The sequence below is a fragment of the Saccostrea echinata genome, unplaced genomic scaffold, assembly GCF_033153115.1.
Source record: "Saccostrea echinata isolate AGI-Se365-2 ecotype Australia unplaced genomic scaffold, CSIRO_AGI_Sech_v1 ptg000012l, whole genome shotgun sequence".
Taxonomy (NCBI): domain Eukaryota; kingdom Metazoa; phylum Mollusca; class Bivalvia; order Ostreida; family Ostreidae; genus Saccostrea; species Saccostrea echinata.
Window position 1 is genome coordinate 20,885,154 of NW_026889761.1, and position 72,089 is coordinate 20,957,242.

The following is a 72,089-nucleotide window of genomic DNA, read 5'->3' on the forward strand; positions in this document are numbered from 1 at the left end:
TGCTATGAGATCTTGAAATAAGTATTTTACAATTTTCAAAATCGCGATAATAACTTTTATCCAAGAGTTACAAGTCAAATAAAACGATAATGCAAAATATGTACATTTACTTCGTTTTCCCATAATAAGAAATAATAAGCAATTTCAAATGATATCTATACATAACACATAGGACTGTCGGGCTTAAGAATATAAAAACACTACTTAATATTTACAAACAAAATTTCTGCTTACGTGTCATCAATATGTATAATAATGAAAGTTTATTCGATAAAATTTTCAAAAGAAATACATTTCAGAATTGTGCACTTTCTTCTTTTACGGTAGAAGCTGTTCCGTTAGCTCTTCCGTTTATTGAACAAACACAAGGGGTAAAGAAGAAATATTTAAAATTGCGTATAATACAGGGGGTTCTATATCTATATATATTATGCTTTCATGTAAATTAGTTGAATCTGATTCGTCGAGAAACATTTGTTAGAAAACACGATTACCCGCTGAATAATGAAACCACGCTCTCCAGCGTAGCAACAGTTAACACTGCTTGACGACGGGTTATATTCCAGAAAATATTGACTGCGCAGAATTTATGCGCGCAAGGTTCACTGTAATATGTATTTGTATGAAACATTCAGTATAATATAATAAATATTGCATGTAGTTGAGTGTAACATTGAAAATTTTCACCCCAAGAAAACCATTGTCAACCTCAGCTGCGCCTCGTTTGACAATGGATTTCTTGGGGTGAAAATTTTCAATATTAAACTCAACTACATGCAATATTTATATAATATATAATGTTGTTATCGGTAAATGTCTATAATTTTCCCTCCAATGGTCTAATATCGAACAAGGAACACACGTTTAGGATTTTTTTTTTGGTTTTAGTTATTTTGAGCATGATATTTATAGCTACATTTTGCTAAATTTGTCTTTGTAAAACGCAAAAAGCAATGGAAATTTTTATCTTATAATTTGTTTCTTAAAAGGAAATAACCCAAATTATAAATTAGATGACACTTCGGATTTTCATTTACAATCCTAAATTTTTGCTGTGCTGTATCTGTGCATACTCAGAACATTTAAAGGTATGTAGAATTTTCATATTTGAGTCTAGATTTTTTTGTTCTTATATTAATTTAGTATTTATCGCGTACTGAAATAATCAAGTTTATCAGAAGTATAAGTACACAAACACACACGAATTCATAGGCGCAACATTTACTTAATTAACTAATTAAATTAATTTAATTAATTAATGATTGTGCACATTAATGATACCGATATTTTACTAAAACAAGTTTTATTTACAGTTGAAGCTTGGTATCAGATATGCAAAGTGTACACTTGTTGTTTGTATACTTTTAATTTTTGTGGTCCTATCATAGCAAAGGGGACCAACGTCATCGGGTTCAAAGGTGTGTGAAAGTCAGTCAACATATCGGGTCTCAGTGGGTCAGTGGATGGAGCGTTGACACAGTAAACAAGAGACCCTGGGTTCGAATCCCGGTTGAGACTCAATTTTTCACCACATGTGACACAAAATCTAGATCAGAAGAAACTTAAATCTAAGTGATGCTTTCATTAACCATATTAATTTAAGTATGACCCTGTATTCATGACAAAATTGTCATGACTTTTTTCCTCTAAAACCGACCCTTTCTGCAATCAAGAAGTCATAATTGTGAAGAAAAAAATTAGTTTTATAATAGATTTGATTATTGCAATTTGACTAATTCTTGTCCTTTTGATCTTGAAGATCTTGAAATGTAAGCAAAATGTACTTATATCCTGAGATTTTGTTAAATTTTAGAATGGCAGTTTGGGTTACAACCACCGGATCAAACATACCAGAGGGGGCAATAAGGGGTGGATATGAAGCAGATGGGAGACCACTTTTTATTGCCCGGGCACAAATTGAAGGCATCATGACGCCCGGAAAATGTGGATTTCATCTTTCTGGCGCCCATATTCCATTTGGCATGAAAGAACAAATCATAACTCAGTACGAGGTGTTAGTTCATCCTTCGAGAAATCCTGGCTTGTTTGATTGGCAGAGGGCTTCTAACGGCAGCGTGCCATCAAATGCTTACAGGACAGACAACGAAACCTATGTTGGGAGAGCATTCTACCAAGAGAGTTTAGTGCCAGGAAAAATTGCTTCTTCTGAGCCTCACAAGTGTGCATACATAGGATATGGAGGGACCGAAATCAGTATTAAGGAATACGAGGTCCTGTGTCAGATAAAATAAATCCTGAAGAGAATTTGGAAAGTTATTTCTTAAATGGGACAAAATGAATATCAAAGTCTTTTGAAGTGAAAATATAAAAACAAAATGATGCACGATATAGAAAGGATCAAGTATTCATTAAATGTGTGTTTTGTACTTAAAATAATTCTAACACAAATATACTAGTAGCTCTGTAAACATTATTCAACTTTTTTTCAATTTTTATTCTAGCAAAGTAAAAATAAGGAAAAAATATATACATCTTGTTTTTGTCATATAACCTTTATTTTCTTAAAACACATTTGGTGTCTATCAAAATTCTCTACTTCGATGAGACTAGACAATAATTTTAGTATACGTAAAATGTAAATGATATATGGTACCAATTTTGATGCACCAGATGCGCATTTCGACAAATTATGTCTCTTCAGTGATGAAATCCAAAATACGAGGGGTGATCAAAAAATTCGCGAACTAATTGAATTACTTCCTTAAAAGAAATAAAAGGAGGTTTCAGTGTTCATTATTTTTTAAAGCAGTCCTCTCCGATTTTAATGCACATCTCCCATTGTTCTGCCCATGCGCAAATCACGTGATCCAGGCGGTCATGTGACATGCTCCGTAGCGTTCTGTTCACAGAAGCTAAGAGATTTTTCCAGTCTTATATTTCTTACCATGCAAGTTATTTTTATAACAAGAACAGACCATCTGTCAGAAGCGGCCAAATTTCGGCAATAGGATGGGTGGATAAGGATATCCCTTCCCAGAATTAGCATGGTGACCATCACAACCCGAGTCCTATGTCTCGGGAGCGTCGTTTATCCAATGTCGAAAAAGTATGGGCGCCTTCTTTTTTTCATATCTCATAAGTTTAAAGTCTAAAGTAAACGATATCTTAGGGATTTAATAATTATATTATTGTTCAGATATTCAACTATTTTTCTAACTGTAAATTGGCCATCTTTCAAAACAAATTGCTCAACTAAGGACACATCTTTTCACCGGCTTGCTTTCGCCGGGCAACAGAACAAACATCATTTTTAATCATTTCCCTGCCTTCACTAAAACAATCAATCCATTTAATTATTGAACCTCTGGGAAGTGTTTTGTCTTCATTAACCTTGTACAAATTATCATATTTTAGTGCAAAGGAATATCCGAGATATACACTTCCGAGATGTACGTTAAACTTTATAGCCGTTCGTTGCTCGAGTGCGACTGAGTCAACCATTTTTTGTTACAAATCACCTACACATTGAGGTCATTTTCACACTGTGACGTCACAAACACGGAGCAAAACATTATATAACATCTGCTATTTATAGAACATGTGTATGACTATATGTGGGCCAAATTTCATTCTGATGTGAATTGTGGTTTTGTAAATATAGAGATAGTTCTCGAACTTTTTGATCACCCCTCGTATTTAAATAAAAAAGACTGAGGATCTGAAAAAAAGACTGGAGCAAAATACGCCGAAGGATCAGAGTTATGCGTGAGGGAGATAATCCTTAATTTTGAAATAAATTTCTAGATTTTACCACAGCAAGTAAATAATATATATCCGAATTTTTAAACTAGTACCGAAGCTACTGGGCTGTAGAGACCCTCTGGGACTTACAGTCCATCAGCAGAGGTCTCGATCCAGGGGTCATAAATGTAAATCATATACGGTACCAATTTTGATGCACCAGATGCGCATTTCGACAAATTATTTTTCTTCATAAAAGTCTTATGATGAGTATTATACTTATTTGATATCAAAGTCCGGCCAGTATAAGTACAAAGAATATATGATATTTTGCACTTATTTCAATAGATCATAGTTCAGAAAGTCAGTAAATCTGATGATCTAATCACATGTTTAATGATATATTCAAAATCATTCATGTTCAAGTGTCAAGAACAAAATACAATGGTATATTCTATTTAAGTAGATTTCAGTGTGAGTTAAAGCTCAAGTTCAAGGTCAGAGGGTAGGCATACCCATTAAATTTTAAGTTCTTTTATAAGCAATACAATAGCTAAAAATCAAATCCATTCCATTTACACTTTGATATCATGTGATAGAAGGACGAAGGACGTAGGAAAAGGCAGACTGATATATATATATATATATATATATATATATATATATATATATATATATATATATATATATATATATATATATATATATATATATATATATATATATATATATATATGCACGTGTATATATATAGGAAGCACCACTAACACTGTATATCCTACTTAAGTGTCGGATCTATTAAATAGATACAAGGTCAAGGATGGAAATTTATATAAAGCACTAAATATTGACACGAACAATAAAAATTGTCAAATTTTCGGGACGTCCTGTTAATTCCTCAGGACAAAAAAAAAAAGTTAAGGGGTTCTTGAACATAAAAACAAAGGAAATAGAAAAACAAAAACGGCTAGCACTACTACTAAACTACCAAACACTATAACACTATTTATTTACAATGTTACATGTTTAATTTGAAGTTTATAATCAGTTGTAAAGAAAGAAATCCGGACCGCTATGAAATACTTCCGGTCTCTCGGGTGTACTGGTGAAGTTTTTTGAGATCAAGTCTTCCAACAATCTGTCAGAATTCCCGTGGGTCATAATTGCGCCACGTTATTAGCGGGCTTATTTTTGTATTAATATGAAACAGAATTTATATTTAAAACTTCTACGTGTAAAGAAGATGTCTCTTGCTGTTGCCTTCAATTTAACATTTAGATATATCGACGACATTTTATCAAATAACAATGTTCATTTTCATTCCTATGTTGATTCGTTATATCCATTTGAACTCAAAATAAAAGATTCCACAGAGTCTGACACATCTGTTTCATATTTGGATATTTTACTAGAGAAAGACTTCAATGGTAACCTAACTACAAAACTTTATGATAAACCTGATAAGACGTCAATGGTAACCTAACAAAAAAACCTTGATGACTTCAACCTTTCTACTGTCAACTTTCCTTATTAATGTAGCAATATACCGTTATCACTTGCAGATGGAGGTAATGTCTCTCAGTTTATTCGATAGAAAGAGCATGTTCTACGTTCGAACAATTTCTTAAACGAGGCAAACTATTGACGAATAAGTTGGTGAAACAAGAATAATATTAACAGTTTCGTTTAAAGTCAACATTTGCAAATTCTGTGGTCTATACAAAGACCCCATCAGCAAATACAATCTATCATTACGTCGAATGTTGACTGACGTTTTCCATCCAAAATGTTTGGCCACTATTTTACACTAAATTGTCTATGGAGTTTGCCCGATCACGACAAGGAGCATATGGCGGGTCTGACCGATCGACAGGGGATGTATACTCCTCCATGGCACCTGATACCACCTCTGATGATTTAGGGGTCTGTGTTTGCTCTTCTCCAAATTTATATTGTTTTAATGGACTTTTGAGCTTGATTTATTTTCGTTATCTTCATATTTCATATATGAATGAATAACTACATTTACAAGCTTTAGAAAACCAAACCAACAACACTGTATATCATTTCAATTATATATAAATCGCACTTCACCAGAGTACTACACCCGTCAGACGGACGTATTTCATAGCGCTCCGGATTTCTTTCGTTACAATTGGTTATAAACTTTCAAATTAAACAGGCGTCATTGTAAATATAAATATAAATTTATAAATATAAAAATATGTAATTTTTAATTGTAAGTATCATTGGTCATTTTGGTCATTTTTAGTGCTTTATATATATATATATATATATATATATATATATATATATATATATATATATATATATATATATATATATATATATATATATATATATATATATATATATATATATATATATATATATAAAGCACATTTTTTTTTATTATTCTGACTGATTCCTTGAAACATGTCTTAGAGAATACATATTGAATCTATGTTATATTTAGATTTAGATATTGCGTATTTTCTCTTTATGTTAGGAAAACAGTATTTCATCTTTCTTTGCCATATTAATTGATTTAAATAATACTCAAAGAGTATTCCATTTCTAACAAAAAGTAAAAGCAAACTTTGATCAAAAAGAAATTGTAGAAAGTGAACTTTGAATGCAGATCTTTTTGCCTTTCATGATTCTACTCTGAAAACTTTTCCTGGAAATGCAAAATGAATTATCCCTCTTTGTCCAGCGGAAGTCCAGCGGAAATATGTAAAATTTGTTTGATCCTTCAAAATAAGCAGAGAGGTAGAGATTCACAATAAATTTGTCAATAGTACACCTTCAAAAGTTTAAAAGTGAATATGAAGTACAAATTTTAATAGAATTTATGCTCTTCATTCCTTTTCTGTTTTCACTAGAAAATGATTTTCATGGGAAATTTAATGAAAAATATACAGCCGTTCTCTACTTCTTGAGTACAATATTAAAAGAAATTTTAAAAATATATATATCTGCAGGACCGTCACCTGGTTTTAGAAAAGGGTCTGGGAGGGGTTATCCCTTCCCTAAGTTAGAAAGATTTTTATAAATAAGTACCATTTTCGCTGGTTTTGAAGCTTTCTGGAATTTATTAATCTTTAAACAAATGAACACTGAGTTTCATTTCTTCTAAAAATAACATTTTCGAGGAGAGGGGGGTTGCGATCGCACCCAACACATGCATTCTTCTGACGCCCTTGGTTTGTAGAGTGAAACCCTTTGAATTCATTATTTCAGATAATTACTTAGCAAACAGTTATGTTCAGGCTAATATCTGTTAAGTTATCTCTGTTTTAAAGTTTTTGTTATATTTTTTATTAGAGGAATATAATTTGATTCCGATTTGCATGGATATAATTTAACGTAATATGGTTCGTTATTTTAGACATTTTGACCACGTGATGTATTAGATATACATGTACATGTATATGGATGGTCTCTTCAAATACGTATCTTCATTTTTCTCTATGAAACTCGTCAAGTTTGACACGTATGACTGTTGTATCATACGTTATAATTGTACATTAGTGAGCACAGGTTTTATGAATATTTACCAGAGACCTCATGACTACTCATGCCTATTTCTTACAACTCTCTTACTTTGAATGGATGTTAAATAATATAAATTATGTAAGTTAATGTAGTCCAGATATTAACGTCTACTATATCAATCCACTATACATTGAGTTGGATGTCGGTACAAATACAAATTCCCATCTCCCTATAGTCAATGCTGTATATTTCTTCTTTTTTAATTTTCCAAATTTTATTTCCTTGTCACTAAAAATGACCGGGGAATACATTTCGGATTAGATTTTTCAGGCAAGATATTTTTAAGTACATTTTGCTAATTTTGTCCCTAGTTCCATGTAAACCTCAGTTTATTACTTCCTTCATATATCAATATTGTGTATAAAAATTCAACAATATTTCAGTTAAGAAGGAAATAGCATAAAAATTCAGTGGAAGTTGACACTCAAAACTTGTGACTTTTAATTAACACTCCTACAGTTTTTTGTGCTGTTATTGTACAAACCCTTATCAGTTATTAGGTATGTAGTATTTTTATATTAATTAACACTAATTTATGCGAAAGGCAATGTTTTAACCAGTGCCATGTAATACTAGTAATTGACAGATAAAATTATTATTGTTAGTAGTAGTAGTAGTAGTAGTATTTTTAATCTCAGATATGCCATAAAATAAGAAAAATGAGGGCGTATAACGCGAACATCTTAAAGTTGATAAATACAAAACCAAATTGGGTTTAGGTAGATGTACATATTCATGATTCCCATACTTCTTGAAAGAAGAAACTGAAAATTTATTGCACTTTATTGGTAAATCTATCCAAATAAAAATATCTTATAAATTTGAAAGTATGGTCCTTGGATTTTGATTTTATTTAAAGTTCTTTTATCAAGTTCCGTTTTTTAATACAAATAAATATCATTTATTTAAGGAGGAAATTCTTCAAAACCATAAGTCAGTTTAAAATAATTTTAATATTCCCAACAATCAAAATGAATTTGAATTACCACATCTATATTGGATTCCAAAACTCCATAAAAATCCTGACAAACAAAGATACATAGCGGGTTCCAGTAAATGTTCTACCAAGCCTCTTTCTTTACTCCTCACTAAAATATTTACAGCAGTGAAGAAGAAACTTCAGAGTACTGTTTAACAGTATATTTGAGAAGTGGTGTAAATTACATGTGGATACTTAAAAACTCCAAGGAACTTTTAGAAAATTTGAAAGCACAAAATTTTAACAAAATCAATAACAACAAATGTACAACTTTTCAACATTTTATACAACCATTCCCCACGGTAAATTAAAGTCCGGTCTTTTTGACATCACAGACAGCTTCTTTTTCAATAAACATGGAAATCGTAAATAAACTTACCTTGTCATTGGTCATTTGCAATATTATTTTGTTAAGAACATTCTGATTGTACACACAAGTTCTCTGAAGTTGATATTAAACAGATGATTGAGTTTCTGATTGACAAATCTATGTAGTTTTGGGAGGTCAGGTCTTCCAACAATCTGTTGGAATTCCCATGGGTACGAATTGCGTCCCCTTATTAGTAGACCTGTTTTTTATTTATATGAAGCATAAACTTCTAACGAGAAGAAGAAAACACTTGCTGTGGCCTCAACTCGACATTAAGATATACATGTATCGACGACGTATTATCAATTAACAAAATTTACTTCCATTCATATGTCGACTCGCTATATCCCAGGGAGCTTGAAATAGAAGACACATCTGTGTCATATTTGGATATTTCCTAGAAAAAGACTTTAATGGTAACCTAACAACAAAACTTTTTAATAAATGTGATGACTTCAATTTCAATCGTCAGCTTCCCTTACTTATAAAGCAATATACCCTTATCATCTGCATATGGGGTTTTTGTTTTTCTGTTGATTCGATACGCAAGAGCATGCTCTACGTATGAACAATTTCTAAGAAGAGGCAAGCTATTGACAAACAAGTTGATGAAACAAGGTTATCAACAGTTTCGTGTGAAGTAATCATTTCGCAAGTTTTATGGTCGATACAATGACCTTGTCAGCAAATACAACCTATCATTAAGTCAAATGCTGACTGACGTTTTTCATACTAATTGTTAGGCCATTATTTACGCACTGAATTGTCTACGGACTTTTCCGTTTTTCTCGATCATGACAAGGAGCACAGGGCAGGTGTGACCGGTCGGCAGGGGATGCTCACTCCTCCATGGCCCCTGATCCCCGCTCTGATGTTTATTGAGCTCCATGTTTGCTCTGCTCCTGATTTGTATTGTTTTAATTGACTTTGAGCTTGATTTTTGTTCGTTATCTTTATATAACATTTACGAAAAATTAATGCTTTTGGAAAGGCGATTCAAACTATTCAAGAAAGACATGAAAAGGTATTTGGATAAAAATGAATATCAGAGTACATATATACATTATTGTTCTCTGTCCTCTTCTTCCTCGGTTACGATCTTTAAACATATTATATAGAAAAATACCACAAACAAATTTTCTTATCTCCAACACAAAAGAGTTACATTGCTATTTTTCGGTATTTCTTTCAACGGAAATCTAACTAGGAAATTTTTATAGTGTAAAATGTAAAAATAGACTCTTGAAAATTTTCCTTAGAAACTTTCAGTTACAAACTTTAAAATATTTCCAAAAATTTTTGAAGAAATATATATATTGAACTATATAGTTGTATTTTCCCATGTACTTTTCACCAAATTTTGTGGTTTGGAGAAGCATGAAGTTGTTCAACTAAATAGATATTACTTCTTTAGTGAGAGAGGTATCTATTAAAGATAGTTGAATTTTGGAAGAAAAATTTGTTTATGTTATTTTATCCTTTTGAAAAAGACCACTGCCAGCGATTAGTTGAATGTACTTGTATGAAAATAATTCGTTCCTCTATCAGAATTGAAAATACCCTTAAGTAGCACCTGTTAACAATATTATGCAGAAGCAGTCTTCAGACTCGGTTTTCCTTATCAGTTTATCATAGGTTTACAAACGTAAACTATCTTCCAGAAATTTTAGTGCAAAAATGGAAAGTCTAATTCAATCATAATTGTTTCGGGAGATACATAAACAAATCTTGTCTATAAATTCTTCGGTTCTCTACGTTTTCATTTTTTCATAATTGCTCAATGAATAAATGCAGTATATATTAAAATAAATATTAAGTAAAATTATATACACACTCTAACGGTTAAGATTTTTATAAATATACTACTGTGCTTGAACAGAATGGCCGTCTGGGTAACCACAACCGGATGTCACATTCCAGACGGAGCGATAAGAGCAGGGTACGAAGCAGACGGCCGTCCACTTTTTACTGCTCGGGCGCAAATTGAAGGCATCACAACACCTGGAAAATGTGGATATCATCTACCAGGAGCCCATATTCCGTATGGCTGTAAAGAAAGGGTTATCGGCCAGTACGAAGTTCTGGTCCACCCGACAAACGCCCCCGGGTTTTTTGAGTGGCAACGTGCTTCCGGCGGAATTGTCCCCGACACTGCATTCAAGACTGATAAAGAGACTTATGTGGGTCGGGCTTACTTCTCGGGGAGCCTTATTCCATGTAAGATTGCTACAGGATACCAACACAAATGTGCTTACATGGGTTATGGCGGGAAGGAACATAACACAAAGGACTATGAGGTGCTCTGCAAAATCAAATAATTGTAATTTAAAAGATTTAACGTACTGTGAAATTCCAGAAAATAAAATGTATGTCTGTTCCTTCATTACCATAGGATTTCCCGATATAAAATTTTGAAATAATAAGAGTTTTGTGATCCACGGCAAAACCTCTATCATATTAATGTAAACCTAAAAAGAATACAGTGTACTACAGATCTTGGGTTTCCAACGATATAAACAATATTGTAGGAAGATAGAAAGACTGAAATACTTTAACTAAATAGTATGGAAATACTTTAAATAGTATGGATAAACGAATCTCCAGGATTCGTGACTGCGGGTAAAAATGTCGACCTATCCAGTTGGAGAAAAATATAAAATTCTTAATGTGGGGAACTGCCCTATATACTTGGAAGTGTATATTTTCAAACAAAACTCAAACCATTTAACAATAGGTTATGATATTGATAACACCAAGTGCAACCTTAAGATCCCCTAATACAAAATACATTTCCAAGTATTTTTGTGTTTTGTTGTTTTAATAATTTATTGTTGTTTATCAAATTTATGTACATAGTGGCGAGTGCTTTTATTTTCCTTATTCGTTATTTATAAAGAGAAAATGGCGTCTTAATGGTATTTGCATTCTATGTACAAAAGGAAATGTAAATTGGATCATTTTAATTTATTTCAGTTGTGTGAACAAGTCGTCTACTTATTTAAAGAAATGGAAAAACATGTATAAGAGTGTTTTCTTGAAAACTATAGAATAATGAGGAAGTTTTCCCTGTTTCCTTTTTCTTCTTTCCAGTGATGGTATACAGTTTGCGTGGCTATGTGCGAATATTTAACACTTGCTGTACAATTTGCTCAACTGTATCTTATACCTAAACTTATCAAATGCAGAATAAAATTTTCAAATGTTACGTTTAGTTTGAGTGTGTTATTTACTGTATTTTTGCATAAATAAATATTTTTATTTTAATTGTAAACATTGGGAAAGAAATAAACAGAGACATTCAGATACTTTTTAAGGGAAAAAACGAAAATTATGTAAAGAGATATTGAGGAGCGGCTCAGCATGACCTGGACTATTATATAACCAAACTTTGCCAAATTTAAACTGAAAATATGCCGATTTATAAGAAGCTGCCCAATTTGAGTTGCTTGAACTGTTTGTAGAAATACTGCATACCGTAACAGAGCACTGATGACGAATATGGAAGGGAATTACCGCCAAATGTCTATTACGAAGTCTAAACAATTCTATATATATTCATGATATTTATCCAATATGCTTATTTTAAAGGTGCAATCTCCCACATTGGCCTTTCACAATACATTACTAGTATTTACTTTCCTACCGACACTTATATTCAAAAGTAAATTTGGGCTGCTTAAATGTCTTCCTTGAATCTCAGACCTCCACTTTCGACCCAATAACTAAAAAAACATGTAGAACAAGACTTAAAAGGAAAATTGTCCAAACTCTAAAATCCAATTATGTTGTGGGAGGGGGGGGGAGGTAGGTCCCAACTTCTTCAATACCAAATTATATTCATACACTACTACATTACCATTATTTGACCATACTGCAACAAAAAGTGGGGGACCGGCCTTTCAATGAACGTTTTCAATAGTAAAAAGTTATGTTTGGAAAAAAGTGGGGGCACCCCCCCCCCATCCCCGATGCTACGTGCCTGGTTTTTCAGAAGAAAAAAATACTACAAAAATGACCAAATGTAATTTCAAAAGATTATGTTACGTTATTATATAAATTACAAATAAAGTAAAATTAATGCAAGATAAAGGAAGTAAAAACTAAACATAAACAGCTTATCTGAGATCTGTAAGATTTATATTGATAATTAATGTCAATAGAGAAGGAATATCAGAATTACCTCATTCTTCGGTTCCTGAAAGTATCCTCTTTTCTTTGACCCTATACAGACTGCTTGATTATTAGTTGATTACTTCCGACTAGTTTTGGTTATATCCCCTTTTTTAAGTCGTGCAATCAAATTCCATTTAAAAGATATTAAGTGGTTAACTATAGCTTTAATTACGTAAAATTCCTATAAAGCGGATTTGATTATTTTACACTTCATATCACAATATGCAAAGTTTTAAACATACAGGATATTGATTAATTGATAAACAAGCCGGTTTAAAAATGTCTTGAATTTTATGCCTTTCACGATCTCTGTATTTTATCAACTCCTAGTGTGTGAATTATACATGTGCATTCTATCACTGCAGATAAAACTATTTTGCAAATTCAATCAATTTAAAAGAACTTGTTCATAGATTGTTTAAAATTTTGACAATACCTTTTATATCTGATGTGTAAGGCGTGAATAAACATGGTATTGTCTCGACAAAACTTTAACTATTGTCTAGAAATATTAACAAAAAAATCAAGCTATTCCTATTTTTGTACTGTAAAATGCCTCGTCACACTCACTTAATTTTAATTCAATCTCTGACTGTACCTCGGATAAATAAACACTCCTTATCCCACTGTTATACACAAGATTATTTTCCTACCGGCGCTATTCATATGGGGTATACCTCAACTGTGATATTTTTCTTACCATAAAATTTAGTGTGTATTTACATTGGAGAAGGCAATGGAACTTGCGGGGACTAAACCTGAGAAATGTTGTATAAATACAACATACCTTTTTTATTGACATAATTTGTTTAAAGATAGGCGAAAGAGATTATTGATTGTGCAACGGGGTTTGAATGCCTAAATAAAATCGGATGCCATTACTGATAATTTAAAATTTCCTATCGAATTAACATCCAATGGTCGTTGAAAGGTAAGTAAGCGTTCCTCTCTCTCTCTCTCTCTCTCTCTCTCTCTCTCTCTCTCTCATATATGAAATGCTAATCCAGACTGTTTGAATTCAGGGAGGATGTCGAAGTCGATTTTAAATGAAGACTGTCAGCGCTTCTTCAGGGTGGGAATCCTGATTCTCAAACATGGAACAGCACTGCTGCAGGTGCTTCTTGATCTGCAGCTTCATCAGCTGCATGTCTCTCTCAGGGAGCTTCTAACTCAATATCACCACAAACTCTTTCATTCATGGCAGAAAAGTGCTTGCTGTGCTTGCCCTACCCAAAAGGCTTCTTACTTTTCTGGCTGTTTACTAAAAGAACAATACGAAGATCTTTTTGTATTTGTTTCCAAACACGGTCGCGACTGTAGAAATATTAAATCCTCTGTACATGGATTATGCAGCTGTCGATACGAAGCCATAAATGACGTAACCAGCAGAAGTCTGGATATCATCATTACGTCTATGCTTCTGCTTAATTTGGAAAGTTTCCACTTTGATAATGACGTCAGAGAGGCAATATCTGAGCTACGGAGACTCAGAAATGAGATAGTTGCAAAAGGTTCTACCATGAGTTTCACAGAAGGGGAGTTTATTTTGTTCTGGAATCGAGCAATTCCCTCTATGACCAAAATTGCCAAGGAGATTTCTGATCAGTGTCTGAAGCAAACAGTTGAAGACATCCGGGTTCTAAAGGATGAACCTCTTCATCTATATTCAGCCATGGTTGTAATCACCACGATACGTCACGGCAACCAAAGAGAGATATCATTTTTAAAGGTAAAGTTACATCTTAAACACATTTAACACAACCCTCCCATTGAAAACGGGAAAATACTACTAGATATTGAATGATTGTCAAATAAAACTATGTATATATTTTTTCCAGGACTTGGAACATGCACAGGTATTGCTTGGCGACAGACGTCAAGGTGAACTCTTACCAATGCTTGAATTTGGTTTGGAGGTAGTCTGTTCAACTCTTGGTCTTTCTGATCCTGCACTTAAGGTATTCCTTTCTCCACATGATTACTTAAAAATAGTTCTCTCCAAAAGCATGAATCTGTTAGCTTATACCAGTTACTTTCGAAGATGTGTTGGTGTAAGTCATAATTATTCTTTATGTTGACGTTTACATACATGTTTCAATATTGCAATAGGAAATGCAAAATTCTAAGTTCTTGCTGCATAATGGGAAAATCCCTGATCTAATCAAAAAGCTCTCCAGTCCTTGGATGAAAAAGCTGATAAACGCTAGGCTCTTGGTCCAAGAACAGACTGAAATCTGGCGCGAAGATCTGTGGTCTTCAGACCCTCTAAGTAAGTCACGTGGTTAATAAATAAATATACTCTCAATTATTCCATTCCATTCACATTCATATTTTCAAAAAAACCGAAATTTGTTTTAGGATCAAAGACAAATTCAAATTTAGGATTCATATCGTGCGGTCAAAACATCAGAATGTCCAACGATCGTCGAAGTGCAATATGGAATTTTATAGAATCAGAAGGTGTGACATTCAGTAATCGAGCAATGGAGCACTTAGAGCATGTGCAACTTGAAATCACAGGAAGTGGGGAGGTCGCCATCGGTGTAGTAGAAAGTGATCCGATGATTCAAAAGCAACAGTTATCTTCTTTTTCTACATATTCCGAGTTTAAGACTGCCATCGTTGTGAAAACATTCGAGTCTTCCAGCCTAGTAAAGTTGTTTCGAAATTCTGATGAGTTAGTGATTTGTTTTGATAAACAACGATATGTGTTATACATTGAGCGAGGACAAAAGATGTGGCTTGTATTTTACTTGCGGTTTGGAGATGTGAAAATTGAACTACGTGAGTAAAACTTCAGCCAAAAGAACTACGGCTGGTAAACAAACCATCTGAAGCCTCATAGTTTCAAATAATTAAAATCTTTTTCTTGCTTTTTTTAAACTTAATTTGGTGACGCTAAATGATTTTAAATGAAAAACAAACGTATTTTTTAAATTTATTTTTTTTTTGAGAATGTGTTAAATTTGTATTTTTTAGACTCCTCGGCAAATCACGCCATGAAGTTTCATGACGTCATGGGAAGCAATGTACAGGCGACTGGGGGAAACAAACGTCTGCTAAGTCTAAAACACGTCAACCCACGATCCGTGTGTCGTCTGAGCAGGCGAATTCATTGTGGCGAGGAGGTCACTGTGTGCATCAGACAAGAGAAACCTACCGATGTCCATGCCATTCCATGCTACATTCTTATAGGCATCAGTGCTGATGGACTCCAAAATGGGTCATTACATGACGACCAACCCTTTACTTCGGCATCTAGGTCGTGGCTCATAAGAAAGAAATTAGATGAGCCAGTATGTTTCGGAAAGATCCAAGTCTCTATGTCTTTTAGTGGAGTACTGACATTCGTTACCTCAAAAAGTGTAACTGCAACCGTGCAGCTTAGTGAAAGTGAAAGAAAGATGGGCGTTGCGGTGGTTTTCGAATTATTTAGGACAGAACTTGAAATCGCTAATTATAAAATTAAACGGTAAAACGTTGTTTGACAAATATATTCCTATGTAAACTAGAAAAATTTTAACATGGTTATTCAATTTTTTTTTTTAAATAATTCTTTCCAAATCTTATATGGTGACTTTTACAAATTAAGATGTAGTTTTCTATGGTTTGAAAATTCATGTATAGCTCAATATCTATGCGTACAACCGTACAAGTATTTCTTCTAACATAAATCACTTATTCCTATCAAAACGCTGGAAATGTGCAATTACCAAAGGTTATCTTCGCACTGTGAAAATATCAAATAATCCTGTCCCACTCCTGAAATAATTTCCATATTCAACTACAAAACAGATCGTTTGAACTCTACTGGGGATCTAGTCACTTATTTTAGAATGACGTTGCCACACGTTTCTAACCTCCCCTCCCCAACAAAAAGAGGAAATTACCTATGTCCACCGAGCTGAGGTGTGAAATGGTCAGGTTGTTTCTCAATACAAGTTAATATTTTGAAGAAAACAATATTATGCTTATGAATAAAATTAGACATAAATATATAATGTTATATATAACTGATAAATTGGATAACTTTTTTTTTTGAAACATGGTTGTCTGTGCCAAGTTGGAGTTGACAATTACCGGTGATAATTCTATTTAATTAATTCAAGCATATATATTTCCACTTTTCCTGTTTTAAAACTACCAAAATCTGCTAAAATCTTTTGAAAATGAGACACGTCAAAAATCCAAAAGTAAAACCTCGGGTACGAATTCTTGTGCTATATGTGAACGAATATTTGTGTTATGACCTGTAGTGGTAGCATTTGCATGAAAAAAAAATGAATATTGAAAATAGATAGGCTAAGGCCATCTTTGAAATAATGTTTGTTTGCCCTCTCCCGACTCGGGGTAAAAAAAAATTGGGTCGGTAGGTAGACGGGAATTTTTTTCCCCTAGAAAAGTTCAATAAACATAGTGACGAACGAGAAAATTCAGGAATAAAGAACATATTCAAATAATTAACATTTATGCTTTTCACTGTATAATCAAAAGAACCCCACCTTAACAACATAAATCCTGATATAGAGCTAGTAACAATCTTGAAAGAGGCACCCTTGCTCATTATAACCATTCACTTACTTTGTCTACTAAGTATAAGAGAAGAGATTTTCAAAGAATTTATACATTTTCACTTTATGATCAATAGAGCCACGCCCTTAAATCAGAACCCCTGTCCCATGGGCAATGTTTTACAATTTGGAAGAGGCGCTCTAGCTTATCATAACCATGCACTTAGTTTATCTGCTAAAAATCCAGGAGCAGTGAAGAAGATTTTCAAAGAATGAATGCATTTTCTCTAGACAATCAATAGAACCCCATCTTAACAGTAAAACCTCTCCCTGAACTCATGAAATTTACAATTTTGGAAGAGGTATTCTTGCTTATCAAAACCAATTAATCAGTTTGGATGAAAATACCCAGGACCGTAGAAGAAGATTTTTTTTTTTAAATTAATATACTAAATGATCAATAGAGCCCCGCCCTAACACAAGAACTTCTGACCCTAGGCGCAATGAATTTCATAATTTTAAAGAGGCACCCTTGCTCATTATAACCATGTGCTTAGTTTATCTGCTTTATATCCAGGAGCAGAGAAGAAAATTTCCAATTATAATGCATTTTCTTTATATAATGAATAGAGCCCCGCCCTAACACCAGAACCCCTCATCCAGTGGCCATGACATTCACAAGAGACATCCTTGCTCATCATAACCATACAATCAGTTTGTCTGCTAAATAAACAAGGAAAGAGAAGATCTTTAAAGAATTTATGCATTTCACGATATGATCAATAGATCCCCGCCCTTACACAAGAACCCCTGACCTAATTTTGAATGAATGAATTTCACTATTTATAAGAGGCACCCTTGCTTACAATAACTATGCACTTACTTTGTCTGCTTGATATACAGGGGGAGAAAAAAAAAGATTTTTGAAGAATTTATGCATTTTCCAGTATATAATCTATACAGCCCCACCCTAACACCAGAACCCCGGATACTGGGAGCATGAATTTCACAGTTTTATTAGAGGGCTCAATACTCATTACAATTATGCTAACAGTTTAGCTACATGATGTCCAGGAGTAAAAAAAGAAGATTTTCAAAAATTGCATTGATTTTATGGGTTTAGCCCCATCCTTCAGGCCCCAGGGGGCAGGGACCATGAATTTTATTTTATTTATTTTTTTTTTTTTTTTTTTTGGTTCCCCCTTTACCCACAGATGCTATATGCCAAAATTGGTTGAAATTGGTTCAGGGATTCCAGAGGAGAAGAAGCTAAAAATGTTCAAATGTTAACGCACGACATACATGTACGACGGACGATGACGGACGAAAACAAATAGCAAAAGATCACATGAGTTAGTCTGGTACCCTTCCCACAATTCCGTTCGTGCACTCTCTATTCAATAAAGAGACTGCGCGAACGGAATTGTGCGAAGGGTACCAGACTACACATAAATGACTCATGTGACATAAAAATCATTAAATAACTTGTTTTCAAATCAGTAGTGCAACATTGAACAATATCTTTACTGTCGTCACTGAGGGAAATGCAACGATCTAATTCTGACAACAGGATACAAAAGAATATTCCGTAGTAGGAATCCAGAATACTTAAAAAAATGACATCGACCTAAAGATTAATTTAAATCAAAAAGTGTTTTTATTGAAATATGAAGGCATTCAAAAAGAACATTTATTAAACTATAAATAGAAGTTTCTCATGAGACTGAAGCTTTACTGGTTTGCAGCCAGTACGTAAAAATTAACGACACTTTGAACCATTTTTTTTCTAGTTTAACATGTACAGAAATACATGTATGCAGATGTTTTCTAAAATGTATGTCACAGCCTTATATATGTGGTAAAATACAACACAACACGACTGCTGGGTTCGATGTTTATATATAATATATATTCTACGATTGTGGAATTTTATAATATAGAAGGAAGGGTGACCTGAAATATAACAACAGGTATTAAATATCTCTCGCCTCACTCACACTTTTACGCGGATCATAATTTAAATTTTATAAATTTGGAGAATTTATAAAATACTTGATTGAAATAAAATGATCAAATAGATATTGAATAGTAATTGAATCCTTAGAAATAATTTACCAGTTATTTCTTACCGTAAATCCTAGACAAAGTTCACAATTATCGTGAGATAAAGTTGTGTTGGGGAGAGAGAGCGTCTTCTCTCCCCAAAGTCTTAGGTTGGAGTGCTTGAGAATTAGTATTGGCGCGAATGCGCAGGGGACAGAATAAAACCAGTTTGACCACTCACACACCCGTACTCTCACTGACCACTCACCCGTATAAATGAATGAATGAATGAATAAGGCAATGAATGAACGTAGTAAATTCCGTAGTGAGAACGGAATTCACTAGTTACTAAAATAATATAATGCCTTAGACAAATGTATGAATATGATATGAATGATAATTAGTAATATTAATTAATTAATTAATTATAATTCACCCTGTGACATTCTCCTCCTCTTTGAGAAAAATGTGTCCTCACATTTCATCAAATTACATTGTAAAAAATATATATCAACTGAAATAAAAGTATTAAATATTAAAAATATCAACACACATATAATTGATAATTAATGTTTTGCAACATCTTCTGCTCTATAACAGAAAGCATTTTGTATTAGCACAAGCTGAAATACAAAATCATTCAATCAATTCATATCAATGTATTATTGTCATAGAACTGGAATCATGAATGGCTAAGCTGAAAAGCAATCCATGATTAATAAAGTATCCTAAAAACAAATCCGAAATATGATCAACTAGCGATCATGTAAATCATAAAACTATCCACTATCACATACGTCCTAAAACTATCAACTTTAGATATCTACGTCATAAAACTATATACAACTGACTATCTGAAATATACTATCTGAAATCTAATCCCTGTGATAATCCTGTGACATTCTCCTCCTACACATACCATACTTGAGCATCATGCTCCCCTACAACCCAATTTCCATATCTATCAGGAGGATTTTTAACTCTTGTGGAACGTCATATACTTGGTTGAATAGTAGACGGGCTCGATTCACTACCTCGCGACAAATTATCATGTATTTCGGACAAATTTGTACTCGATATTGTGTTAAAAGAAGAACCACTGTCCTGTATTTGATATGCAGGGTCAACGGAAGAAGAATTTTCTAACCTTGACATAGGTCTACTAAAATCTGAAATATTAAATGTGTTAAATGTCAAACCATCTGATCTCATTTGTTCATTTGAACTATTGAGATGAGTATTCTGGTTAACACGTGAAGTGTTATGAACATTTTTACACTTATTTGTATTCGCTGGTTTTGTCACCAGTAACACCTCTGATTCAGAATCACTTGATTCAGAATCTGTTCCACTTTCTGTAAACACACTATGTTTTTGTTTAACAGTTTTCTTACTTTTCTTGGTCTTATCATTTGTAAGACAGTCATCATCTGACAAGAACATAAAAGGTAACAGTAAGTTTCTGTGAAGTAATCTTACTGGTCCTTTGCCAGATGACTTCTGTACTTTATAAACAGGAATGTCACTGTTGGGAATATCTAACACAACATATGGATCTTTTTCCCATTTATCAGATAGTTTACTTTTTCCAGTCTTTACTAAAAGACGAACTAGAACCCTGTCTCCGATCTCTAACTTTGAGAATCGGACTCTATTATCATAGTTCTCTTTGTGTCTTGTAGTATTTTTTTCGACATTAGATCTTGCGACATTATAAGCAAAGTTTAATCTTTTCTTCAATTTGTCAACATAAGTTTGATGACTAACTGGCTTATCAGACATTTCTGAAGGATCTAAATTTAAAAATGCATCAATGGCCAACTTTGGATGCCAACCAAACATTAAATAATGTGGAGAAAAACCAGTTGTATCTTGTTTGGTTGCATTATAAGCATGAACCAACGGTAAAATATAAGATTTCCAATCATCTTTCTTGTAATTTTCTAAAGTTCCCAACATTTTAAGTAAAGTTTGGTTAAAACGTTCAACTAGACCATTACCCATGGGGTGATATGGTGTTGTACGTGATTTACTCACACCTGCTAATTTACAAAGTTCTTTAATAACTGTACTTTCAAAATTTCTTCCCTGGTCTGAATGTAATCTTTCAGGAAAACTATAATGACATATAAAATTTTCAAATAATACTTTTGCAGTTGTTCTAGCAAGTTGGTTCTTCGTTGGCACAGCCATTGCGTATCTAGTGAAATGATCTGTGATCACCAGTATATTTTCAAATCCACCCTTTGATCTTTCAAGAGATAAAAAATCTATACATAAAATTTCTAAGGGTTTAGTACTTTGGATATTAATAAGATCAGCCCTTGGTGTATCACCTACTTTTCTTCTTACACACCTTCCACAAGTTTCTACTCTGGATTTAATATCATTATCCATTCCATTCCAAAAGAATCTTTGTTTAGCTAACCATAGAGTCTTATCCCTACCTTGGTGTCCTGCATTGTCATGAATTCCTTTAAAAGCTACATCTCTGTACTGTGCTGGTAAGACTAATTGTTTAATACTTACCCCATCTTGAATGGTGTTTCTATAAAGTATACCTTTACAAATTTCTAAGTTCTTCCACTCTCTAAGATACTCCTTAACATCTTGACTTTCGTTTTGTAAGTCCTTACCTGTAGGCTTCAATCCAGTGTGTATTAACTCAACTACTCTATTAATGGCTGTATCTTTATCTTGTTCCTCTTTCCAACTGATATTACTGGTACTAAAATCTGTATTCTGACTCTCTATTTCTACATGTTTTAACTGAGCATTCTGTGATAAAACTATACATTCGGCTAAAGGTAGTTCTTCCTTTTCAATTAAAACTGCAGATGTTAAAGCTTTTATAACATCAGGAAAAACTTCTACCTCTGTTGGTCTCCGTGATAACCCATCAGCATCTCTATTAGATTTGCCAGTTTTGTAAACTAATTTGAAATTGTAATTAGAAAGAGACGCTAACCAGCGGTGCGATGTTGCATCCAACTTAGCTGTAGTTGTTACATATGTTAAAGGGTTATTGTCAGTATAGACCGTAAATGTATTCCCATATAAGTAATCATGAAATTTATCACATAGTGCCCATTTCAAGCATAAAAATTCCAATTTGTGGGCGGGGTAATTGCATTCACTGGGGCGCAATCCCCTACTTGCATAAGCTATAACCCTGTCTAACCCTCCTTGATTCTGGTATAAAACAGCGCCAAGACCTTCCCTACTAGCATCAATATTTACAATAAAAGGTTGGGAAAAGTCTGCATAGGCTAAAATAGGGGGTGACGTGAGGTTTTCTATTAGGGAATCAAAAGCAGTTTGTTCTGTTTTACCCCAAATCCAAGGTACTTTCTTTTTCTTTGACTTGCTTGCTCTTTTGTTTGTAGGGTGACCCACTAATAAATCGTTTAGGGGTTTTACAATTTTGGCATAGTCCTTAACAAAACGCCTATAATAACCTGTGAATCCTAAGAAAGAACGTAATGATTTGATATTTTTAGGGACAGGCCATGTTTTCAAAGCTGATATTTTATCAGGGTCTGTTTGAATACCTTTCTCAGACACAATATGTCCTAAATATTTGACCTCTGACATAAAGAATTCACATTTCGAGGGTTTTAATTTCAAATTATGTTTTTCTAATCGCTTGAAAACACCCTGCAATCTCTCTAAATGTTCTTCAAAAGTAGATGAAAATACAAGTATATCATCTAGAAATATCAAACATTCCTTAAGATTCATCTCACCCATGCAAGTTTCCATTAGCCGCTGAAATGTAGCGGGCGCATTAGTCAAGCCAAATGCCATACGGTTGCATTCATAAAAACCAAGTGGACCAAGCGAAAATGCAGTCTTATGTTTGTCTTCCTCTTTGATTTCCACCTGCCAATAACCAGATCTTATGTCTAACTTAGAAAAATACTTACTGCCAATTAAAGTGTCAATTGTTTCATCCACTCTAGGAAGATTATATGCATCTCTTATAGTTTTGTTGTTTAACTTCCTGAGATCAATACAAAATCTAAGTGAACCATCTGATTTTCTGGCTAGTACTACGTTTGAACAATAAGGACTCTTTGATTTTCTAATAGCATCAGCATCTAACATTTCTTTGAGATGATGTCTTACCTCCTCAAACATTGCTGGTGGAATCCTTCTGTATGGTTCTTTAAAAGGAATATTATCTGTTAACTTAATCTCATGTTCAACTAGATCAGTTCTCCCTATGTCCTTGAAAGATGTAGAAAAGATGTGTTTCCACTTGTTAAGAAAATTATGACACTCTTCTGATTGATCTGGGGTTAAGTTATTATGATTAACCTTTATACCTGCATCCACAAGATTAAATGTATTATGGTCCTTGGAATCTAACAATGGTGAATCTAAAGTATCAACCACCTTTGCAGCACTTACATTACAAATGACAGATTTTGGTGCTATTTTAACTGGTTGTGCTGACATATTGCAGACACGAACAGGTACTCTACAAGTTTTGCCACTTTTCATTGTAACAACCCTTGGACATATCAAAAGACTACCATTTTGATTTGTATTAATTTGCTCTGTAATAGCAGTACTCACCTTGTCCATGGTCTTAACTAAACCAGAAATTGTTTTCACCTCGTATGGTGCTACTGTAATGGGATACTTATTTGTGCTTTTGACAGGCATATCACTATCAATGCTTAAATTTGTAAAAGCTAATTCCCATTCATCTGGAATAGTGGTTTCTATGCACTTAGAATATTCTTTACACAGTCTTATAATATTAGTACCAACAATTATTGGGACTTTACTACTGTATTCTGTTCCTTTCATAACTAAGACTGGTACATAGAATGATTCTTTTGACAGAAAAGGTACTTGAAAATCTACTTCCACATAACCTGAATATGGCAAATTACTACCCTCAGCACTATATACTTTCAACTCAAACTCTGCAATACTGTGAAGTTCAGGTTTATGAATCAATGAATGGTAAAACTCTTCTGACATGCAAGTAACCATAGAACCTGTATCTATTAAAGCTTCTGTCTCAACACCATTGATAATGATTCTATTTTCATTTGAATGACCCACCATTCTTAACAACAAATTTTGTTCAGGGCTCTTATTTACAGATTCCTCCCCCATTTGCCCTTTAATAGAAGAGGTTACTAGTTTGTTGAATTGTTACTCTTTTGAGGCACTTGATTGTTTGACCGAGTTCGGTTGTTCTCATTTACATTGAAATGACCTTGACCCCGAAATTGACCTCGTCCGCGAACATAGCCTCTACTAGAATTTCCACGAAAACCAAATCCTCTTGCTCTACTTCTTCCTGACCCAATAAAATTTGGACTTTGTTGGTTTGACATTTTTTCCAACTGATTAACTTTATTGCTTAATTGCTGAAAACTTTGAGAGTTACTGTCAATTTTGCTCTCTAACCTTTGCATTGTTGATGTCAATTTCTGAAGTTCCTTTTGTAAATCTGTTGTTTCTGCTCTCTCAGCATGTTGGAATACTTTCTGTGTCTTTCTCACAGGAGTTGATAATTCTTCCTGGTGTACTTTTCTAATTTCCCTAAGAAGATGTTCAAAGTTTTTAATTGAATCAAATAAATGCCTAGTACTTTGTTTTAATTGTACATTGTACAAACCACTCCAAAATTTACTTCTAAGCATAGCATCTTTTGCAACGGCATCTATATGGCCAAATTTTATAGCTTTGGATAAAGTATCCTCTAATCTAGAAGCATACACTACAAGTGATTCTCCCTCTTTTTGCATATCATTATAAAAAGATTGCATAAGAGTTTCCCCTGAAGCAACATTTCCAAAAAATCCATCAAGTTTGGTTAGAATATCTTTTAGAGAAGCATTTTCTCCAATAGAAACTAACATTGATCGGGCAAGCCCTTTTAATGAATTTCTTACAGACTGGAGCAAAATGTGCTCAGGGTATTGGCCTGAATTTTGAATACACTTGACCTCAAAATTCCATACTTCATATTTGACCTCACCTTGTTTAGGATCATCAGCACCACTAAATGTTGGTAATTTTGGAAAGTTGTATTGGGTACTGATTGTACATGTAGGGGTAGAAGGGACATCTGGTGTTTTGGGGAAGTCAAAATTTAATGGTTTACTATTTAAGAGTCTTGCCATTGGTGACATATTTGGCTTACCCAAAGGGGGACTAGTGTTGCTTTGCTTTAAACTAGCATTTACTAAAACGTCATATTCCTCTTTAGTTAACACTCTGTAGTTGGGGTCTTTCTGTACCTCAGAAATATGATGCTGTATAGAGATTGCATCAGTATCCTCACCTATTCCTGCCTTGTCTGATGGTATCTTTTGTTCTTTCTTACCTGCTTCTGCCATTTTGTAAAATAATGACAGTATCACATGTAATAGTAAATTTACAACTTATTAGGTATAAAAGTATGATTGGGTCAATCCCTACCAATACAAACCCAACAGTGTAATACTATGTACATGAATAAATCTATGATACAGTGTATTGAGTAACAGGTACGATTTCTGTGATTGGGTCAGTCCCTGCCAACAGATACCTGTTCCCAGATGAACAGTAATGTATCAATAACACTGTATATATTTAGACATTTAAGAACAGTGTACAAAAATGTTCTCTATAAGTCTTTTTAACCACGCTCTGGCCAACATTGGACCGGGATGAACTCCATCCAAATACAATTGAAAATTAAATGAAACTCTTTGAGATTTTCCTTTATCTTTTCTGTACTTCAAAATATCGAGTTTAAGTCTGGGACTATAGACAGATAATTTATTGTTTACATTCCTAATATTAAAATTTATGGAATCTATAATTTCGATCAAAACTTTGTCCTGATCAAGAAAACTATCAGGATCAATATGTCCTCTACTTTTATTCCATTCTACTATAGAATATGGAGGAATTTCCACAAATATGAGTTTGACTCTCTTAAACTCTTTGACAATTGAATGAAAACTATCTATATGGTGAACAACATTCTCCACAATAGACTGTGAGTCATCGGAAACTAAAGAAATAAACTTACCAGATTTACTAGTGATATCACATGTCCCAAGCCAAACATACAACGTCACATGGCAGTACTGGTCCAAAAGAGCACGTAAATTGTAATTTAACCAAGGATAAAAATCTGTAAATCGAGCACCAGGTCTACATTCAAAGTGCAAGAATAAATGATATTGTTTCAAAAGATCTAGATGTTTTCTCAGGTAGTTACCCAAACTTGTACTAACTAATACAGGCTGACTAACTAATTTCTTCTTTTCTACTGGTCTATCTAAATATTTCTGTAACTTACTATTACTCATGAAATATCAAAGCTAATTACAGTAAATTAAACTCTTAAAACAACAAATTATAAACTAAATACAAAAGTAAATTTTGGTTTAAATCTGTTGATTTCTTGTAATCTGTAATAAAGAAAATGGTAATTAATATTTCTTTGTAACTGCTACACCTTATCCTGTAATCTGAAATAACAGAACGAAGTAATGTAGATCGTGTATCAGCTAGTAGTAAGAGTGCAAGTCTAAGCTCTAAGTCTGAGTATGTTCTATTATAACTACACTGTACAATTTAAATTTAGTCAAATATTAGCACTGTTAATATTCCATAATAATGATGAATGAAATGAATGATCTAAATGATGACTGAAACTGTCACAATCTAACACGCACCTGTTCACTCGAATTTCCTCTGCTCAGAAAAAATAAGAGAATGTTAATAGAGTGCAATAAAACTGTTAGCGCATGCTGACATGTTAACTTGTCACTAATTTAACTGTAATGCCACTTGACTGTGTACTAAATTTAAACTGAATGAAGTTATTTAAGTTTTACACTCTTTTACACGCACGCTCTTCACACACGTGTATACATGAAAATAAACAATGACAGAAATATATGATATTAAACAAATGAATTGAAAATTAACAGTCAATAAAATAAATATATAGAGAAAGTCACAGTCCCTGGAACATGAATCCTGGATGGCACGCGAAATGTCTAGATGGGAAACGCATTCCAGCGGTGCAGGCCTATCGGTATATATATAGTAACAGCTGTAAAAGTCACGCACGATGAATGAAGTATTGAATCATTGGTGATCAGTGTTCAGTTCTGCTCGAGCGGGTCCAATTCAATATCACAGATGAACAGATGAAGACACAGTTGAATTGAGTATTAAATAACAGCAATCAAAGGAACATTTTTAAAATGAACAAATGAAGAACTCCAACGATGATATAAATACGAATCACCCTGTAGACTTTATGAAAAAATGAAAATTCCAGCGTAGAAAATATTAATCACGTTGGGCGCCATTGTCACAGCCTTATATATGTGGTAAAATACAACACAACACGACTGCTGGGTTCGATGTTTATATATAATATATATTCTACGATTGTGGAATTTTATAATATAGAAGGAAGGGTGACCTGAAATATAACAACAGGTATTAAATATCTCTCGCCTCACTCACACTTTTACGCGGATCATAATTTAAATTTTATAAATTTGGAGAATTTATAAAATACTTGATTGAAATAAAATGATCAAATAGATATTGAATAGTAATTGAATCCTTAGAAATAATTTACCAGTTATTTCTTACCGTAAATCCTAGACAAAGTTCACAATTATCGTGAGATAAAGTTGTGTTGGGGAGAGAGAGCGTCTTCTCTCCCCAAAGTCTTAGGTTGGAGTGCTTGAGAATTAGTATTGGCGCGAATGCGCAGGGGACAGAATAAAACCAGTTTGACCACTCACACACCGTACTCTCACTGACCACTCACCCGTATAAATGAATGAATGAATGAATAAGGCAATGAATGAACGTAGTAAATTCCGTAGTGAGAACGGAATTCACTAGTTACTAAAATAATATAATGCCTTAGACAAATGTATGAATATGATATGAATGATAATTAGTAATATTAATTAATTAATTAATTATAATTCACCCTGTGACATGTAAAAGATTGCATTAACTTTGAAACTGTAAGAGGTGCATTTTTTTTAAATTTTGAAATGGGATCATAATAGTTAGAGCTGTAGTATTCTTATTTCTTTTAATAAACATACCAAGAGAAAAATGAACACAAAAACACGGTTGACGGATACTGCACAAATGCAGAGGCTTCTTGTCTTCGAGCTTAATATAGGCAAGCACCCCAATATACGAGTATATAATAGTTGTCCAGAATCATAGTTGTTCAAGTCATGCTCTCTGTTATTAGGATGATTGTTAAAATAGACACTCGAAATTTTACCTTGGAATGCGTAGGAAGTCTTTTTTAATCCACATAACTATAACAGGTGGTTAAATACGTGTAGATCAGTAAGTTTCTGTCAGGGTTTAGGTCTTCATTCATAGACACAGTGAGCATAAGAAATGAAAACATAGACCTGAAATATAACAAAACTTCTAACCTTTGACCTGCCCTAAGATAATTAATTTCATTGTATATCTACAGGTGTACATGTAAACTTAGGGAAATAAAGGGGTGGGTCAAACTTTTATAAGTTACCCATGTACAAAGTTTTATCTAAATCGAGTCGATTTTGCTCAAATTTTGAACTATGGGAATATGACGGGGCTGAAATTTCATGTAACTGAATTTTACAAAATGCAAGTATATATGATGAGAGGGAAATCTTTCAAAAATCTACTTCAAAACAACCAGACGACAATAATCAAATTAGTATTGATCTTCAGAATTCTCTTTCAGTGTGGATTCAACTTATGTTACGAAATGATCCCTTAGGGCTAGGACAGGACCAAAATATGGGGTCTCAATTTTTCATGGAGATAGAGAGAAAAATATGAAAACAATCTTCAAAATAATAACTGGATTTCTTGGCCTTCAATGGCGGATTTACAAGGGGCGTTGGGGGAGGGAGCAACCCCCCCCCCTCAAATTTTCAAAAATTAGGTTACATATGTATAAATATAGAGGGGGAATACTAATCAAGATTTATCAAAGTACGTTAACTAAATAGATAAAGATTTGGCACTATTGTAAAATTTTACTTTTCAAACCATCAATATCATGGAAGAAATGATTTCCTTTATCGTTTATTGCCACAATACACATACAAGAAATTCTCTGATGAGAAATTTTGCATAATTTGATTATAAATATATATCACTAAGAAGACTTACTAACTATGATCTAGAAAAAATTAATGAATGGTAAAAAAAAAAAAAGTGGCTTGTAAAATTTAATTCTGAAAAAAATAAAATATTGATATTTGGCTGTAGTGAAGATTTAGTGTCCGACCTAAGCTTTAAAGAGCTGGGTACGTTAAGACCGATTTACGGCCCTGTAAAATCGGCAAAAATTAAACGCACGATTACATCCTATCAATTGTATCAATTAACTGTTAAGGTTTCCCTGTGTGTAAAACAGGAGTAAATTTTTCTCAACTCACGTGCCCTTTCATTTATATAACGTTTAAAACCGGTCTAATATTCCGGAATCCTCCCATTTTGGACGTTTCCCCCCTCTTCAAGTCTATATTTCGATATGGCCGCATCCGAGTATGTATGCGAAACTTTGTAGAAAGAACAAATACACTATGATTTTTAATATTAAAGAGAAAAAATAACCTTACAAACCTGCGGCCACATCCGTTTTTACAAAAAAATTGAAGTAAAAAATGCTGTATTTTTGGATAGACGTCACCTTTTCTCCACAATAAAATCTATATTCTTAAAGAAATTAATTGTTTAATTCTATATCTGAAGGCTTAATTATTTTTATTGTCTTTTAAATTCAACTTTGAAAAAAAAATTAATTTGATACAATTATTTATGCAAATAAAAACCATATAAACCTTTCTCAGTGAAATTTACTATGGGACATTACATTTAAATTAGTGACGCAATGCATTGAAAAAAATGACGTCACAAAGAGCAATCAATGTTGAATATATGTACTTGAAAGAAATTCTTTAGTCTTCGCAACTATGATAAATATTCAATCAATATTTACAGCATGAAAAAGTAATTTAACGACAGTAAGTTGGGATGGTTCAGACAATCGATTTACATTTAACACTACATGTTCCTCCAATTAAAACGCGCGCCTCCTTCATATAGTGGACATTGATTTTATTTGACTTCAAGAAAAGATTATTTTTAACATAACATTTTTATTGAAAATCATCAGCTTTCTTAAGTATGTTTTATTCGTTTTCAATTTATATATGTCTGGGATTCATGAATGTCAAAAGACAATAGCTAATGATTGGGGCGGGGAAAGGGCAGGTAGATGGGAAGCTTGGCGTATAGCAGTCACCATTTGAACATTTCTTTTCAAAACTTGTTCTCCTTGTCACTGTATTGTTGCAGATTTTTATTTGACAAAATTAATTATGTCAGAAAGGATTCTAGTGTTTTATCGCAGAATCAGGAAGTGTTTTATATATTCCTAAACACTTCTAAATCTGCCACTGCCGACCTACATCTAGTTATTGAAGGTCAGCAGCTGGGAATGGAAAAGTTCTTACATGTATTTACACTTATTAATTATATACATTTATCATGCTGATCGGAATATTGACATCAGTGTTGATTTAAAACTAAACATCCCTTTCAAATTTCCTTTGGCTCCTCACTCGACGGTGACCGTTGATCGATCTTTTACTGATCGATATCAATGCAAGTGTCTGCCTTTTCATGCTGCATTGCTTTGAAGACGACATGTGCATATTTTCATAGCTGATGTGGATAAACTCTATATGTAAATCATACACATAATATTATATCCTTATTTTTATAACTTTTAGTTTTAGGGAATTATGCCCGTTAGAGTGTACTACAAGCTTCTGAATTCCTTCCCGAGAATTCGTGTGCATTTCTTGTCGAATTCACTACACAGATTTAGGCATATAATTTTCGATTTTGTTAATCAAATAATGAGTATGTACATGCAAAGTACTGTGTTTGTTTCTAAAATTAAATTATTAGCATTGGCTATATAAAATATTTTGTTCATCAAAAAGTGGATCTAAACAAGTCGCACACCCTTTTTCTTAAGCCTTCGGAGATTCACGGTTTTTATTTGAAGCAAAATTTTTCAAGGTCTGTAACGCAAGTTATGATAAGGCCATTCCAAGTTGTTTTTTTTTTATGTGCAGTGTACGCGGACGAATTGGTTTTGAGGTTATGAAATTAAAAAAAAACACAAATTAAAATTGATAAAAACAAAGATTTGAAACACAAAGTTAACTCAAATTAAAATCAATACATACGAATCTCTGAAATGCATTTTACTCATTTGGGATTGACATCTCTTTTTTTAAGTGGTGTATTTTTTTTAATTTTTTTTTGGTGTATTTTATTTCAATAAACTAGTAGTTTAACCAAGTTTTATGGCGAGGAGAGGTCTCAAATGATAATAAGAAATTCTAGGACTGTTCTGAAAATGCTGGGTTTTTCCCCTCTTGGTTTGTGTGTTCTCTCGGATAGGAAGATAGGTTTTAGAATTTTGGATGGACTCTAAACAAAAAACTTGGAATGGCCTCATCAATCAGGACTCTTATAACCGGTCTCATCTTGTGGTTTTAACATAGAAAGTGATTGTGTGTAGGTATATTGGGGATTATTTCTGGAAAGTGTATTTTACATAAACCAAGCAGTAAAGTGGATCCACTGGAATGAATAAATAACGATCTATAAAATGAAATCGTTTGTAATAAAATTATATTTTCCTTTAAATTGTTATACTCCTTCCAGCTTTGAAAGATACATTACGATGAATTGAAATAAAAGCTCAAAATTGTTTTCTGGAACATAAGGCAGGTTAAAGTAAATAGTTTCTGGTTCAGAGAATTTACAGATTTCTTTTAACGTAACGTTAAAATCAGTAACGCCGTGATGACGTTATCACATCAAAATTTGTAATTTCTAAAGAAAACTCCCCATTTTTCGAGACCTCTGATGGAAAAACGGTTTGTGATAATTAAAAAAAATAAAATGATTTTGAAAGGACACATCGTAGACATGTTTGTAAAAAAAACTGAAATCAAATTTGGAGACAGGGTCGCTCTGTTATACTTAACGTACCCGGTTCTTTGACAGTCAAGAAATCGTTCCATCTTCTACTCACTGTCATCTTGCACTTACGTTTTCGAATTCTGGGAAATGGACAAACCACATCGATGATAATATCAACATTGTTAAAGCCATATACAAATATATTAAAAAATCGAACAAATATGAATAACCAGCGTAACCATTCTGTATCCATTACAATCCCTTGCACTCTTTCTCCCTTCCTTTCTTATTTCCTTGCACCTTTTTTTATCGTACATTTGTTGGTTGTACATCACGTGTATCTGTTTTTGTCATTTTGTTTGCGTTGGAAAGGACGATCTAAGTTGATAAAACTTGTGTCCAATCCCATTGATTATGTTTCAATAAAATATGTTTAAATACAGAAAATCGCTAAAATGTGTTTGGGTTTCTAGGAGGAGTGTAACTTCACCTACATGTACGTAGGCTAATTATAAGATTAAATTTCACTTTTAATTAAAATAATTAAAATTCAGGTAGGAGGTACCCGGGGCTTCACCCTATGTTACAGAATAAATTCCCCCCCCCCCCCCCACCAAAATTCTTGGCCCTGACCCTCTTTATTTGGGGAAACTCAAACAGTGAATAGACGAAAAAGTTAATGTTTATGTTCCATTCTTTTGTATTTGACGACCAAAAAAAATAATATTAATAGCAGGGACCTACATTGTATACATACATGTTCTATAATATCTATGATAAACTTTTTTTCTCATTTTCAATCAAATCTAATTTTTTAACTGTGGGGGAAATAAATTGTAGGCTTCAGTCTTTTTGTCTGTTAGGAATATACGACACTGCCCACTAGACTTTTGGGTTTATGTCATATGAATGAATTTCCGGAAATAATAATGTCGAGCATTCTTATTTTCAAAACGATTTTAGTATTCATTTTCTTTGTCCAATCAAAATCATTCTTTCTTAGCAAGCCGGCAAACTCAAAAACAAATGAAATGAATGCTCGTCGCTGTTGACGGTGGTCGGTGGAGAAAATAAAGTAGGTCTGCGGAATTTGGCAAAATTATTCTTGAAAAATTTGTAGTATTTTAGCTCCTAATCTATTCTATAGTATTTAACGATTGACAATTCATCAACTTTCTTACTGGGACGTGCGTATTAATTATGCCATAGCCGTAGGTCAATATCAATGTCTTTTCATAATGATAAATTTCAGTGTTTTTATAAACGCGACCGTGTCTACTATTTCTACAGTATACACCATCTTTAAATTTATATGTTAACTGCTATTTATTCCTTTTTATTGTCATTTTTCACTCATGAGAAATAAGCTATATCGAATGTTTTGTCAATTTTAATTTGTTATTTTGAACGATAGTTTTGACAGAATTAGCAATTTTCTAAGTAAATTCATATATTTTCAACTAATCAGGAAGTACCAAAACCATTCACCTGTCATTTTTGTTTTAATTATTTTTTTTTTATCATCTAGAATGAGTAAAGTTAATATCCAGAGTTTACGGAATAAACTCAATAGACTAGGAAATTCTGACACTGGAACATTGGAAATAAAAGGTAAGTAAACAGTAGAGGTGTTTATCAATCTGTGGGAAAGATTTTTTGGTCACAGGATATTTGATAACGTGACAGTTTATTGAGGAACACACTGGACCGAACCAAATTTTGTCAGACCGAAAAACCTCATGTAAGAAAGTGAAACATGCAAAAATGCATTCAAGGAAATCTTAAGTCCATGCAGTTTTAATCACACTCATTTACGTACTTAGCTTTGTTTGAATATTTTTCTAAAAACAAATGTTTTTATGACTGTGTCAAAAAAATAAAACTCAAAACCAGACAACGAGGCACATCAGACATTCCTGTTCCATAAAATATATGATGCATCGGACCTGAGTCTTTGTACATCGGTCAGGTCCAATGGTCCAATGTCTTTTGCAAAGACTTCTTTATACATGTATATGTATATGTCAGCAAGTTAAGTTAGAGTAATATATTTAACATGTTTAAAGTAGCTAAGGACACCTGTTAACATCATAAATTTGTTCTTTACGTAGATCCAAAAGAATGGATTGAATTGATTCAAAGTCGAGGTAACAAGCCTAAAGACTGGTTGGATTTTATGCGGTATATGACAACAAAGGCACATTCTTCCGACGAGTTCAAGCATCATAATTACTTGTCAGATTTGTATGAGACAGCATTTGATGTAAGTATTAGTTACCTGTCAGAAAGAAAAACCATACAGAGCTTTTCTGATCTAGAACTGTGGTGCCAAATGTTACAAAATTTAAATACAGGTGACTCTCGATCTCTCGAAGTTCAAGGGACCGTAAGAAAAGTTCGAGAGATCGGGGGGTTCGAGAGATAGAAAGTAAATAAAATCCGGAATTTTCAGTTCCGATCATCATTGCTCTACTATTATACATACCGGAAGTATATGTTGATAATGTCATTACACGTTTTCTTTCATATTTTACAGGTAATTCACTCGATTTCAAAAACAATGATCGTATTTTGAATAAATAAAATGATTATTTTAAGTTTCAATATTTATTAGTTCTCATTTCATGATTACATGAAACCTGAATAGCAATTATCTAATTGGCTCTCCCCCGGGCTTGATTGGTCCTTCACAAGATTGTTCGTAATCGGTATTCAGTTCTTGAGATAGGATTTCTTGTGCAATGTTTGCCAAACTGGGATTTTGTAGACTCTAATAATATTAAAGTTCATAATCTATGGAAAAATTTAATGACACGTCCCTAAATTATTTCCTCAAAATTATTGTCCCGTCTAGTCAAAATAAGTTGTGAAGCGATTCGTTTATAATTTAACAGTTAACCAATTGATTATATCAACACTCGGACGATTCACAGGTGTAGTGTCATTTATGTAAACACCCAATTAACACGTCCATCCCAGCCCCAGGCGTTCACTGTTATCCAGGTAAGTCCAATGTGCATTAATTTTACGCTTGATTGACATGTATACATGCGCAATCAAAACTTCGAGAGATAGAGAGTAAAAAACAATGAAATGTGTGTAACGGGACCCAGATTTTGGTTCGAGAGATAGAGAACTTCGAGAGATGGGGAGTTCGAGAGATCGGGAGTAAATTTGCTTAGTTATATAGAGGGAAAAAAACGGGACCGGAGGTTCACTTCGAGAGATTGAGAACTTCGAGAGATCAGAGTTCGAGCCATCGAGAGTCACCTGTATATTCAAATTTTGATTCATGGGATAGGGTTGGGTTCAGAAAGGGTTCCTAAATTTTCAAGAAGGATTTAATTATATTAGAAGAAAAAAAAAATAACTTTAAAAGTAGCAAGCCTGTGTTTGTCCTCAGTGCTAGAGTGAAGCCTTAAAGCTTTTTCTAAATTTTAGAAATTTAACTTTTACTAGAATGGCTTTGGAAATTAAGAGAATTATGATTTCTACAACTGAAAACAATTTTAAAATGTACTAGTCATTCTCATTATTTTTTTTTTTAACTATTTTAGAAAATTCCAAGGGATGAAAATAAGGGAAACATTTTCTATGGTGCTCTCTTTGTGGAGTTTGCACAGATGAAAAGGTAACTAGACATGAACTGTTAATACTGTAAAGCAACTCTTTTTAAATGTAGTTTTTATCAGGTTTTGATAGAAACAGTCTTAGGAATGTTAAATTTTTATTTGTCTGAAAGCAATATTATGTTTCTAATTGTCTTTCTTTACACTGTCAAGTAAAATGAAACAAAAGACATTTAAAAACATTCAAACCACAAAATTTTGGACCTTGTGGGACCTGGATAAAATGGTGATTTCTTACATTTCAAGGTATTCTAAGTAGCAACTAAAATTTATATCAGAGTCCCTTTGAGGCTTTGACATATCCTTTTTGTTTACCATATTAGTTTTCAAGATACAGAAATTCATGTGAATTAATTAGTTGGTGTAGATGGAGTAAGTAATTTGTGTTCTGTATTTTTAGTAAGTTCCAGCCAGATGAAGCTGACGACCTTTTCAATTGTGCCAGGAGAGTTGTGCGGAAGTTAGCCATCGTACACATAGCTCATGCCGAGTATGAGTTATCTAAAGGTCAGATGTAGTTATCAAACAACAAAGTTTTAACTCTCTTCAGTTTGTGGGAAATTTTGTTGTATATGTGGGAAATTTTTATTTTATATTTTTTACAAAAAAAAAGTAAAATTTAGAAACCTTAATTAAAATACTTGTATAAATAATGAAAGGTAGTAAACCTTAGTAATTTCCAGATGTTCTAAGTGAAAGCACAGTAGTAATGATTAGATTCTATAAATGCATGTCCATGTTTTGTTAAATTTAAAGAGGACAAGGTTTAGGTATAATGTATTTTGTGTTGCTGCAGGAAATGTCAGTAAAAGTCGTAAGATTCTGGAGAAGGCTCGGCAGTTTGAGGCAGAACCTGATCATCTTTTGACTGAGGCTTTCCAGAGACTGGATGCTGGCCAGACAAACTTGCAGACCTCCAGTATCTTGGCTGAGTGTGCTACAGGTATCCATATTTTAGAATGTTATAAAACTTAAATAAGGCTATAGATAAGGATAATTTTTTATACTGAAAAGTTCCAAATTTACAGGATCATTACCTTTCTTATTTTAGAATATATTTTCAAAAAACTTTTCAGTGAAAAAACATCAGAATAGAAACTTATACATGTACTTGGCACAGAGGTTGTTTATGGCTTGGGGAGGTGTAATGACCCTAAATTGAGGACATTTGGACAAGGCCAACTTCAGAGGGATCAAAAATGTTAAAATCTTGTCAGGGCCATTCTGTGTTCTTATATTCAATTTTCCCTTGCCTTGTCTTGATTTGAAGGGGATGGGGCATCAGTACATACATGTACACAGGGTATTTTTAATTTTGATTATCAATTGATAAAATTGAAGATTTATCCTACTAATCTGTATTGTTGATTTTTGTTGAATTTCACTGTTTTGAAGCTAATCTGTGCTGTTGATTTTTGCTGAATTTCAATGCTCTGAGGCTAATCTGTGCTGTTGACTTTTGTACAGTTTCTGGAAATAAGAGCAGCACCAGTAGCACAGAGTCAACAGGGGACCTCCGTAACCTGACAGGTAATCTGACCAGCAGTAGCCTCACAGGCGGACTGACAAACTCCAACCTCACAGGGGGCGTGTTCAGACCCAGTCATGTGGGGGGTAAGGCAGACCCTTCCCAGTCCACACCTGCCATCTCCAGGACAAACACAGAGACACCTCTCTGCCACCCTCACAACTTCAAGTTAGTCTTACATTGTTCTTATATTTGGATATATACCTTTTTATCACATGTTTACCTCTTTATCCCATGGACATCACTCACTGAATATTTTTTTCATATGCATGTACCATTGCCATCACAATGGTTTTTGTGTGAAAGTGATGAAATAAAATTATGTGGATGCATGTATTAAAACAGTGAAAAAACATTAATAGTTATGCATAAAACATGTGATATAAAGAATCTCCCATATAAATTTGTGGTTAGTTTTGACTTTTATCCAACTTGTTACAAGTGTTTTTTATCCTGTCGCCAAGGTTTCGGGATAGAAAACACACAACTAATCGGATAAAAATTGTACCCAACCACAAATCATGAGAGATTCTATATATATATATGTGTCATGCAGTGATTCATTTTGAAAATGGTTATCATGGGTCCAAAGGACCCCTCTTAATGACAACAATGAGTCCCGTGCCAAAATCAATGCGTCCAAATCCAAGGGTACCGTATATTAGATGTTACAGAGGAAATTCTGGTGAAATAAAAAAGGGTATTGCACGAAAGTGCAAATGTTTTACTGTAGTTGTGAGTGATTTATACTTTTAGTCTTTTACTATCAATTGTCCAAGTAAGAATACACGATTTTGTGTCATAAAAATAATATATTGTCCACTGTGCACTTTGGTTCTATTTTTAGATCGTACATACGATCTCACACATTGTATCAGTCATAAAATGCACAGAAGCAGAATGAAGTAAAAAAAAATAAGAAGTAATAATGACAAATAGTCAGAAATAAAAATGATTAAATTTTATACTTCTTAGCTTGTAAGGAAAAAATGAAAAGAAAAAAACCAATGATACAGGTTACAGCTTAAATACAAAGGTATAGTATTCGCTTCAGAAACGTTCCACGGTATAGACATAATCAGTGATAATCGAACTATGCTATCTAACTTTCAAATATTTTCTGATAATTGCTTTTAACTGCAGTTGTGAAACCTGACCTGTTGTTGGCAACCTTATACCTGTTAAAATCGTTCATGCATATCGCTTAGCACGTGGATATGATGCAATCGGTCAAGTTTTGAATCAGGTTTTACTGAAATAATTTAAAATAGTACATGTCCTTCTATAAATTTATTGCGTCCATTGGGATGCACATTTATTGAAATAATGCGTCCTGAGCAAAATTTGTGCGTAATTTACGCAGGACGCACACCAAAATGAATCACTGGTCATGTGTTGTGCAGCATTTTTCCCAGTTGGAAATCTGTCATGTTGTTCAAATTGACAAATCTTTCCTTGTTTCATGTTTTCAATATATTTCATATTGATAGTGCAAAGAAAACGTTCTCTCATCCAATCTCCTAAATGTCAAAGCACCTATTAATGGCAATTTATGATTGTTTTAAAAAATCATTGTTATAACACCACTCCTCTACTCCTCTGTATATTTGACAGTTTTTCCCCCTATACCCAGTAAATGCTGTACACTTGCATCAATCTTTTGAACCTTTCCTCATGTGCATATGGCCTTCATGGCTCCATTCAACTTTTGCATACATAATGCACAACATATTTGTATTGGCATGAATTTAAATGAGTAAAAATGTGGAGAAAGGAAATTTCTCCTCATTAGGTTCATAAAATAAATGCAGAAAAGCAGAAGCTTGATAGCTCTGTAAATTTGCATTTTGGAAAGTTGAGTCTTAAAGCTGTATGGTCTGTAAAGTCAGATACATGTATCTTAAACAGGAAGCCTGAATCTATTCCAATGGATCATGACATGGAGATGGATACAGCCCCTATCAGCCATAGACTGACCTCCCACCCCAACCCCTCCAAATTGTCCATGTCAGCAAAACCTGTCATGCGGAAGGCACACAGCACCCCAGAATTACGAGGGGCTTCCTCCTCTAAAGCCATGTTGAAGTAAAGTTTTTTTTGTCAGCAATACATCCAAGTGCAGATACTTGATTTATAGGTTGTTTTATTATTCTTCAAATGTTTTCTTACTCTTAATAAGCGAAAGCTGAATTTTAAAAAAAAAATGGCATTATAATTTTTTAAATTGTTAGCATTTGCTACATATTTAGAAATTTCATTAAAAGTCAATGAGAAATAGGATATATTTGTAGTGAAATAATTTGTACTGCAGGCCAAAGACCTGTTTGCTGCCCCAGAGGGTGAAGAAGCTCAATCTACCGTTCAGTGAGTTGTCAGAGAAAGAGGAGGATGAGGACGGGGAGAACGGGTTTCCGAGCTTTACCCCACTCGATGGACAATCCTTCACTGGTACACGGCATATTTGTTAAATTCATTACAAGTTCAACATGTTCTTTGATAAAAATCTTTCAAGTAGGAAGACTTCAATATAAGTCCACCATAGGCCAAGTGGCTGATAATAGTCTTGGTTTGATATCAGATGTGATATGAAACATACATGTATATGGGTTTTTTTTATTTTATTATCTATTTATAGTTCATTTTTGACAGCTGAAAACATTTTTTATTGGATAGTTTCATATACAGAAAATTGTAAAATAGGTACAATTATTATTATGATTTTAACAATAAAAAATAACTCAGACATATGATAGAATTTTGAAAAATGAAGTGTATCAACCCCTTACACTAGGACTGTAGTAAAAAAGCAAGACCTTTCTCTAACCTTCTGCTCTATGTAGGCAACTCTTTTTATGGAACAAAATGCATAAGGATGTCTCCCTTACTCCAGTATATCTCTAGCTTATGCTATAAGACCTTGATGATATAACCTTGACCTTTGTATTTTAAACTTGAGTTAAGGACCTGGCAATTTTTTAATGTCATCAGCAACAACATACTCAGACTTGAATTTCACTGGGGATTCAAAAGACATAGTCTACACAGAATTTCAATATGTCATGTGGAGCAATGACCTTGACCTTTAAATTGAGATCTTGAGTCAAGGTCATGAAACACCTAGATGTCATTGGCTAGAGCCACAAGATCCTATTCAAATTTGAATACGTTCCACCTGAGGTTTTGACTGTTATAGCTAGTTACCATTTTACTATCTAATCATCCAGTAATCTTCACTTCTGAATTTGACCTTGAGTTAAGATCAGCAGAATTAATTAAGGAATGTTTTTTAAGTTTTGTGTGAGTTATTGGTGTGTAAATCACACAGACTTGTCACGTAGGCATATTTCATGAAGCGCGCTAGCGCTTCATGAAAAATATGACTACGTGCAAGTCTGTGTGATTTGCACACCAATAATTCACACTAAACTTAAAAACATTCCTTATATTTACATTTTACAAGTTTAAAAGCACCAATTATATACTCAATATTTGAATTTCTTGCTGCCCTATATCGTTACATTTTTATTAACGTCTCTGTAGCCTCATTGTGACGTCACTTTAGGGCGAGTTTCACTGTGTATATTTCTACACGTGAGTATACACAAAAATGACTTTCAAATCAATTACACAGTTGGCTTAGTAGAAAACACGGCAAATGTAAATATTGACAAATATGCACGAAAGTGGAAATAAGGAATGTATAGTGTTTACTTATCAAAATGTATCTGTTCTCAGGTTTGATGGGGTCCCAGGCCCACACTTCTGGTTACATGACTATGACAAATTCTTACACCACACCCCACAGAAAGGATATCTCCCCCCTCAAAGAGGTGCCACATAGGGAGCCACTCAAACCAATTCAAAATGAGGCTAGACTTCAAGTGGAAGTGGATCCTGTGATGATAACCTCCCAGGAAAAGGGGCCACTCCTAACTGTGCCCTCACCAAAACATGTGTCACCACCTGTAAGATCGCCAGTGACAGAGCCACCTAAAAATGTGAACCCTCCAAAACAAAAGTCACCCACTGTGGAACCACCTAAAAAAATTTCAGAAGTGAAACCATCCCAGAATGAAAATGTTAAGTGAGTACGGGTAACATGAACAGTGCAAAAAATAAATGTTTACACATTCTTTTTAGGTAAAATATATTGAACATATATGCTTAAGGAAAGTAGTGAGAAAACTGAAACTTGTGAAGTGTTTTTGTATTTGTGTATTGCAGTGTGTAAAGTGTAATTCATTCAAATTTCAATTCTCACAGTATTACTGTTAAGTTAATTTCCCCTCATTTTCCAGGAATAATCCAGTTGCAGAAGAATCTGTCAAAAAGCCTTCACCAAAGGTTTGATATGATACTTAATTAAAGCTGACATAAAGCATTACTGTATATAAATTTAAAAGTGGAGATTCTCCTTTGATATCAAAAAAATTCTGAATAACATTCAAAAGTCATGAAATATTCATCCAACTTCTTAGTTTCAGTGTAAATGTCATTGTATTCAAGAAATTAATTTGATGTTGAAGTAATTTTGTCTTATTCAACATATCACTGATTTAGAAATTGTTACTCAGTATAGCAGTTTTGGTTTTAAGATTTGGTCCTATCTTTATTGTATGTTTGGTTTTAGGTGCCTACCATGGAGACTATGTATGTAAATGGGAAGCTGTATCAAGTATTACAGTGTGTGGGTCATGGTGGCTCCAGCAAGGTGAGGTTTGTCTTAGATATAAGTGGTTTATGTTGTTAGCTATGTCTAGTTTTGTTAACCTGAGTTTTTAGATATTAGTTGTAAAAAAATTTCCTTAGTTTGCTTAAGTGAGGTCATAGTCTAAAGGTATTTTTGTCTGAATTATACACTTGTGTATGATTTGTGCCCCCACTTTTGTACAATTTTTCTGTAAAAAAAAAAAAACATCCTATGCATTTATATAATAAGCACGCCAAATATTTTGTTTCCAAAATAAAAGAGAAGATAATAATTTTTAAGCATATATTGCTGAGGTAAACTATCAAAATGTGGCATTTGCTCTCTTAAATATCGTTCATATGATCTCGATATTGAAACTTAATGAAATATTTTAAAACTTGTCATTAAATGAATCCAATTAAAAAAGATATATTAATAGTCAAGAATAAAGACAATGAAATCATGCTTTACATTTGGTATTATACAATTATGGACTACTTAGAAGGGGGACATCATAAATAACCGGTGAGAGTTGGGCTGTAATCCAAGGGTGACAACCCTACTCAGATCTGATGATTTGTGATATTATACTTTCATGTAAATTAGTTGAATCTGATTCGTCGAGGAACATTTGTTAAAAAAAACACTCTTACCCGCTGAATGATGAAGCAACGCCCTCCAGCGTAGCAACAGTCAACATTGCTTGACGACGGGTGATATTCCAAAAAATAGTGACTGTGCAGAATTTATGCGTGCAAGGTTTACTGTTATATGTATTTGTATAAAACATTCAGTATAATATAAAAAATAGTGCATGTAGTTGATTGTAACATTGAAAATTTTCACACCTCGAAAACCACTTTTCTTGGGGTGAAGATTTTCAATGTTACACTCAACTACATGCAATATTTATATAATGTCTCCCTACTAAACAGTCCATAATACTGTATAGGGGATTAATTTCACAGGTTGTAATTTTCACATTTTTCTTTCCTTGGATATGATCAAGATTTGATGAATTCAAGAAATTTGTATTAAATAAAAAGTTGTCTCCCTTTGTCTGCCTTCTTCCATTAAAAATATAGCTAGAACAACAACTCAGTGTTAAAAAGTAATATAGTATCAGTGGGATGTATTCACTATGTAAACTATACTCAGTTAAAATATAGTTGTTAGATTTGTTAATTCATTGGAGCAATTGCCATTAAAAAGCTTTGATGATAAGCATCAAATGCCTTCTCTGCATCCAGTTGTACTACATGACAGATTCTCCTTTCTAAGCTAGCCTAGCTGCTACATAGGGAGAGCTAGCATAAATATTTAATGCTAAGTACCAAATCGAAGATGACCTCCTTAGTTACAACTTTGCAGCATACAAGATTTAAACAAAAAGGTGTGTTATTTCCCACATCTTAGTGAATTAAATGTAAATTTGCATATATTTTTGCTTGAAATAAACTGTTTTGTTTCAACAGTAAGTTTTTGCTGATAAATCTTTATTCAAAATCTAATGCTTAGCAGCTAGGCTAGCTGTCCGTTCAATAGAGATCGATATCAACCACCTAGCTGCTATGTTAGCCACAGAAAACACAGTTATCACCCTATGTGTGAGGAAGACATCACAAATTGTCTCCCCGCATGTAACATGCTCTTAACCAATCAGATTTACTTTATTATTCTGAAGGATAATAATACATTTCATAATCTATAAACGTTGGAAGTTTTTTCCTTATTAAAATCAAATGTATTACCTAAAACAATATGGTTGATGTTCACTGCTATGGCAAAAATCAAATGCTTTAGCAAGATTGGCACCCTGAAGAGAGGTTGTCATATTTTGGCTAATGTATATTGCAACTCTCACCCACTTCTGAGACAACATTTGGTGGGGGAAAAAATTGCATTATCAATACTGTAAATAAGTTCAGGTTAGGAATAGGTTCTTCCCTGGATTTTAATGTTACATTTGTAAATTAACTCTACATTGGTTACAGGTGTACACAGTGATTGACCACTCTGGACAGAATCCACAAATCCTTGCTCTGAAGGTTGTCCGACTTGAGGACCAGAACAAACAAATTATTGAGGGCTACAAAAATGAAATTCAGCTCCTAAAACGACTACAGTATTGCCCAAAAGTTATCACTCTGCATGACTTGTAAGATCGCAGTCTTAAAAAATATTGTATTTGTTGATTGTCATAAGAAATGAATCAGGCATCTGACGAGCATTGAATACCTGTTTGAAATAAAGAGTATAATTAAAAAATCAAATATCTACTAAAACATACTTAGTTTTGAAACATGAAGCACATGAACTTTGTACTTACAGTGAATATAAAGAGTCTGAGAATCTCCTCTACATCTTAATGGAGTGTGGGGAATTGGACTTTGATAAATATCTGAAAGACACCATCAAACAGGAGGGGCACCTGTCCCCTCTATATATCAAGTTCTACTGGCACTCCATGCTGCAGGCAGTAGGAGCTCTTCATAAAGAAGGTGAGTAAGGTAGAATTAAATGGATGCTGAGTGATAATGCTGGAATTCCAAGATGTGATCATTGAGTTGGTTCCTTATAAAGACAGCGAGAAATAGTCCTGGCACATCATGCTGCAAGCAGGGCAACAGCTACATGTCTATGAAGTGTAAACTACAAGTTCTCATGAAATTTAGCTTTTTGATTTTCATCATCTATGTCAAATACAGCCCTATGTAGCATGACAGACTCGATGGTTTGTCTAGTACCTGTCCATCCATGCATCAGTCTGGGAGAAGTCACACTTTGAAAAATTACATGAAATCTTAATGGTCAATTCAAAGTCAATATTGTATCTTGACTCCAAAAATATGCTGCAATTATATAAATGTGTTGGATTGATCTGCTTTATATGAATCCCATTGTATTTGAAATCCATTTTACTGGACAGAACAATAAGAAAACTCTTATCTCAGTAAACAGACTGAAGTAATGTAAAGGTAGATGAATTGATATGAGTACACAACAAAGTTACAATATTCATGATTCCATCAGAATCACTTCTTCGGAATCGTTCATCAGCATAGCTCATTTGAAATGCTCCGAGAAAATTTTTCAAAAGGATCAATTTTTTTGGCATACAGAAGTAACCATAAGTTAACCAGTAAAATAATTTAATGAAGGGTATATAGGGAGGGGAGCTATTAGCAGAATATATATGATTTAAAGTAAGAAGAAGGTATGGTTTGGGCTTTATTGTGCCCTAAAAATTTAATGCTTGAAAGAAGACCACTCTGGAATTATGATGTCATTGATTTGGTACATTTCTAAGTTTAAACTTTTAAACAGAAAAGCATCAAAATGACTCAATTCTGGGGTTATTTTCCTTTAGAAAATAGCGTCCACAGCTGTCGCCCACTGCAATTTTTTGGATTTTGTGTAAAATCCTCTGAAAAATTATATTTCTGAAAATCTTTGTGAGCGATGCATGTGCTCGATGTTATCTAAGAGAATATTTCACTGAAAATTGATGCCTTCTGCAACTTTTTAAGAAAATATGGGAAAATGCACAAGTTTATGACGTCACAATTAGCCTTTAGGAAGTCGTGAGAAAAATGATTTATACGAGGGTTGTCCCAGAAAAACACGAACATTTTCAATATCTTTTGTTTCACTAATACTATAAAGTTAAAAATTGGCATACACCATAATCAACATTTTTTGAATAATGCATAAAAATTTCAATAAAATATCTCTGTAAATAACATTTTTCTCCCAGGTAAACGAATCTTACAAAATAGCTGTCGCGCAACACTGACGACGTCAAAACGTAACTCATGGCGTTTGTGAATTTATCATGGAATCATGCGTCTAATAAAATTCGTTCGAAGCATAAATTCGACACTGTATTTAATTTTCTTTTAGTTATCAAGTTATCCATCTCAGCCATTAATTTGCGTTTCCAAAAGATCACGGAATTCATTCTTTTAATAAACTTTAACAATTTCCCAACCCAGGTCATAAGTGAACCTAACTGCTCTCTCAGTTACACAGCCGTCGCCACGTATGACGTCCAGCTTCTGACTTTTCAGTTTGTTGGTCTACCAAATGCTTCTTCCATCGAATAACCAGTCAAGCCATCCTCGTATCTCTTGAACTAAGAATCAATCTGTGTCCGAGATATATGTTTGTGTCATTCCATCGTTCACATATCTTTTTCTCATGTGGACAGGAGACATATTCCGCTCAACAGTACTGCTTGATAATTTGGTGCTCCGCATTCTCGCCCGATGTCACTTTTTTTGACAATATCTAAGTAAAGGTGTTTTTGAATCAAACGTCATATTTTTGTCATTTGTGACGCTAAATACATGAATTTTTACACATGAGTACTTTAGCTCAGAGAGATTTAATGGAGGTAATTTTTTCACATTATATTTCCGTATAGCCTGGTAATAAAGAAAACTTCTCTGACAATGCTATTTCTTAACCTCGAAAAATTGCCGTGCACCGAGCACCGATATTTGACACCCTTTAAAAGCTATTTTTACATGAATATGACATTAAAACTTTATAATATTTTGTCAAAATAGCAAAAATTTCATTTCCCAACAAGGTGCAACAAATTATTTATTTTGGTCGAATAGTTTTTGAAATATTCAAAAAGTTTGCGTTTTTCTGGGACAACCCTCGTATGTTCTTACTGCATGGAATTTCAACGACTCAGAAAGCATGAGTTTTAATTTCTTACATCACTTTCATATTTTTGAAAAACACTGGGCAAGATTTGTATTGAAAGCGTACCTTGTTCTTTATATGGTAAACATGTCATTATGTCATTGCCAGAGAGCAATATGTAGTATAAATACTTATATAGCTGTGTTTGATGTTTGATATCAACAGATGAAATAGAAGCTATGAGATGTCATTTCCAGGTAACGAAAGGGTAACGAAAGAATAATGTGATGTTTATCTTACATAGAATAAATAAATGTAAGGACAATATACATTTTTGGGGTTTATTCAATGTAAGGACAATATACATTTTTGGGGTTTATTCAGTTAAACAAGAATTCAGATCTGTAAATTCACCTGAAAAATACAAAAAAATATTGTTGATAAATCATGTGTGTAAGATTAGCACTGGAAATGAGTTAGAACCATTGTGTAGCTTTGTGTTTAAATTGTAGGAATTATTCACTCGGACCTTAAACCATCTAATTTTCTCCTTCGCCATGGTAACTTGAAGCTGATTGACTTTGGGATATCTAAAGCCATCCAGCAAGACAAGACCAGTATTATCACAGATACACAGGTGGGCACCCTGAACTATATGTCCCCCGAGAGCATCAGAGAGCATTGTGGGTACACAGACGAGGACTCTCATAAGCCTGTCTTCAAGGTACGTTGTAAATTGGTTTACTAATTCTGTCATATAGAGAGGAAGAGGTAAAACTAAGATGTTGAAAATATTTTCTAAACAAAAATTGGTATGTCACACAGAAAAAGAGGCTATTGTAACTATTGATTGAATTGTGTTTTAATTGTTAGATCAATGTGAAGTCTGATGTCTGGTCCCTGGGCTGTATTCTATACTGTATGGTGTATGGACACACCCCTTTCCAGAAAGTGGTCCGGCAGATCGCTAAGCTTCACGCCATCATCAACCCTGAATATGAGATCAAGTTTCCAGAGATTCAAGACAAGAAGCTAATGGACGTCATGAAGGTGAGGAATGAATTTATTAAAGAATTTTTGCCCTAGAGATGTATCAGGATGCAGTGTTGAGTTAAGAGTGTGCTTCATTTGATAAAGTTGCCTTGCTTTGCTGTACAATTTAAAAGGAAGAATGGGCAATTTTTTGTATCTTAGGATGTTTGATACGATCTCATGATAGGAAAAAAAAATCAAGGAGATTTAAAACATACCGAAATCTCAAAAATCTTGTTTTAAAATCTTGTCAAAAAAATATAGAAAGACTCAACATGTTTGAGATTTTATTTGATACATTTTATTCATGTAAAAAAAAATATCTGTTTCATCAGTATAAAGTTTAAAGTGCTATTGGGATCACACACTTCAGTAACAAATGGTTCTTGTCGCACAGGCAACTGTGTAGTTCTTAAGAGGGCTGGGTGGTTGTGGCCATTTTCAGACTATATTGATCTCCTTTAGAAGAAGAGCTCCATGTAAAGATATACAAAAATGATCAAATTTTAAAACTAAAATCATAAATGTATGAAATTTTTGTTTGCCAAATGATAGTTGACAGCTTAAGATATCATATCTAAAAAATTAAGTTCTATCTGATGGTTAATTTGTTGACTCCTCGGCCTCCTTAATAGAACTGAGGAAGTAGAGATTTTCAAAACTTTCAACATCACTCATTGACACAAATAGTGTAGAATAATGCATAAGAAATCAGATAGAATAATTAAGTACCTGTATGTTTTTCTCCCATCAGCGAAATGGAATGTGCTTTTATAAATCAGAAAAAAATCCAAGTCTTTATGATCTGGAAATAAGGTAGCAATATCCCCTTGGTAGATGTATCGTGTTTGATATTAATATAACCTAGTGTTGATGTATCATGTTTGATATTAATATAATCTAGTGTTGATGCATCGTGTTTGATATTAATATAACCTAGTGTTGATCTCTGGGAAGTTATTTTCCAAGGTTATTTTATTCTAAGTTTGTTTTGAAAATAAGTTATTACTAGATAAAACTTAAAACATTTACTTTTCAGAAATGTCTAAACCGTGATCCAAAAGAGAGACCAAGCATAGAGGAACTATTGAAGCACGAATACCTTCACTCACTCTGATGTGTGTTAACCCATGTTTCTGTATAAACATGTATGATTAACTGAAGCACTCAGCAAGTGAGATGCCCAGTCACAAGTCATCAAGTCATTTCTAAGTCGCAAGTGGTCAAGTCATTTCTAAGTCACAAGTCATGAAGTCATTTTGAAGTTGTATTCCTATACAGAAGCTTTTGAGGTAATTTCTCACCACTGTGTGGAGCTACGTTAGAAGGATGTCGTTTATATCTGGAGGGTTTTCATGTCCACAGTTAAAACTGGAGGGCCATGGGGAGGGATTCCTCTCAGTATGTTGTTGTCTATATGAGTGTATTGACCATTTACAACCTGTGCTATTCCACCTCATACTTGTATAATCTTTGTGTTCACACTGAAGACTGTTATTCAACATGCTGCTTGTTATTTTCTTGTGTATTTTATCATTTATTAACTGTTGTTGTCATTGAGCTTACATTGAGAAATTCTAGCTGTGCCTATTATATGTGTTGCTTTATTTTGAGACATTGATGAGAAATTCATCTAAAACACAAATTATTAAAGAGAGACAATGTATTGAGATCATTTTCAACTATTAGCATTGATAATATTATAGAACATGTCATGGTGATGAACTGTACAGATATATATATATATATATATATATATATATATATATATATATATATATATATATATATATATATATATATATATATATATATATATATATATGTATATATATACATACACACACACCATTCAAGTTTGTATAATTGACTTGTGGATGTTAGTCCCCATACCACAGATATTTTATACAATTTATCATGAATTAGGGCCCAGAATATAATATGTCCTGGAATGGAAACCTTGATTATAACAAGTAAAGTATCTTAACACATTATATTATATCAAATTTAAACTTTTAGTTGCTGCTATGGATTGCATATATTTGTGAGATTTTTAGACATGGCCTAGTAATAATTTAGCTAATTTTTACCTACATTTAATTGTGTACATGCACTGTACACTCTTGATTGATATTAAGCTGTCTATGCAGAATTTGTGGTGGAGCTTGAAAAGAGTTAACAAATAGGAATAAATGTTTGAATACTATGGATATTTTTAATACAGTTTTGCTTTTGTGTGACATACTGATTAAGACCCAATATAGATTTTGTTTAAGTAGTCAATGTGCACATATTTCTGAACTGAGCGAGTGTGTACATCCATGTTTAATTTCATCAGTTTTTAGTCAACCATAAATAAACTCATCAAAGAAATTCAACCTTTTTTTTTTTAACTAGTTTGTCCTTGGTTGAAAACATAAAAGGATAGGATTATCTGGGTACATAAAATGCAAGACTATATAGTGTTGGATTTTAACTCAGATGGTCAAAGATGAAAGCATTAGTACTTTTGGGAGAAAAACTTTAAAAACAAAGGAATTATTTTACCACATATTTTATTTGAAAATAACAAGAAGTACAGGCAAATAGTACAGGAAAACAAAAAGGAACAAAGAAATTGCTATAAGTACAAGCAGATTTTTTTTTAGACTACATGTATTTCGAATTCAAAGCAGAAGAGAATATCTACAGAAACTGGTGTGTTTTTCCTCAAACAAGTAAATTACAGACTTCCAAGTATGGATCCATGTATTACACAATGGAAGAAGTACAAGTCCCTGTAAGGACCCATGTATTACACAATGGAAGTAGTACAGGTTCCTATTAGGACCCATGTATTACACAATGGAAGTAGTACAGGTCCCTGTAAGGACCCATGTATTACACAATGGAAGTAGTACAGGTCCCTGTAATTAACCATGTATTACACAGTGGAAGAAGTACAGGTCCCTGTAATTAACCATGTATTACACAGTGGAAGTAGTACAGGTTCCTATTAGGACCCATGTATTACACAGTGGAAATGGTACATTTCCCTGTAAGGACCCATGTAATACACAGTGGAAATAGTACATGTCCCAGACCTGTTTACTCTTACGATTTCGCCGTATTTTGTATGGATTTTGAGTCCTAAATACGTCTCACGTTTTACTTTAATGAAAATACGGAAATCCGTTTGTTTGGATTTTAGCAGATAGTTTTCATTATGATCTGTCTTAGTTTGAAGCTTTTTAATCTCTAAAAAAGAAAGATTCAAACACTTAAGTGATGCCAGGTTGTCAAAACGCGGTGGCTTCTCTAGTAATATATGTAAATATATTTGTAAGATCAATGGAAAGTAAAATCTTACGGTTAAATGCCAAATCTCACTGACAAATCTAATAAAAAATACTGAGAGTCAACAATATGGGTAAACAGGTCTGATGTCCCTGTAAGGGCCCATGTATTACACAGTGGAAATGGTACATGTCCCTGTAAGGACCCATGTATTACACAGTGGAAATAGTACATGTCCCTGTAAGGACCCATTTATTACACAGTGGAAATGGTACATGTCCCTGTAAGGACCCATGTATTACACAGTGGAAGTAGTCCAGGTCCCTATAAGGACCAATGTGTTACACAGTGGAAGTAGTACAGGTCCCTAGAAGGACCCATGCGTTACACAATGGAAGTAGTACAGGTTCCTATAAGGAATTGGTAAAGGACCCATGCATTACAGAATTGAAGAAGTACAGGTTCCTATAAGGTCCCATATGTATTACAGAGTGGAATTTTTTTTTTCGAGGACAGATTATTTATTTCCAAAATCTGCCAGGCCAGCCCCCTCTCCTCTTTCAAAGTCAGTCTTCCCCTAAATTAAATAACATATGAGAGCAATATAATTTAAATTGCTTATTAATTCAAGAACTGCACGTATTGGAATTAATAAAAATTTATCTGCAAAATTTTTTTCCATACTTTTGCGCAAATTTAACAGAAGACAAAATAAAAGAAAACTTAGAGTGGAATCAATACTGATCTATAGGTCCCTTACAGATACATCACATGAATGAAATATTTTTGCAAAATCCAGTTATGTCACATGGGTGTGGAAACTCCTTAATACTCGATATAGAAGCTCACACGAATTTTTTTTTTTTTAAATTGATGTTTAATAATAGTAATTTTATTTATAAAAAGATGTGTTAGGGACCGAAAAAGAACCAAGAATGAATTGTAGAAGCACCGTTGTAATTTCTTAGTCGTTAAAACGTTTGAGTTCATGAAAACATCTTGGTGAGATTTTTATTGTCAAGCATTTTTTTCACGTCGATTAATGTGTTGAAATGGCGAGAAATTCTTGGAAAGATGCGGTATGTTTACATCCTCCTTTTATAGGATAGGTTTGTCATCAGTAGATGTCAAGCATTTTTGTTTACAGTTATCACTTTGCGCTATTTCCTGTTACGTCGGTAAATCGAAACTGAGTAACCACAGTTATTTTAAAATAATTTCTGAAAACGTTCAGTGTGCACTTTCACTTTAAGTTTTAACCCTATTTGAATACATCAACTTAGCCAAGATGATGATACAATCTACACATTTTAATCAATAGATCAGACATTTTATTCTACTTCCTTCTGCACAATTTTCAGGAAACTTGTGTAGTCTGCGTTTATCAGATCTGGCACAAATTCTGCCACAATCTCTTGATAATTAAAACTAAAGCTCGCTTACACTGTCACCTGATTCTGTATTTAAAGTTTACCACCATAGTTAAATCAAGGACGTATTACTAAGTTAGTATGTATGTTCCTGATAAGATAATATATATCGGGCAATACCGCACTGCATCCCATATGGCATATATGACAGGAAATCAGAAGAAAAGTGTTTAATACTATTCTATATTCTATTCTACGAATTTATTTTCCCTCAGACTGAATACTTAGTATTGCAATTATCTCACTGTTATTTAACTTACTGGGCTGTGTTTGGAAATAGTCAAGAAACTAAATCTTACATCATTTTTGGGACATAAATTATTGTTTACTAGGGATGGGTATCGCCAAAAATTTCGATATATTACGATTTTCCCCAAAATATCACGATAACATCATGATATTTTTACAAGCAATTTTTACAATGATTTTAAATGAATATTCGTAATTTTTCGGAAAATATGCTAGAAAAACATAACTTCACTTTTTTTATTTACATGATATCAAGCAGTTTTGGATGCTAAGTTGCCATTCTTGAACCGTTTTCAACATATTTATACTTCCTGTAATTGTAATTTGAAAGATTGAACAAATAAATGAATCCTTTCTGGAAATTATAAATATGTACCTATAACGGTATTTTAGTCTCCGTATCACGATACATATCACACAATTAAAAATCATAATATACTGGTATATACCGATAAAATCACACATCCCTATTGTTTACGCCATGAAATGAAAAAATTCCTGGATTCTCATCCAATTTTTTTGAAAAATCGAGGTAGGTGGGCAGATTTCATTTTATATTCTTTTCATTTCTTCCATTGTACAGATTTTCTGTTGACTTGATCAATCGGTGCAGATTCATCTGAGTGTTATGCCTAAATAAAAATCCAAGTAGATCGAGGTCCATTAGGATATAAATATCTCTTACTACACATCTTCACCAATCTTTCACAACCAATGATCTTTTTTAATACATATAACAGCAATTACCATCTTGTCAGCTGTCAATATCATGCTGGCGTTCCTGGTATTTAAAATGAAAGTTGAATCGTAAGTTGAATACCGATCCGTATCAGAATCAAGACGAAGAAAAACAGAAATAAAAAAAATCAAGGCGGGGGAAAAAAGAGGCCAGTGGGAATGAGAATCTAGGAATTTTTTTTTTATTAAGGCCTTACACTAGTGACAATGGAATAAATTGAACAATGAGTATGCCAAAAGTATTAGATTGCCAATGGTTGCACTTCAGAAAGTAAGACATAAAAAAATTTTAATGCAACACCAGCAAGTGTTAATATATATCCCCCAATATGGCCAATGCCAAACTATCTGGATACCAGGGATATTGGTATTTATTTAGTGCAAAGGAATGTCTTTCACATTATGGTCCTTGAGAAAGAATAGTTCATTTATTGGGTTTATTTTTGACAGCCAAGCTTTGAATGAGATTGTATATATTTCCACAGCTAATCAGCCACAATAAGTAATAATATCTACTAGAGCATTTGGTTTTTTTCCCCTGCATAAACAGTATCAAATAGGCTCATTGACTAAAAGACTCATTTCACATTATGATATGCTATGTATTAGTCTTGTGTAGAATGCAAAAAAAAAATGTACCAGAAACAGTCTCATGCTTATAGCCAATCAAAATATAAACAGATTTTCTGCCTGACAGTGAGAACCTATATCCCACATTATTTTTATAATAAATTTTTACCCCTGAGGATTTAGCAGAAACACTTCATGCAGTGTTTCAGATTATGAATAAAAATCATCCATTAGTGTGTAAAATTCATGTCACCTGGGCGCAGAGTCCCATTTCAAGAAGAACTATTTGGACATAGCCTGAGAGATTCATGGTTTTCAGATGACCATCAGTACCCTCTTGCCTCTTGGCTTATTCTTCATATGAAATCTTAATCTTCACAGGGACGTCCCTAAGAATAAAAATAGCAGGGTACATTAAAATGGTAGAAGGGGATCTGGGGTTCCTCTGCTAACAGAGGATTAAGGAGGAATACCAAAGTAACCAGGGGATTATATAATTATAAGCAGGGAAATTCCCCGGGTCTTAGGGACAACCCTGCTTCATATGAAATGTTTATGAAGTTATTTTTGCTGAAAAAATGTTATTTTTGTTACAGTAATGAAAGTTATGATCATCCTGGAAATATGGTGCAAATAAAAGAATGAGACAAGAGTAAGATGACAATGGCAACCGAATGCAGAACAAGGCCTTCAGTCAGTGAAGAGGAGCTGTTTGGAAATGGTCCAGAAGAACCAGCAGCAGATATTAAAGAACAGCTTATGCGTACAATCAGCCGGGAAGGTGAGAGGAGAAAAAAAGAATTCAGGACCTCAAAAAATGACAAGGAGTTTGAGGAGGACTCTGACAGAGAGAACGATGATGTCTTTGTTGGGGTGGAAATCCACTCGGAGGTTAGAAAGGAGAGGAGTAAGAGTGACTCGAATCTCCCAGATCTCGTGCTGAGCAGTGCTAGCACTCATTCAGAGGGAGATTTAGAGGCAAAACTGAATTCTGAAGACTCTCCTGATGTGGTGGTTAGAAAAATCTCAACAAGTTCCGGAAGAGATGGGGAAACCAAGGATGGAAGCCAGGGAGATAGAGAGGAGAATCAAAGTATAGTAGGCCCATTGCCAATAACTAAAGATAAGTCACCAAAGTTCAGAAGATCCGTAAGTTTTCAAGACCAAGTAAAAGATAGAAAAGACAGCAACTCCAACATGGACACTGAAAATCGAAGGAAAGAATATCGCATGTCGAGTGGATATGGCACAGGTGGGAGTAATACCTCGCTACAGTCCCAGATGAGTAACGTGTCTAACATTAGTCAAGAGACTGAGGGGGACGTCCAACAACACACTACTCAGAAGCTGACGGAGATAAATAATCCCACTGTATTAGTAGACAAGGGTTTGGATCCTAGTCAAGAGTCCAAGGTGAATGTCCAGCAACACGGTACTCAGAAGTTGATGGAAATAAATAATCCCACTGTATTAATAGGCAAGGGCTTGGATCCTGTAGTCTTAGCCAAGAAGTTAGAACCTTCAGGAATAAGCAAAAGTGATGAATGTATAGAAATGGGCAGGAGTATTAAATGGAGGGGATCTGTGTTACCATTAATGTATGAGGGGGATAAGACAGGGGTTAGAATTGTTCCCAGAGGAGGGCTTCAGCAAGAAGACACACAGTCACCTGTTAGAAGTGATCAGTCTTCAGTCAATGGAGATGATGGGTAAGACTTGTATTTATATGATTGTGTTAATTACTTAAACTAAAATATTAACTGAGATCATGATATTGAGGTTGAAATAGCCGTTTAAAATAATATATTTCAAATTACATTCTTTCCAGGTGGGTAATCAATAGGGATGTCAATGAGTATTCGAGTACTAGACTATCACTCGCTCATACCAGCTAAAAATTTTTTTTAATTGGTTACTCATTAAAATTGTGCTTTTTAGCTCACCTCGACGAAGTCGAGATGAACTTATGCTATACCATTAGCGTTGGCGTCCCAGTTAAAGTTTTTGGAGCAGGTTCATTCCCAAGTAACTATAAGCCATACCTGGACAAAACTTGCATGGATGATGCATCTAGGAACGGACACTACCACATTTGCTTCAGTTGCTGGATCTGACCTAGATTTTCCAGATGAGTGACCAAGTTAAAGTTTTTGGAGCAGGTCCATTCCCAAGAAAATATAAGCCCTACCTTGAACAAACTTGCTTAGATGATGCATCTAGGGATGGACACTACCACACTTGCTTTGGATGCTGGATCTGAGCTAGATTTTCCAGATGAGTGACCAGGTTAAGATTTTGGAGCAGGTCCATTCCCAAGTAACTATAAGCCTTACCTGGACCAAACTTTCATGGATGATGTATCTAGGGATGGACACTTGCGACTTGCTTTGGATTCTGAATCTGACCTACATTTTCCAGATGAGTGACCAGGGTAATTTTTTTGGAGTAGCTATATAATATTATGGCCTGTTATGATTAAACTTGCATAGATGGTGCATCTAAGGATGAAAACTTCCAGAATTGCTTTGGATATTGGAACTGACTAAAATTTTCTTGATTAGTAAACAGGTTAAAAGTTTTTGGAGCAGATCTTATTTCCAAGTAACTATAAGTCCTACTTAAACCAAACTTGCATGGATATTGATCTGGGGATCTTGTACACCATTTAGAGAAAAAAATATGATGTTAAATTTGCCTTACTTAACATTCGTCGAGGTGAGCTTCATAATCTTTTATTACCTATAATGTTTAATAGTTTTTTCTAAATTCAAATTAATAAATTTACTAGAGACTTTTTCAGCTGGTCTAATGGTGTCTTAGCTTTTAAAGACTCTCCTCTGATGGTGTAGATTTACTATTTAAGTAATTATTCAACAAGAATGTCGTTGATTACTTACTTATTAAGCATATGTAATTTTGGAGGTAGATCTGTGCATGCTTTGATATTTCTTTTGATGTTAAATGTGTCTTTTTTAATGTGACTAGGTTTCAGGATTGGTTTTGTTGTCTGTATAATTATAGTACAATTTAGCTGTAATTAGTTGGTATAAATTAATCAATGACATGTATTAGCAGCTCAAGAAATTAAGGCTGCAGAAATAGGGATTGACATTAAGGGTTGTCCGATTGCCCGGGGTAAGATTCTGAGTAAGGGCAAGTGAAGCTTTCAGCGTACTTGTCCGATCGGGCAAGTGGATTTTTTTAAATAGAAAGGTATATTGTTATCTAGTTTACATTATGCTATTATCTAGTTTATAAATAAAACAGTTAATTTAATACTTCATTTCCATTGGGTACGTGACTGACATTGTTTTTGTATTCAGAATCCCTCAGTAGCGTTTCTAGATTATACATTCATTTAAAAACAGGGTTCGTTATTCTGTTTTCTTTCGTGGTAATTACACTCTACGTCTAACATCTTTGTTACCTTCTTATTAGGAAATCAGATGATTTATTCACTCATTTTATATAAGTAACAAGACGTATCCTGATCTTGATATGGGTGAATTAAAAAAAAATGACCACCAAACTGAAATTTTTTGGAAAAATTCAACTACTTCTAACATATTTTTCACTTATATCATCATATTGCACATGCATTCTATCATTACACCTTAAAAGACTTTCTAAAATACATAATCACAAGAAATTATAGTTTTTTATGCTTCAAAATGGTAAAAGGGGTACAAATGATTAAATCTAGACCTTGATTGAGTATCTTCTCTTGTATGTATGACAAAAAATTGGCTTTTTGATTGTTGTTTTACATTATTTTTTCAATTCTGGTTTGAAAAGTTTTAATATGAAAAAAAAATGAAGCAATAAAATTCCCCAAATTTCACTTTTTTGTCCATTCAAGCCAATTCTTTAAATCTAAGCCAAAAAAGAATTTTTATACACGAGTTCTCTTACAGAAAATACTAGATTTTGAAGTGACCCTATGTTACATTATGATATTTTTGATCGTTAATGGTAGGTTTTTCATATATTGAAGACCTTGAGATATGATTATTTGCAAAGTGTAATATATATAAATTGTATATAAAACTATAATTTTGTGAAATGATGAAAACTATTCCCTGAATTGATTAGAAAATTTCTGTAATTTGTTGATAGACATAGTGTTTTGAACATCAATTAGTATCAAACATTTTTTTTAACTCATTTTTTAGTAAAGATAGTTGAAAAGCATTGGTAATTATATAAAGCAGTTTTGTTGCACAGTCCTGATTGCAGTAAAATTTAAAATTAAAACCGTAGAACACAAAAATTCAAAAAGTGTTGGCAACATCAAGTGGTAATGAAACTATGCAATGTTTGTAGTCCAAAACTTCATAATTAAAACAGATGAAAGTATTTAAAATTCACATTTTATCTGGAATTATTCCCTATTTATGCCAAAAAACTAGCTTAAATGTATATTTAGAAGATAAAATATATTTTATAGCATATTTTCCTTTAGAGGACAAACACAATAACCCACCAGAAAAATTCTACTCATAATTTTTTCTTTATTTTTATTCTTATTGGATGATTTATAATTCTAACATATTTGTTGCACTCCTAACCAAAACCATTGGGACCTTTAAAGTAGAATTGTGAAGTGAACATCTTTGTTACCTTCTTATTAGGAAATCAGATGATTTATTCACTCATTTTATATAAGTAACAAGACGTATCCTGATCTTGATATGGGTGAATTAAAAAAAAATGACCACCAAACTGAAATTTTTTGGAAAAATTCAACTACTTCTAACATATTTTTCACTTATATCATCATATTGCACATGCATTCTAGTTTAAAATCCTGAAGTGGCAATAGAATAGACAATTGGATTAAAAAGTTTCAGAATTTTTATTAGGAAAATTTCTTTTGAAAAAAAGAAATATCATTACACCTTAAAAGACTTTCTAAAATACATAATCACAAGAAATTATAGTTTTTTATGCTTCAAAATGGTAAAAGGGGTACAAATGATTAAATCTAGACCTTGATTGAGTATCTTCTCTTGTATGTATGACAAAAAATTGGCTTTTTGATTGTTGTTTTACATTATTTTTTCAATTCTGGTTTGAAAAGTTTTAATATGAAAAAAATATGAAGCAATAAAATTCCCCAAATTTCACTTTTTGTCCATTCAAGCCAATTCTTTAAATCTAAGCCAAAAAAGAATTTTTATACACGAGTTCTCTTACAGAAAATACTAGATTTTGAAGTGACCCTATGTTACATTATTGTGATGCACTCCTGACATCTGATATGTATTTTATTTAACATCGTTTTAAAAATTGTAACACACAATAACCCATTCTCACTTTGTAAATTAATTTGGAGTTTTGATATTTTTGATCGTTAATGGTAGGTTTTTCATATATTGAAGACCTTGAGATATGATTACTTGCAAAGTGTAATATATATAAATTGTATATAAAACTATAATTTTGTGAAATGATGAAAACTATTCCCTGAATTGATTAGAAAATTTCTGTAATTTGTTGATAGACATAGTGTTTTGAACATCAATTAGTATCAAACATTTTTTTTAACTCATTTTTTAGTAAAGATAGTTGAAAAGCATTGGTAATTATATAAAGCAGTTTTGTTGCACAGTCCTGATTGCAGTAAAATTTAAAATTAAAACCGTAGAACACAAAAATTCAAAAAGTGTTGGCAACATCAAGTGGTAATGAAACTATGCAATGTTTGTAGTCCAAAACTTCATAATTAAAACAGATGAAAGTATTTAAAATTCACATTTTATCTGGAATTATTCCCTATTTATGCCAAAAAACTAGCTTAAATGTATATTTAGAAGATAAAATATATTTTATAGCATATTTTCCTTTAGAGGACAAACACAATAACCCACCAGAAAAATTCTACTCATAATTTTTTCTTTATTTTTATTCTTATTGGATGATTTATAATTCTAACATATTTGTTGCACTCCTAACCAAAACCATTGGGACCTTTAAAGTAGAATTGTGAAGTGAAAATTACATAAGAACTTAAATTGTCCTGTACGTTGTTTCGGTGAAGTTGAGGAATTACTTGAATTTTATGACAATGTTTTAGTGTGTTTATTTTTAACATTCATTAAAAAAATCACAAAAAAGATAAAAACACATCTGAATTGATAAAATTGAAAAAGGAAGGATTTTAATAATAAAACTGTCAATAATTTAGTATTAAATCATACAAAAAGATCATTATTAATTAATGAATATGTCTAGGCATGAATAGAAGTGTTTTCATCACACAACTTGAATCTTTAAAAAAATGTGTTGCACTCCTGACCATAGAAATATAGATCTGAAGCACAGACAGATCCAGTAATTGATAAATCTATTTGGTAAAAATGTTCTTTGTGTCTTTCTTTTCCAAAATAAAAATCAGAAAATCATATAATGATAATAGTTTTTTCATGCTTGGGAGCAAAACATCAAATGTTGCACTCCTGACATTACTGGATATGCACATATACTTGACTCTAATTAATGCTGCTTGTGATTTATATAACATTTTTTAGTTTTAAAATGTATATCAGTTATTGTTTTACAATTTGAAAATTCTTTTTTGTCTTAATTTTCTTTCAGAATTTTACAATTGATGTTTTTTTGGCAACACTACATTTTTTCTGTTGCACTCCTGACATGGTATAACATTTTTTTAAACATCAGCCATGACCACAACTTGATTAAACAAAAGTTACTACAGCACACATTTAAAGCTCAATACTTTGAATATTATCAGGAAAGTCTTTATTTTCCACATAAAGCATTATTATTTATTTCACAGATCTCCAAAAATATTGAAATTTCAAAATGTCACAAAAAGGTGTTGCACTCCTGACAATTTTAGCATCATTTTTGGGCATAACTTTTTTGTTAATTGAGATATCAACGAGATATTTGGCAGGTATTTAGACACTATCTAAAGACATATGCTGAGACATAGAAATCTATTTTCATTGCCTGTATTTTTATTGTGGGTTGATAAATATGCGTTTGGACATTTTTTTTTAATTCACCCATATGTATGTTTCATAGCAACTGCCTTCCTTTAGCTTTGCTTCACGCTTAAAATGAAAATCAAAATTCACAAAAGGAACTTACCAAAAATAATTTTTTAAAAGTAAATGAACTTTATTATAAAGCAAAAAGGGAGGGGATGGGGGTATTGCTGCATGGCAGTGTGTGTTACAGGTTGAATTGTCAAGGACATTGGTTTAAGTTACACATCCACTAAAAACACCCAGAAATTCCTGACAAGCAAAATACTGTATTGTAAGTAACATGAAAAACTAGATAACTTTTATACCTTTAACCATTCATATATAGTTTCTAGACTTAATGTATTTTTCCATTTCTTTTTTTTTAATTTTGTCACAATGATGCTTGAATAGGGCCTAAGTTTGCAGTTCTTATTTGTATAACAATTCACATGATTGTACACATTCTCTGTGCTATTCCTGCAGCAGCCCCCCCCCCCCTTTTTTTTTTTTTTGCCTTTTTATAAAATTTTGCATATGGACTGTTCAATTGTTCATTATAAGACTTGTAATTTAATTATAGCAATATATTTTAAATTAGTTAAAATGTCCCTCTGACCTTATTTACCTGATCTATATTTAACATCCTTGTTACACATAGTGACCCAACAGAGCGTAGATTGTTTACCAAGTTCAAAATTGTCACATTACAGGAAATTTCATTATATAACTCACTGAAATTATATCCCTTTCTTCACATTCCTTAAAAAAGCAGGTATTATTTTGAAGATAAAAATAAGTTCCCATTATGGCAATCTGCCTTTATAATACAATTCATTGATTATGTGTATATCTTTGATTTAAAAGTCTGTCAAATTTTTTTTTATGTCACTACTTGAAAACTTGGGGAAAACCAGAGTTTTAGTACTTAATATTGTAACTACAGGAAACACCTTTTCTACTTTCATTTTTGCAATGCCAGCCAGTATTTTTTTTTTTCCTTATTTCAATTTAAATACCCTGCATATTTTACTGCAATGGTTGTAAAATGAAAGTATGTTTGACAAATTCAATTTTTTTTCAATGAATGTTAGAATTAACACTGCATCTGAGTGTGTGTTTCAGCTTTACATTAGGAGATGATGAAGATCAGACAGCACAGATATCGAACCTAATTCCAGAGGTTGTGACTTCTATACTTAACCAACCCTCCGTAGAGGATACAGCTCCAAATGACCTGTTACCAAATCTAAGCATTATGCAACCATCAAATGTTGGGAATTCTCCCGTATCACATCAAGAGGAAGGATCTACCAATTCATCTCATGAGGGAGTGGATCCAAAGGCCTGCAGTCAAGAGGGTGGATCAAACAGTCCCTGTGCTGAGGGAGCTAATGCTGATGATCTAAGTCATCATGATAGCTCTGTCCTTCTACCTGAATTTGAAATCCTTTTAGATCCTAAAACACCAGACATTGCTAATATGGTGTCACCAAGTCTCAAACTATCAAAGGAAAAAGTGAAAGAAATTTTCACTCAATATTGTGCTCGCCAACCGTCCCTGCCCTCATCAGCAGGATTATCGGTAAATCTACAAATACCAGACCGAGTACCTGCCACACCTGACATCCCCTTGACCAGACAACCCCCCTCCACAGGACACTCCAGCTATGGAATTTCTCAAATTGCCAGTGCTTTTTTTAAGAATCCTGAGATATTTAATTTTGAAGTAGAAAGTCTACAGAACCTTGTGAGGCTATTTGGAACACCAACATCAGGACTAGTGATCAGGGGTAAGACTTGTAAGGCTGTAGGGAGAATCAGGACTAGGGATCAGGGGTAAGACTTGTAAGGCTGTAGGGAGAATCAGGACTAGGGATCAGGGGTAAGACTTGTAAGGCTGTAGGGAGAATCAGGACTAGGGATCAGGGGTAAGATTTGTAAGGCTGTAGGGAGAATCAGGACTAGGGATCAGGGGTAAGATTTGTAAAGTTATTGGGAACATCAGGGCTAGGGATCAGGGGTAAGATTTGCAATTTGAAAGAGATCATAAAAGAATCAAAATCATTTGGATATTCAAATTGGTTATGAGAAAGTACATTTTTTGGAGTCACTTGAGTCGAATATGTTATGTTTTATATTGATTTACATCATACAATTATGGATTCTTTCGGTGGTGAATATGGTTTGTTATTCACCAGAAAAATATTAATATTGATCATGTTGGTTAACATTTCTCATATATATCATGTGTGATGTATCATGTTGGTTAACATTTCTCAAATATCACGTGTGATGTATCATGTTGGTTAACATTTCTCAAATATTTCGTGTGATGCATCATGTTGGTTAACATTTCTCAAATATCATGTATGATGTATCATGTTGGTTAACATTCCTCAAATATCATGTGTGATGTATCATGTTGCTTAACATTTCTCATATATCAAGTGTGATGTATCATGTTGGTTAACATTTCTCAGACATCACATGATGTATCATGTTGGTTAACATTTCTCAGATATCACATGTGATGTATCATGTTGGTTAACATTTCTTTAGAAGGGTCCCTGGCATCTGATGTCTCAGTGCCTTGTGTAGAGATAGCATCACGATGTAAAGATAGAGACTGCTCGCTACGCAAATGTCAAATGGTACGTCAAAAAAGTCATCAAATTGTAAATCAAAATATCAGTCAGATATCAGATTGTTATTCAAAATAAGTCAGTTATCAGATTTTAAATCAAAATAATAGTTTTTGGATTGTATATCAAACTAACTGTTATTTTTCATATTATAGGTTAAAAAAAATGAAATATGAAGTGAAAAAGTGAAATAATAAGTGTAATTTGTAACAAAATATTTTCAAATTCACCGACAGATACTGATTTAACAGCATTTCTATATTTGATTGTATTGGTAATTTTTCCAGATGAAGGCAGCTCTTATAGGTCTTCAGCACGCTTTGGATGGATTCCTGGAGATCTCTGCCTCCCCTGATGTCCAGAACCTGTGTATCAGTCTGTATGAACACGCCAAAAACTGTGAGGAGCCTCCCATTAGGTGCACAATACCCTGGTGTTACCTCCTCAGAAGGTAATCTATTAATGAAGGTGCACAGTACCCTGGTATTACCTCCTCAGAAGGTAATCTATTAATGAGATGCACAGTACCCTGATATTACCTCCTCAGAAGGTATTCTATTAATGAGGTGCACAGTACCCTGGTATTACATCCTCAGAAGGTATTCTATTAATGAGGTGCACAGTACCCTGGTATAACCTCCTCAGAAGGTAATCTATTAATGAAGGTGCACAGTACCCTGGTATTACCTCCTCAGAAGGTAATCAATCTATCAATGAGGTGCACAGTACCCTGGTGTCACCTCCTCAGAAGGTAATCTATTAATGAGGTATGCAGTACCTTGGTGTTACCTCCTCAGAAGGTAAAGAATCTATTAATGACATGCATAGCACAGCAGAGGTCATTTTCTCAATTAATCTAGCAATATAAGAAGAACCTCATACAGCTGATGTCATCTTAATACATATGGTACTTTACATTCACAGGGTGCACAAAACCTTAAAGTCCCCCCTGAAGGTAATTTCTGTGTATTTGGTCACAATACCTTACTCACCTCAGTAAGTGGACAATACTTTGAGTCATCTACTCTGAAGGTAAATCCACTAAGAGGATGTGATTAGTAGTGCAACACCTAGGTTTCACCTTGTTAGAATACACTGTTTGGTGCATATACCTTGATGTCTCCTCTTCTGAAATTTCCCATGAGGACATGATGTGACCATATCTTTCTTAGCTCAACTGAGCTAAAAGCTTTTTTTTGCATCTCTGAGGAAAGGTTGTATGAAAGCTTGTGCATCTGCTAACATTAATGAAATTCTAAAGAAACATATATTTATAGGGAAAATTTCTCCTTGTAAAACTGTGCAGATGAAAGAAGACTTATCTTTTTCTTAAATAAGGAAAATATTAAATAAAGAAAAGGATACAAAAACAATAGGCATTATTTATTAGAATTTAAGGTGCACTGACCCTTTAGTAATAGAGATAACACTGAAATTATTTGCATTTTAGTTATAATTTACCACAAAGTTTGCTGAAAATGAAATTATTTGCATTTCAGTCATAATAAAGATTTCTTTTGGAAAGCCATTATTAAAGTAAAATTATATTTGATTAAACAGAAGGATGAGAACTTATCCAGTGTCTCGTTATTGTTATCAAAATCATGAATTATATATCCATTTTGCGGCCTACTTTGAAAGGTTTTCGGAGGTGGAAGGTGTCACTAGTTACACTGTGTTTTACTGGATGAAGCGGCAGTTTGACACGCCAGTCTGTGATGAGGACGTCTTTCCTGAAGAAGACCTAGAACACTTCATTAAGGTACAATTAGTATTATCTTTAGTACAGCAAGTGTTATCTTTAGTACAGTAAGTGTTATTTTTGGTACAGCAAGTGTTAACTTAAGGTACAGCAAGTGTTATATTTAGTACAGCAAGTATTATCTTTCAGATATGTTTCTAGTAATAAGGAGTAGAAATATTACATGATTCAAAAGACGAAGTCTGTTGAGGCACAATTAGATTTTAAAAATCTATTTGAAATTTCTTTTCTAGCTAGAGTCTTCACATCACCACACGGAGTCTACTTCATTTGAGGTAATATCTCGGATTGAACAGCCTGGTCACTACGGAAATGTTGCGCTGGTGTCCGAGGTGACCCCTCCTCTGGCCTCGTTTGATTCGGAGATGTCCACCACTGACCCCCTCTATGTTATAAAACAAGTAGGTCTGAATTACTGATTGCTGAAAACACTCATCACTGGCTATTCTTTTAAGCAATTTTTCCATTTTTAGCACTCTTGTTTAAATGTAAAACAGAATTTAGATTAATTGTTGAAAACTGATTACTGTAGGAGTACTTTTTATAGTCATATTTTAGCAGAATTGATAGTTTTGCATCTTGTGTACTGTAAAAAGTGTACATACATGTATTATAGTCAGTGCCTAAACTATTAGTTTTACTCCTCTTGTTGATTTAGGAATCTACAGTAATTATTCCTGGCTACAGAAAAGTTGTTTAGGTTAAGGAAAGTACTAGGCATCTGCTGTAAAAAAAGTATTAAGTTTAAAATGATAAAATACTGTTTAAACTAGTAAAACAAATACAGTTTCATGTTCTAATACATGTATGTATTAAAGCCTGTTTAACATGACTTAGAGTTGCCTGCATTCTGTACTTTGTAGATCAGTAACGATGAATCTGATTTTGAGGTAACACGGGTATTCGAGAGGCTACGAGATCTAGAACACCCCAATTTGATCCACCACTACTGGATCGCTGTCTATCAAAGTCACACCAACATCTGTCTACAGTACATACAAGGTCTGCTAATTTCTCCTTAGGTCACTTTATCCTGATTTGTTTACCTTGTCATTTGATTAGCAGTAATTTAAGACTTCCCGGTCCTGTTTATAAATATTCAAAATAATGTCAGCTTTAGCCAAGTAGAGATTATTTTGATTTTGAGAGAAAAAAATGTTATACTGTGTTAAAACAGGTTCTATGGATATAGTTTCCTGGTCATGGGAGATATTGGGGTTTATTTATGTAGTAATTCTATTTTCTGATGCTATAGTACGTAGACTCTATTTAAATCTGATAATATTATGGTTTACAGGTGACACATTGGAGACAGAGTTACAGCGCCGTATGTTGTTTGCCCCACACATGGTTTTACAGATGATGCGAGAGGTGTTAGGTGCTGTAGATTTCCTCCATAGAAACGGAATCATCTACCTCTACTGGTCGTGTAAGTATCATAAAAATACTGTCATCAAAATACTGCACAGAATATAAGAGTTTTAAAAAGAACTTGCACAATATTTTTATGCCCCTGGATCAAAAGATCCCCGGGGTATATTATTTTTGTCCTGTCTGTCTGTTTGTCCGTTTGTCTGTCTGTTGTCAACTTTAACCCTGCCCATAACTTTTGATTGGTTGGAGCTATGACTTTCATATTTCACATGTGTATTCCTTGTGACAAGACCTTTCTTTGGGTACCATCATTTTTGACCTTGACCTTGGAGTTTGACCCACTTTTGCAAAATTTCACGAGACTTTAACCTTGGCCATAACTTCTGAACAGTTGGTGCTTGGGGTTTCAAACTTCACATGTGTATTCTTTGTGACAAGGCCTTCCTTTGGATACCAAAAACTTTGACCTTTTGACCTTGACCTTGGAGTTTGACCTACTTTTGAAAAGCTTTAACCTTGGCCATAACTTTTGAATGGTTGGTGCTTGGGGTTTCAAACTTCACGTGTATTCCTAGTGACAAGACCTTTCTCTGGATATCAACTTCTTTGACCCTTTGACCTTGACCTAGGAGTTTGACCTACTTTTGAAAAACTTTAACCTTGGCCATAACTTTTGAACGGTTGGAGCTAGGGCTTTCATACTTCACATATGTAATCTTTGTGACAAGACCTTTCTTTGAATACCAACTATTTTGATCTTTGACCTAGGAGTTTGACCTACTTTTGAAAAACTTTAACCTTGGCCATAACTTTTGAATGGTTGATGCTAGGGCTTTCATACTTCAAATATGTAATTCTTGTGACATCCCTTTCCTTTGGATACCAACCACTTTGACCCTTTGACCTTGACATAGGAGTTTGACCTACTTTTGAAAAACTTTAATCTTGGCCATAACTTTGGAATGGTTGGTGCTAGGGCTTTCATACTTCACATATGTAAACCTTGTGACAAGACCTTCCTTTGGATACCAACCATTTTTACCTTGACCTTGACGTTTTACTTACTTTTAAAAAACTTTAACCTTCACCATAACTTTTGAACAGTTGCAGCTAAGGCTTTCAAATTTAACAGGTATATTCCTCGAGACAAGACCTTTCTTTGGGTTCCAACATTTTTTATCTTTTGGCCTGGATTTTGACTTGCATTTGAGAAACTCTAACCTTCACCATAAGCTGCCATACGGGGGCATCAGTGTTTCACAAACACATCTTGTTATTACCTTGTTAAGGTTCACTGACCCTCTGACTCATGTCAATGTTTTACAGTAATTGTAATATGTAACATTGATCACTAGGTTGTAAATAACAACCAAAGAGACAATACCATATAACGGGGTTTTTCTGTGTATCGCATTTTTTGCAAAAATATTCCAAACCAATTTTTGTGGAAATATTCCAAAACACATGTATTTATTTTTAATTTTTGTAGTTTTATTTTTGCGATTCTCCAGGTGGTTTCTTAGAGTTATGTAATTTATATGGAAAACAGCTGGTGACAATTTTAAGTGATTTTATACATGTATTTTTGAAATTTAACCTGCTCGCAAAAAAAGCAAAAATACCCATTATACAGTAATAAAATGACAAGAGAGATAACTCTCTCTCTGGAATAAATGACTGACACTGTAATTATCCATATATAAAATTTTCAAGTTGAAGGACCACTTCTTTAAAAATTTGCCAAGGAAAATGTGAAATTGTGTGCATTTTAATTATGCATCTGATTTCTTTTTGAAAAATAATTAGGAGATTCATAATTTAACAATCTTGTGATCTTTAACAGTGGGTAACATTTTACTGGACAGCTTACACAGAAGACTTGTCATTAACAATCTTGTGATCTTTTTCAGTGGGTAACATTTTACTGGACAGCTTACACAGAAGACTTATCATTAACAATCTTGTGATCTTTTTCAGTGGGTAACATTTTACTGGACAGCTTACACAGGAGACTGATCATTAACAATCTGACCCTGTCAGTGACTGATGATGAATTATATGATGTCGGATACACCAAACAGTCCCTCCCACCAAGTCTGGTCCCTCCAGAGGTAAAATTAATATCCTTTCAGTCCTTTATAGGTTCTCAAAATTGACACCACCTGGAAGGGAAAGTTGAACTTCAGTATCTCGAACACTGCTATCATCTCAAACACTTGATATTTTGAACATGGATTTTTCAAATACCATAGATATGTCGAAGTGATTTGGAAGTCCCAACCACTTATTCTTTAAGTATTTTACACTTTATATCTCAAATCCTCAGATATCTCGGAAGTTTTTTCTCGGCCCCATCGAGTTTGAGATGATGAGTTTTGACTGTATATCACACTTCTCTAACATGCTTTTATTTAGAAGAGGAGTTGTTTACCCTTTCATTTTAAATATGAAAAGTCATATATATCTGGTAATATGTGATGGTGTTGAACTAGATACAGATATAGTACAAAGAAAACAACAACAAGTAATGAAATGGATTAATTCAGCCCTTTGTCTATGGCATAGCTTATTGAAAGAGATTGAAACTGCTTGAATTTGATAGCTGCCTATCAAATTGTAAGACTTTTTTACATCAGAAATTAAATCATTGTTAAAGTTCAGTTCAGAGTCATATCTCAATCATCTATGTATACTTATTAATAATATTATGAATACAAAACATACTGCTTTTTACTTCAGATGTTTGAGGATGAAACACTGACCCATGACAGTGACTGCTGGGGTGCGGCTTGTGTTATGGTTCACTTGTTATCGGGTCACCAGATCTGGTACAGTCATCGTCATGACTCCAGAGAAGAACTGTGGGAAAAGGTGAGAGAAGTTACAGGTGTATTGTATCACCTTATAGATGACACAGGTATCACCTTATAGGTGAACAGGTATGATATTGTATCACCTTATAGGTGACACAGGTATGATATTTTATCACCTTATAGGTGAACAGGTATGATATTGTATCACCTTATAGGTGAACAGGTATGATATTGTATCACCTTATAGGTGAACAAGTATGATATTGTATCACCTTGCAAGTGAACAGGTATGATATTGTATCACCTTATAGGTGAACAAGTATGATATTGTATCACCTTATTGGTGAACAGGTATGATTTTGTATCACCTTATTGGTGTCTTTGGTGAACAGGTATCATATAGTTATATAGTGTATCAGTTCATACATGTAGCTTAACTTAAAGAAATATTTTTTTTTATCATTGTATATCTCAAAAGAAAGTCTAACAAATATATTGTATCAAACAAATGTATCAGTATATACCATAAAAGCTATGTCGTAAAAATATTGAATGAGTGTGATATATTTTAAGAGCCATGGTATTTTATTGTATCAGTTTATAATCAAGAAGGTACATGTAAGTTGTCCAATTACTGGTACATTTATATTGTATCAGTTTACAGATTGTATTTTGTAAAAGTAAAGTTCATCAGATGAAGATTTTTGAGGTGCTTTTGAATGCTTATGTGCCAATTTTCAGATACTTTATTATGCCTCCCTTCAAAGAAGGAAGGGCATATTGCTTTGCTGCTGTCGGTCTGTCTGTTGGTCCGTCCACCAACAGTTTCTGTTCATTTTCTTCGCAGAGGTTGCACATACTGAAATGATATTTTGGTGAACAGATTTATCATAAGAATATCTAGGTCAAGTTTTGTTTTGGGTACAATCGAGCAATTTTTGACAGAGTTATGCCCCTTGGACTTAGAAAAATTCCAATTATTTGCAGTTTCTGTTCATTTATTCATTTTCTTTACAGAAGTTGCTGAAATGAAATGAAATTTGATATACAGATTTATCATTAAAATTTCTAGGTCAAGTTTTTTTTTTTGTACGATGGCACAATTTTTGACAGAGTTATACCCCTTTGACTTAGAAAAATTCCAATTGTCTGCAGTTTCCGTTCATTTTCTTTGCAGGGGTTGCACATACTGAAATGAAATTTGGTATACAGATTTATCATAAAAATATCTAAGTCAAATTCTTATTTGGTAACGATTGAGCAATTTTTGACAGAGTTATGCCCCTTGGACTTAGAAAAATTCCAATTATTTTGGGGGGGGGGGGGCATAAGTGTTTATAAACATCTCTTGTTTTAAGTGTTTTGAACAACATATTCTTTGCCAGGGCTTAAAACGATTCCTTAATATTGTAGGTAAGATCAGGCTGCTCACCTTTCACATCAGAGGAAGTCAAAATCAAAGAAGTGTCACTGTTAGTACTACTTAAGGAATGCTTTAAGGTAGGTCCCCTGCAGCCAATCAGCTGTTTGTATGTGGCAATATTATGCCATTTTTTACTCGTGATTTGTACTGGAATACTTACAAAGGAAGTAAGAGATACCACTTATAAATTGTAAATGATGCTTCTTTTCCAGTTAAAAGTGAGTGAGAGAATATGTTTTGCGGAGCTTCTGAGACGGATTAAGTCTGCTTCAGCTGATGGGAATTTTGGTCATCTCTCCGGTGGTTCTTAGTGAATATAAGACCACACCACGGTGGTGTATTGTATCAAATCAGTAGTCAGTCATGCCAAATTTACACTGGGACTTCGTTCTTTTGTGACCAGGTTCTGCCAAAGCTACACCTAAACTTTATTCTGTTGTGACCAAGTTCTGCCAAACTCACCGTCAAATGTGATTTTTCTTTTTCATGGACATATAATTGTACAAAAGCATCAACTTCAAAGATTATGCAGTGGAATGTATGTACTTTTATTATGTCAAACTCTGTGTGATTTTTTTTTAAGGTCAGTACTTCAATTGACAGATTTTATAACTCATGTCACAAAGATCTCCACATGTAACACTGCCACAAAGGGGGGATGCCAGAAATCTGTTGACCTTATAAAACCAAATTTGTGCCATAGCATCATAAAGATAGACTGATAGGTATTGATACTAGTAAAAAGGTTTATATAGGAAATAACAATCTTAGTTACTGTATAAGCAAAGATCCTCATCATGGGGAGGAAATTTCATTTGATTCATTGATCTGTATGTTAAAATGGTTTTGATGGGACTTATTTTTGTTTTTGTTGCTTCAGAATTAACCATTAGATATATAACCACAAAAAATTTCCTTTGGAT

General features: G+C 33.5%; 5 protein-coding genes across 5 annotated transcripts in view; all 5 read left to right on the forward strand.

Annotated features, from left to right (window-relative positions):
* Positions 1-1,806: 1,806 nt before the first annotated feature.
* On the forward strand, positions 1,807-2,372 carry LOC133186108 (natterin-2-like). The gene has a single exon (XM_061321384.1). It carries the CDS (start codon positions 1,815-1,817, stop codon positions 2,250-2,252), a length of 438 nt encoding a protein of 145 aa, XP_061177368.1. The 5' UTR covers positions 1,807-1,814; the 3' UTR covers positions 2,253-2,372.
* An 8,091-nt stretch (positions 2,373-10,463) lies between these two features.
* LOC133186109 (uncharacterized) lies at positions 10,464-10,945 on the forward strand. Its single transcript, XM_061321385.1, has one exon. The coding sequence runs from the start codon at positions 10,490-10,492 to the stop codon at positions 10,925-10,927; it is 438 nt and encodes a 145-aa protein (XP_061177369.1). The 5' UTR covers positions 10,464-10,489; the 3' UTR covers positions 10,928-10,945.
* Positions 10,946-13,536: 2,591 nt separating this feature from the next.
* Positions 13,537-16,288, forward strand: LOC133186110 (uncharacterized). Its single transcript, XM_061321386.1, has 6 exons — positions 13,537-13,713; positions 13,805-14,511; positions 14,621-14,740; positions 14,892-15,051; positions 15,141-15,566; positions 15,762-16,288. Exons 2-6 carry the CDS (start codon positions 13,810-13,812, stop codon positions 16,256-16,258), a joined length of 1,905 nt encoding a protein of 634 aa, XP_061177370.1. The 5' UTR covers positions 13,537-13,713; positions 13,805-13,809; the 3' UTR covers positions 16,259-16,288.
* A 17,600-nt stretch (positions 16,289-33,888) lies between these two features.
* Positions 33,889-49,619, forward strand: LOC133185518 (dual specificity protein kinase Ttk-like). Its single transcript, XM_061320795.1, has 16 exons — positions 33,889-33,970; positions 34,471-34,622; positions 35,917-35,990; positions 36,389-36,495; positions 36,785-36,931; positions 37,456-37,684; positions 39,425-39,601; positions 39,828-39,964; positions 41,252-41,600; positions 41,815-41,860; positions 42,147-42,227; positions 44,201-44,364; positions 44,538-44,707; positions 47,375-47,586; positions 47,736-47,912; positions 48,934-49,619. Exons 1-16 carry the CDS (start codon positions 33,889-33,891, stop codon positions 49,009-49,011), a joined length of 2,382 nt encoding a protein of 793 aa, XP_061176779.1. The 3' UTR covers positions 49,012-49,619.
* Positions 49,620-54,814: 5,195 nt separating this feature from the next.
* LOC133185118 (uncharacterized) overlaps positions 54,815-72,089 on the forward strand; it is a 17,315-nt gene continuing 40 nt past the window's right edge. The window contains exons 1-13 of the mRNA XM_061320176.1: positions 54,815-55,866; positions 55,986-56,020; positions 62,244-62,942; positions 63,712-63,803; positions 64,082-64,245; positions 65,436-65,556; positions 65,790-65,957; positions 66,420-66,558; positions 66,854-66,985; positions 68,908-69,041; positions 69,670-69,801; positions 71,157-71,243; positions 71,379-72,089. The exon at positions 71,379-72,089 is cut by the window's right edge and continues 40 nt beyond it. Of these exons, the coding sequence (XP_061176160.1) occupies positions 54,815-55,866; positions 55,986-56,020; positions 62,244-62,942; positions 63,712-63,803; positions 64,082-64,245; positions 65,436-65,556; positions 65,790-65,957; positions 66,420-66,558; positions 66,854-66,985; positions 68,908-69,041; positions 69,670-69,801; positions 71,157-71,243; positions 71,379-71,477 (3,054 nt within the window). The 3' untranslated portion in view covers positions 71,478-72,089. The remainder of the gene's footprint in view (positions 55,867-55,985; positions 56,021-62,243; positions 62,943-63,711; positions 63,804-64,081; positions 64,246-65,435; positions 65,557-65,789; positions 65,958-66,419; positions 66,559-66,853; positions 66,986-68,907; positions 69,042-69,669; positions 69,802-71,156; positions 71,244-71,378) is intronic.

Coding starts and splice junctions, on each gene's coding strand:
- LOC133186110 (XM_061321386.1), top strand. CDS start 13,810: ATGTCGAAGTCGATTTTAAATGAAGACTGTCAGCGCTTCTTCAGGGTG. Junction 14,741..14,891: donor TTTCTGATCCTGCACTTAAG/GTATTCCTTTCT, acceptor ATATTGCAATAG/GAAATGCAAAATTCTAAGTT. Junction 15,052..15,140: donor GTGGTCTTCAGACCCTCTAA/GTAAGTCACGTG, acceptor AATTTGTTTTAG/GATCAAAGACAAATTCAAAT.
- LOC133185518 (XM_061320795.1), top strand. CDS start 33,889: ATGAGTAAAGTTAATATCCAGAGTTTACGGAATAAACTCAATAGACTA. Junction 36,932..37,455: donor CTTGGCTGAGTGTGCTACAG/GTATCCATATTT, acceptor ACTTTTGTACAG/TTTCTGGAAATAAGAGCAGC. Junction 47,913..48,933: donor AGCTAATGGACGTCATGAAG/GTGAGGAATGAA, acceptor TTTACTTTTCAG/AAATGTCTAAACCGTGATCC.
- LOC133186108 (XM_061321384.1), top strand. CDS start 1,815: ATGGCAGTTTGGGTTACAACCACCGGATCAAACATACCAGAGGGGGCA.
- LOC133186109 (XM_061321385.1), top strand. CDS start 10,490: ATGGCCGTCTGGGTAACCACAACCGGATGTCACATTCCAGACGGAGCG.